Here is a 60948-nt window from a genome sequence, read left to right as displayed (position 1 = left end):
CATCATTCTATGTAATTCTATGTAACTCCCCCAACACTGCATAGGAGAGTCACCGCAGACTATAATCTCAAAGACATGGGGATTGAACCCATAACCTCGGGGAGTGTTACAAACTGAGTCAGGCTGACACCTGGCACATTCGTACTATTTGCAAAAAGTTTACAATCGTTTGCATAAACCAACCAATTTTAGACAGAGTCTGTGGGAATTTTATATGTTGAAAAACAGTAAAACAAGTGTCAAAGTGTTGACTTACTCACCACCTGTACATTGGAATAAAGATTCTCACACTTAATCTGACATAAAGACCATTTCATTTGATGCTAGATTACTGTATTTTACCTTGTAGTTCCATCTTTACCAGCAATGATAATAATCCTTACATTTGATATAGCGCTTTTCATGTCAGGAGGACATTTCTAAAGCACTTCACAGAAAATGATTGTTTATTTTGGAGATGAACACGGCAGCCAATTTGCGCACAGCAAAATCACATAACCAGCTATGAAGTCAATGACCAATTTTATTTGGGGAAAAACAAAAGGCAAAATTTTATTTGGGGGGTCTTTGCCTTGGACACTGGGAGAAATGTCCTTCTCTTTTCCAATAGTGCCATGGGATCTTTAACTCTCCCGTGAACAGGCAGATGGGACCTCAGTTTAATGTCTCATCCACAAGACGGCATCTCCGACAACGCAGAACACCTCCGGACTGCACTGGAGCATCATCTTAGGCTACGTGAGTTCCAGGTCCTGACATGGGGCTTAAATCCACCACTTTCTGATTTCCAAGGTAAGAGTACTTCTAACTGAGCAATGCTGGCACAGTGTACATTCGTGTATCTCAGCTACATACCCTATCAGCATGGTCCAACCTGAGACCATTTCCAGCATTCCAACTTCCGCTGCCTCCCTGGTGAATATCCTCCTGTGGCATCCGCAGAAGTCGGCGATTGGGAGGACGCAGTGTAGTGAATGGAAATAACACAGGCCATTGCTGCAGCCTGTCAGGAAGGCAAGCGAGTCTCTTACCAACCACGTCTTTAGTGACGGCTGGCCCCCTGCCGCTGCAGATAAGTGACCTGCGTGGCTGACTGGGAGAGAGGATTGAGAGCGGAAGGAGGGAGGGGAAGGGGATTTGGGGAAAGAGGCGGAGAGTGTGTGGGTGGCAGGAGTGAATCTGAGGGAGAGGGGGAAGAGAAAGATACAAGAGATTGAGAGAAAATTTGAGAGGGGATAGAGGGAGTTTGTGTGGGAGAGAGGGGGAGTGAGAGAGAGTAATTGAGAGAGGAAAAGAGTATGTGAGAGGAGAGGGAGAGAGAGCATGAGGGAGAGGGAGAGAAAAACAAAAAGAGAGCAGAGAGAGAGGAGAATTGAGGGCAGTGTTTTATGGTTCACTGTCAAGACAGACGATCGGAAGTTCCCTCGGCCACCATGAGGAGAACCGAGGACAAACACCAAATGACGTGCCGTAGAGTTTCCTCACAGGAAGCTCCCTCTTTCCCCAGTGAAAAACTTCTCTATGTCCTTCATTCCAACCCTCCCTCACTACTTCTGCAACCTCCCGCCCCAGCAGAGCAAACACCAGCTTGCTTCATGTACGCCCAACCTATCTGCCCCACCATTGCCATTTTGCGCCCGCTCTCTGGAAGTCCTTTCCTGGAGTCCCTCTCACTCCCTCCCTCCCTCATCTCTTTCAAGGCAGGTCAAGACCTGACTCGTCGACCAGGCTTTCGGTCATCTTTTACCCTCCTCATCCCACCCTCCCTCGGTTCCCAACCCCAGCTCAGGTGCCCAGACGACAGTATCAAGAGGTCCTTTCAACATGAAAAAGGTGCAGTGTAAATGTGATGTTTCTGAAGGGAAACACAAAATATTGCTTAAACAACCCCCTAGACATTTCTCAAATAGGGAATCCAGCCAAACTGCTGGACCACCCTACTCGAAACAATTAGTGAAAAACACAGTGAATGTCTGTCACATCAGTTTTATAATTCAAACAGCATCATCCTTTCCATGGAAATTCAAAATTCATTTAATTGCCATTAACAAGCGAGAATGGTTAAAATCTACAAAATATATACAAAAATATGCACAACTGGTAAATTATTTTAAAGAATTCAGTGAAACATTTATATACAATGACAACTATCAGTACAAAATATTTATCTACAGCTGCACAAATCAAGAAAAATATTTATATGCAACAGAAAAATAAATCAGTAATTACCTATATACAATAACAGAAAAAGCCATAAAATATTTATGTACAATAACACAGGCACTTTAAGTTAAATATAAAATACACACAAAAAAACAGCATTTATAAAAATAGCTATTTACAATTCACTTTTTCCTTTGGTTAATGTCAATGACTTCATAATAATAAAATGACTAGTTTACGGATTTAAACTTGATAATTTGCTGTAGTAATGATATGAAGCCGCTTAGAAAAGATGTGACATTTTTTTCTTGGAATTCTTCACAAGGTTTGCAATCGTTAAGCTGTAAAAGAAAAAGCATCTTTAGACACAGGGATGAATAATAAATTTGAATTGTATATTTCTTCTATTAAGTTAAAATTCCTCAAATTGAGTCATTCCAGACATGGGAATTTCCATGGGTAGGTGGAATGCATGGAACTCTCAGTCTGGTTTGCATACTCTTAAAGATGGTGATGAGTTTGACCCAAAAAAAATTCATGCATGACTTTTAATCATGTGTGACATTCTGAATGTTTCGACTGGAAAATGATACTTTATCTGGAAAATCTCTTGTTGCGCAAAGCCATTTGAAATGCTTTGATGTGATAAGATATTGGCTCGTAAACAAGTGTAGTTTAGTATTCTTTAATGGGGGTAGTCATCTCAGGAGCAGATCTATGCTATTATATAAGCCCTGCATAAGTGAATAGGACCCCTTTGTTCAACAGAAATGCTCACAGTTTACACCAGGTCAAATATGAGAGCAAATCACATGATGCACACACTACCATTTGCATTTGTCATGTGTCACTCTCCCTAAAACAGCTGATTATACAAAATGGAAGCAGAGGGACAATATGAAATAATACATAAATGGTAATAATAGCTCATAGCAGTACTGTGACCATTTAAATTTCCTTCTGAAAATAATAGTGCCTAAGTCCACAGCTAACCAGAGCTCTGAAATGAAATTGCATACTAATAGTCAATATACTTGACAGAAATGAATCATGAAGTCCTTTGAAATGTTTCAACATGACAAAGTGCTGTAACATGTCAGCTTCATTACTTCTCTCTCAATTGCTGCTCTATCTTGCGTTTAGCCAGTCAAAAGGAAATTTCATACCGGCTCCATTATTGGCTGCTGTTTGTTAGAAAAGGTGGATTTTAATATAGTTTGTAAGAAGAGCAATAGAAGAATTAATAATGAATATATATATTCACTATTAATGTATATATGTATATCAATACCCATATATGCATGACGGTAGGAAACAGGGAGAGAAAGAAACTGTTTTACTAACATTTAAGGAATTGGCAGAATAAGCCATCCTGGTTCTGAAAGGCCAACGGTCAGTCAGTTGTGATGGTGAGAGAAGGCATAGAACAGGCTTCAAGAAGGGCACAAGAAATCTGCATTCCATGAGCACACCTAAGTAAAGCTGCTCAGTATTCTGTGAACATATGCCGATCATGTTAAATGTTTCAAAGACAGGCTCCGGCCTTGGAAGGGAGAAGCAAGATGTCATGTGTTGAAGAATAATGAGCAAGCTGCTTTGTCTCAAAAGGGTCTGCTTATCCAGTAGATATGGGTACAAGGATGCGCAAGGGTCAAGTACGTTGGGTATGCGCTAAGATGCTTGATTGGAGAAGAAGGGGGGAAGATCCTTAGGTGGAAAAAGTATAACTACCCTGATGTTAGGCAAGTAAGACAGTAGATCCAGCCAGACAAAGAGGGCAGCCGAACCATCGGAGTAAAGGTGTGCTGAAACCATTGCAACTGACTGACTACTCCAAAACTGGTAGTATAAGTTCTGTTACTTGTAGTGGCAGTATTATTTTACTGGTTTTGTATATGTTACTTTGATTAATAAATCTCTATTTACACCTTAATTGGATTGTCGGGTCATTATTTGAACCTCGGGATCGGAAATTCCAACATGTTGACTTTGGATATTTGTATTACCGAAGGATAGAAAGCTACAGGAAGGTACTAGCAGGGAAAAAAACAAGACCAGAACCTTTCTGTATTTCAACAGTTGCTGAGATGTTGCCAGACTTAGAGCATTAATCCCTTCAACTATAAAAATAATAATTTGGTCACTCAATCCACTACTGTTTGTGGGACACTGCTGTGCGCAATTGGCTGCCGCGTTTCGTCCACAAAATATACAGTCAATCCAGTTTACAATATATTCCGTTTTATGCCTACAAACCACAGTCACTTCACTTTACAGTGTATCCTGTGAAGTGCTTTGGGATGCCCTCCCAACATGAAAGGCGCTATACCAAACGTAAGGATTATTATTACTATTTTTTTGAACGAGCAGCATTTCATAATGCTGCTTTTATATCTTACCTCATGAAGTAATCTCTTATAAGTCGTCAACATTTGGTTACATATTGACAATTTCTGGTGATTCTTGCTCTGGACAAGTTTCATCTCAAATTCTAAAGTTTTCATTTCTTTCATGAAGCACAGAAGGGCAGCGTCAAAGCAATTCTCCTGAAAAAGAAAAAGCAGATTCTGTTTTACTTGATCAATTCTGATTGAACAGGTAAAATATCCCCATTGCCTGCAAGTCTTAAAGGTTGGATTTTCTTCTCCTTCTTTCTACGTAGGCTGACATTTCAACTTGAGTCTGATTTCATTGATCAGGAAACAAAACAACAACAAATTACATTTGTATAACTATCTGTCCTCCATCACTCCACTTTGTGATTCCACATCTTCCACAGTGACAAGATACACCAGTGAGCCCGCCACACGTTTGCCTGGTAATGGAACTACACAAAATGTTTGTGCGTTGCATTGACTAGGAAATTGTCTGAGGCTGCAGGGCACAACATCACAAGAGAGAGATTTGTATGAAGAAGGACCTTTTGCGCATTGCATCTCATCCTTCCAGAATATAATACAATGAAATTGAAATTTACATTTACATAGCATCTTTCACATCGGGAGGACATCCCAAGGTCCTGAACAGCATTTGCAGCTGAGCTGGGATTGGCAAACTGGAAGGTGGGAAAGTGCGGTCAATGAGGAAAGTCTTGAATGAGATAAGGGAAGGAATATGTAGTAGGGACTCTGGGATGGTGCTCCAGAGAGTGGGGGTAGATACCCTGCAAGCCTGAACACTGGATGGGGGACATTAAGCAGTCCGGTGCTCACTGAGCAGAGGGTGCACGTGAGTTGGAGGAAGTTGCAGTAATAGTGTGGAGAAGACCATAGAGCAATTTAAAGGTTGGAATGAGGATCAGCCCTACCATCCTCACAATACAATACAAGCCCTACCATTGTTCCAATACAATATAATACCAGTCCTACCATCCTCTCAATATCATGCAATATCAGCCCTACCATTCCCACAATGCTTTACAATACCAGCCCTATCATCCTCGCAGTACAGCACAAACTGTTTCCAAAATGTGTTTGGCATACGTGGCCCCTACCATCCTTCCTGATAACATGCTTCAGCTGTTGGTTGTCCTTGAAATAATTATTGGTGTGTGTCCTATGTCCTGAACTTACCCTACACAGGAACAATGTGCAAATACAATCTTCTTAAAACTGTTCAACATCCAGGATCACTCCTCCTCCTTTTATCACTCGAGATTGGACTTGTTTCAAAATCAGGCTGCTTAATCAGCATTTCAACAGCACCTGGAGTCCTGTCTGTGCAGCACTGCCTGGGAGCATTCAGTAAACTTTCCTACCCGCCACTAATGGAGTCGGGCTTTCAGCCATTCTGCTCCCGCTCTCTAGAACTCCTTCCTGGATTCCCTTTTCCCCACCCCTTCTCTCACCTCTTTCAAGGTCCTTCTCAAGACCTTCCTCTTTGATCGAGAGGAAGAATCCAGAACAAGCTGAAACAGTCTTAAATGAAGAAGTGTTAGCTTGGAGTCTTGTAGCTCAGCGGTTAGGGCACTCACTTTGCTAGCGAGAGACCCGGGTTCGATTCCCGACCAGGCAAAATCTTAGGCAAGTTTCCTTACTCCACACGCCTCTGTTTACCTAACAGTAAGTAGGAACCTGGTTGTTCATCGATTGGCGAATCACTATTCTGGGGGAAATTCCTTCAAAAAAAATAATAATAATAAATTGGTCCCACAACTGTTCGTGGAACACTGTGGTGTGCAATTGGCTGCTGGGTTTCGCCCACAAAATATGCAGTCAATTCACTCTACAGTATATTCTGTGAAGCGTTTTGAGACATCTCGAAGATAATAAGGCACTATATCAAATGCAAAGATTATTATTATCATTAAGTATCTGCACAAAAGACTTGAGAGAAGTGCTGCTGTTTTCATGTAGCTGAACAAAACAGCAGCTGAAAGCAGTGCTATCCAGGTGGATAAGATTATCAGATAACTGGACACATGATACACATCAGCTTCGGAAAGCTGCTGACACCAGTTTTAGTTCTGGAATGCACAATAAGTTTTGAATATAATGAGGCTTGTTACAGCCAACAATGCAACAATTGCTTTATTTTCATAACAGAGTATGGCTCTGTTTTCATGCAGTCTTGCACTGATCTGCTACCTTCCCGTGCTAAAAAATTGGCCATTTCTGAGTTGTCAGTTCGTCGCTGACTGTCACTTCATGTATGGGCACTACTCACAGGGAGTGTTGCTGATATCACTTCCTGCATAGTGTGCGCTGTTGTTATGCACAGGAAGTGCCTGTGTTATGCACAGGGAGTAAAGTAACTTCCTGTGCACTACACATGCGCAGGAAGCAATACTAGCATTACTGACAACCCGCGCCAATATAATAGAATAAGAGAACATAGGTTTACCGTTGCAAAGGGCAATTTCAGGACAGATACACATTCAGGAAGTTTTTTTATGCTGATTAATGACTGGAACAGGTTGTCAAGATAGGTGGTTGAGGCCAGGACACTGGAATTGTTTAAAAAAAAAGATTGATGCTGTGATACAAGGACAATTAGATGGGTGTTCTGGAAGGATGAGATCAGATGGACCAAAGCACCTTATTCATCCGAACTAATCTTGTGATCTTGTGTAAACCTTCCCGCAATCCCTCTGCCTTACCTACTCCCTTGCCTCCTTCAAGACCCATCTCAAGATCTTCCTCTTCAACCATGCCTTCCATCACCCTCCTTCACCCCCTGCCCTCCACCCTCCCTGATCCTAATCCCCAGCTCGGGTCCGAAATACTGATTGTCCAGCACCTTGGGACGTCTTCCCAATGTGAAAGACGCTATACAAATGTAGCTTTGTTGCTGATGTAAGCCTTGACAGTTATCTGACCATGAATTATATGCTGATGTAAGCCTTGACAGTTATCTGAGCTTGATGCTGTCTTCTAGCAATGTCCACACATGCCCACCTTCGAGCAGTGGTCCCTACAGAGCAATCTGTAGAAGTGGCAACCCCTGTCTGAATTTCCCCCTCTCTAATCCAGTGCTGTGGAGTTTAGAAAATTGGAGATGTAATGATACTTATCACTTACAGGTACGTTTTCAGGGCTGTACAAAGTTAAATCCTGAAAGAAAAGAAAAGCAGTTTTAGAGACTCAGTAACATTTCATATAGAAAGATGCAAAATCAGTCTAGAAATAGCGCTACTAAACCTGCTGTAACCCATTAATGAACACTGATCACACAAAAATGTTGTCAGTCTCGCTTTCAAGAATCGCAGTTGCAAATTATTCGACTTCTGTGCCAGTGAGATTTTTAAAACATTTATTGGATTCTGAAGGTAGAGGAACAGATTGAGAGGAATTGCAGTGACAGTAAGAAAGGAATGGAAAAACAGCTCAAACTGGTACTCTTTTACGAACAATAATAATAATAATCCTTAAATTTACGAATGTGGCTAAACTGATCTGTATTGATTTGATTTGGTTTCTGCACTAAACTGACCCAGAAAACTGTCATGAGCTTCAGTTTAAGTGATTTTGAGTCCTGCTCCCGAAAGTAGGTAGCTTTAGATTTTAATCACAGTGCACGGCTGTGGGTATCTCTGATGCAGAGACAACTTAACAAAAATGGGACTCCATCTAGCCTTCAGTTCCCTTCTAAGTTTTAAAATTCATGGGCAGTCTGTTGGAGCACTAAAACTTAGGAAAGGTCTCAAGACAGACAGATCCATGTGCTCCTGAAGGAGTGTTGTGTAATGCATCGGCTTACTAGCTTGGATGCACACTCATCTGTAGAACCAAGCCCAATGATTTGGAATAGATTGCAAACTCTTGCTACCACTCTGAGCTGCTCAACGACAGGCAGGGCATGAAATTGATCATAATAATAATCCTGGCATTTCATATAGATTGGTTATAATACCCCCTGCCTTTTATAATACACCTTTCACATCAAGAGGATGAAACAAAGCACTTCACAGTATTTAAAGTGTAGTTACTGTGTATTTGTACAATATAAATTTACATTTTTATTATACCTTTCGTGTCAGAAGGGCATCCCAAAACATATACATGGCAGCACCCATTTGCACCCAGCATTGTCCCACAAACAGCCATAGTTGGGGATTGTTGCCCAGCACTCTGGTACGTCCTCTTGACGTAAAACGTGCTATGCAAATGTTGTTGTTACTGAGAAACTCCCTTCTCTTTTTGAGCAGTGGTACGGGATCTTTAACATGCACCTGAACAGGCAGATAGGATCTTAGTTTAACTCTTCATCTGAAGGTCGGCACCTCTGATGGCAGCACACCCTCACCCCTGGGGTTCTCTTCAACCGTGCCTTCAGCTCCCGTCTCGACTCTCTATCCCCTCCTCGCTCCCTCCCTTCCCTCCCCTCACCCTGACCATTTCCCCCCTGCTCGGGTCCCGACCCAACTGTCCAGCGCCTTGGGACGTCCTCCCGACGTGAAAGGCGCTCTATAAATGAAATCTTGTTGTTGTTGTTGCATTGCCTAGACCTTGAGTTCAAAGTCCCAACGCGAGTCAATGAACCTTTTGACTCAGAGGCGAATGTGCTTCCAATTGAGCTGAGAATGCTTCCAATTGAGCCAAGCTGAAGCCTCATTGTAGTATAACTGGAGAATGAATGGTTGAGAACACTCATGTATTCTGTATTAACAGTTGAGAACACTGATGCACTCTGTATCGAATACTTACACTTATGCTGGCAGGAATGCTCAAAGATTTCTAAAATAAAATAAGAAATGTTTTTATAAAATAAATATGGATGATACAAAATGTTTTTTACCACCATATCTAATGCATGTTTTGGATTATATAGCACTTGATTATACAACACTTGAACATACGTTCAACATACATAAATGTGTTAACATTTTCATTATCGATATCGCTTGTCAAAAATAATAGACCCAAAAGTCCACCTGTGACTCATTATTTCAGATGTGACTTTTATTATCTCAATGCGCTTCACAGAATATACTGTAAAGGTGGATTGTTTGTGTAATTTGTGGACGAAACAAGGAATTGTCTTACAGGCAAGTTGAAATTCCAGGGGTTACCCGCCTAACAAATGTGTTCTGTAGATTTTTATAAAATGTTTTGCTTGCTCTGTATTGATCATGGAGGAGTGGTTATAGCAACACCTAGATTGACTAACCCAAAGTTAAATAAGTTTGCTCTACTCAACAGAGGTTAATGGTGGGCTGTAATGATATTCATTCAGCTTTCTCACACTGACAGCTCTGCAGCTTCTTACAGAGTTTTATTCAAACCAAGGGACATAATACCCAAGTGTTTTTCACCTACATAAAGTTAGTGCATTCAACTCTAAGTAGAGATTAAACATAAGATAAGTTTATATGTTTACATTTTCCAACATGGAAACTTCCACTGCCTGTACTCTCAAATACCTACTAGAGTGGAGGGAATCTTGCATGCGTACTTTGAACAAAATATGCTCCCTTTAGACTTTGTCTCTTTTTAAACAATCCTATTTCACCTGTCACTAGAAAAACACTTATTAATTTGCTCTCGGAACAGTCAATTATCAGATCAACAGTATCAAAGTACATAAAGCAAAATCAAGCAAAAAACATAAAATTTTAAGAATTACTGATCACTTATGTGCCACAATCATTTTGTCTTTCACACATTCAACTAGATTGATATTTCACTGACAAAACAACTCCGACACACCACTTTACATTAAATCCTGTGAAGCGGTTTGAGATAGCTTGATAACATGATAAGGCGTAATATCAAATCCAAGGACTATTTAAAAAATGCAAAATTATTGCATGACTTTATACAACTCCCCTCCCCCACCACAAAAAGCTTCCACTGCCTATACTCTCAAATAATACCTAATAGAGTGGAGGGAAGGTTGGCTCATTAATACAGTGGGTAATTGAGGTTCCAATGTACTTCTTGATACCATGTTAAGTGCTCTGAGACGCTACCCTGCATGGAGGGCACTGTATAAGGGCATGTTGTTGTATTGCACTGATAAGCTGGAAGGTTATTATTGGCTTCATGGCAATGCTAATTAGAATGAGTAGGCTATGAATGGGATAAATTGTCTGATGCTGAAGTTAGTGATCACCTATTTTAAACAAAGAAAGCTGCATAAATTGAACCTCCGTGAAATGTGTTCTTCCTCATTCGTCCCATTCCGCCACTAGATATGATTTCAACATCAGCAATTCTCCTGCTCAGAACAATGTTCTGTATCTTATAATAATCGTTGCTTTTGATATAGTGCCTTTCACATCAGGAGGACACCTCAAAGCGCTTCACAGGATTCACTGTAAAGTGTAGTGACTGCGTATTTTTGTAGGCAAACCCTGGACATTAGACTGTACTTACACTTGTTCACTGCCTTCAACAAAAAAAGTGAGTTATTTAGTAAAAGAAATATCAATACTAACGTTTAAATTCATCAATGTTGACATCATTTCTCTCATCGCACCATGCTTTTTGTCGAGCTTGGTAGTGGAATCCCCTTCCACTTTGGGCAGACACACACTAAGACTGCTGTAAAATGCAAAAAGAAAACAAATAACCAAAATATACATTTGAATGCATGTATACAACAGAATTCCATTGTAATGCAGCAGTTGGGGAAGGATAGGGGTTGTTGACCATAAAATTCTACCCATGTTATAAAGGGTTGTATGGGAAGCAATCGAGCTGTCCATGCTGCAGAAAGCTAGTGAGCTTCCCACACTAAAGAAAGCATCTATGTCATCAGATCACCCCCGACAACATAAGTTATATGTATAAGTTATAAGTTTATAAGTTAAGAATTGATGAAGTTTCCTCAAGTTGTATCTTGAGTGCGTTAAGTAAGGTCTGAACATGCAGGACTCATTTCCTGGTTTTGCTTTATGGCTTGAGAAGACAACAATCCTTGCATTTTTATATAGTACTTTCCATGCCAGGAGAACATCTCAAAGCACATCACACGGTTTAATGTGACTGTATTTTAAAGGCGAAAGTGGTAGCCAATTTGCACATAGTAATGATCCACAAAGAGTCGTGAAATAAATGACCAATTTTATTTGAGGGATTTGTTGGCCAGGACACCGAGAGAAACTCCCTTCTCTTTTCAAATTATGACATGGGATCTTTAATATCCACCTGTACAGGCAGATTGACAGGAGTGTCTTTTAACACCTCATCCAAAGGAAGGCACCTCCATCAATGCAGCATTCCCACAGCACTGTATTTGAGTGTCAACCTAGAGTTCCAATGTGGGGCTTGAATTCAGAGGTGAAAATGATACCAACTGTTCCAGGCTGGTACCCAGTGGGTCATAAATGATAATAAGAGATCCAATCTTTAAATATGGGACCTTGAGCATTATCAGTTGCACCGCAAGCCAGTTCATACCATCCACCATGAGACAGTCATCAAGATCACAGTGAAAGAATCATTGATTTTTCAATTGCTTCAATTGCAAGGTTCAAAGATTTTAAGGGTAATCCTCGGATGGGCGGGAAATTTATAGATCTTGATATCAGTTTATATTGAAACCAACTGTTGGAACATACATGAACTTGATAACTGCCTCCTGGAAATCAGGTCACTGCTGGTCACGTGCCTTTAGTTTGAGATAAAGAATCCCCCTTTACCAGTTCTTACAACAATAAAGAGCAATTCTAACTTTGCATTGTAGCTCCTTTTACAACATGACGATATCTTAAAATACGCTTTAAATATCTGACTGGAAATAACCCAACAACAACAATGATAACGATAATGATAACAAATCGCATTAATATAGCGCCTTTCACATCAGGAGGAAGTCCCAAGGGGTTGGACAATGTGGGGCTTGCACCCAAGTTGCGAGTTGGGATCAGACAGGGGTGGAGGGTAAGGGGGGTGGAGGAGAGAAGATGCACAGTCAAAAAGGAAGGTCTTGAGACGGGCCTTGAAGGAGGTAAGAGGACAAGACAGAGGGGCTCCGGGATGGAGTTCCAGAGGGAACCCAAGCTAAACGACGGTGTAGAAAAGGTAACCAAAAGCACAGTCAAAAATATAGGCCGAAGAAAGACTTCAAAGGTTTGGGTGGCGGGATTCTGGGTTGGAGTTTTAGAGAGCGGGGACACAATAGCTGAAAGTGTGCCCACAACTGTGGGGCGCATCAGGAAAGGGACATGAAGCAGGCTTAGTGTTCCTATCGTCAATAAAACATTGGTGTCATCTTTTGGCATAAACAAATGAAAATTGTGATATTTCCACGCAATTCTAATCACAGAAATAGTCAATCTGTTTTCCTGGGATCTCAGTTTACAATATGTTACAGATTTCACAGCACCCAGTGAGTAAAATTTATCGCTCCAATTTATATTATTGTTAACTTCACCTTAATAATTTTTGGCTGGTGTCATATAATAATAATGCTTGCATTTGATATAGCGCTTTTCACGTCTTCTAGACGCACAGATCGAGCTTACTGAAACATTATGTTTCAAACACATGTGACTCAATTTAACAATCACAATAGGAGGCTGTTAAGCCTATTGTACCTGCGCTGGCACCAGCTTCTACCCTGGAGCTCATCACATTGCACTGTAATAAATGAGACTGCAAAGCTTCAATGTGGAGTTCTGTAGTTTAGTTGTTAGAGCGTTCGCCCCACAAGCGAGAGGTTCTGGGTTTGATTCCCAAACAGGGCAGGGCGAAATGTTGGGCAAGTTTCCTTACTCCACACGCCTGTTTACCTAGCAGTAAGTAGGAACCCAGTTGTTAGTCGATTGACGGATCGCTTTTCCGAGGATAATAATCCCATCAAAAAAAATAATAATAATTTGGTCACTCAATCCACGACTGTTTGTGGGATACTGCTGTGCACAATTGGCTGCGGCGATTCTCCCTCAAAATATACAGTCAATTCACTTTACAGTATATTCTGTGAGACGTCTAGAAGACGTGATAATTCACAATATCAAATGCAAGGATTATTATGTTATTATAAAGCAAAATTCCTGAGTTGAACTTTGTGCCTCTAAGCTTCTGATTTCAGACAGTGGATTCTACAGCAGCATATTCTTTTATAGGATCACAGAATTTATAGCACAGAAGGGGGCTATTCGGCCCATCGTGCCTATGCCGGCTCTTTGAAAAAGCTATTCAATAAGTCACAATCCCCCACTTTTACCCCATAGCCCTGTAAATGCTCATTGAAAGAGCTATCCAACTAGCCCCACTCTCCCATCAAGGATGTAGGTGTGTTTTTAGATCTTTGTATTGATGCTTTCCACGAGTTGCGCAGCACCATTCAAACCATGATAAAAGCCACACTGATAATCATGTGTACAACACTGAAAAAATAAACACGGATCAATATTTTGGGATGTATCTTAACCACAGGACAAGAGGACATAGGTTTAGAGTTGTAAAGGGCAACTTCAAGTCAGACACCAGGAAACCTTTTTGTTTACGACTAGAACAGGTTGCCTAGGAGGGGTGTAGAGGTCAGGACATTGGACTCATTTAAAAAGCAGCTTGATGCAGTGATGTGGAGACATTAGGGTGGAGGGATGAGATCAGGTAAACAAAGAACTTTCTTCATTCAGACCAATTTTGTTATCTTGTGAAGTAAGTGTCAATTACTACACACCCTCCCACTAATTAAAAAAAGCACAGAACACAGATAGCTTTCATGGCTTTGACAATGTCAGCTATTGCATCATCCTCGATCTCCTCTCCTCTCCCATCCACTTTTGAATCCAAGCTGGAGGTTGGGATCAGAAGGGGTGTGGGGCAGGGAGGATAACTGAAGGCATGGTAAAAGAGGAGAGTCTTGAGCTGGGCCTTGAAGGAGGAAATGGAAGAAGCGAGGTGAAGGGTCTGTGGGATGGGGCTGTAAAGGATGTGGGCAAAGAGGCTGAAGGCACGTCCGCCGATGGTCAAATCGAGGAGTCAAAGTTCAAATTGCTCAGCTAATGTAACTAACAGAGCTGGATGTAATATGCCAAGAACAGTTAGATCTGAGAATGCTTTAGATCCTCTCTCTGGCAGTGACTAAAAGAAAACTGCTTCTCTTTACAGCTAATAATGTCATGAGGTGTTTCCCCTCCTTGACACCTATCTTGCTCAGATTACAAATAAAAATAAACTTTACGGACACAGCTATTCCCATCTTGTTCCGCAGTTCATTATAACCTTCATCTAAATACCGCAAATGGTTTGTCCAGTTTATGTTGCTAAAACTCCTTGACAGCTATCAAGGAGTCCCTATCCCTCTCTTTACCTCCCATCTCCACCTCCTTGCCCCCCCACTACTCACAGACATCATTAACCTCTCTCTGTCCACTGGCACCATTCCCACCCTCTCTAAAAATGGCTATCATCACTCCTATCCTTCAAAAACAAACCCTGGACCCATCCATGCTCTCAAACTACTGCCCCCGTCTCCAACCTCCATTTTCTCCCCAAGGTCCTGGAACGAGTCGTTGCTTACCAGCTTTGCTCCTTCCTCTCCTGCACTCCCTTCACAAACCCCTTCATTTGGGTTTCTGTGCTGCCCATAGCGCAGAAATAGCTTTGGTCAAAGTGACAAATGACATTTTGCCCATCTGCAAACATGGCTCCCTCTGCCTCCTCGTCTTCCTGGACCTCCCTGCTGCCTTCGATGCCGTTGACCACTCTATACTCCTCAACCGCCTCTCCTCTCACCTCAACCTTCATGGTTCTTTTCTTGAATGGTTCAGATCCCACCTCTCACATCGTCTCCACTTCATCTCCACAAATGGCTTCTCCTCTAGCCCCCGCACCATCTCATAGAGAGGTCCTCAGGGCTCTGTCCTTGGTCCCCTCCTTTTCAATATCTATATGCTCCCTCTTGGTAACATCATCTGCAGACATGGGGTCAATTTTCACATGTATGCGGATGACACCCAATAGAGATCTCTCTGCCTCCACCCTCGACTCCAGGACCACTGCTGTTCTGACAGAATGTCTGTCAGACATCAAGTCCTGGATGAGAGCTAACTTTCTACAGTTGAATGTCAACAAGACCGAGGCTCTCCTGATTGGCTCCCGTCAGCACCTCCATAACTCAGGCATTAACATCATCACCATCCAAAGATGCATACTCCACCTTACTAAGCCAGTCCAGAACCTTGTTTGACCCTCAACTATCATTTCTATTCCACATATGTGGCCATGTCCCCCACCTCCGCAACATCGCCGGGCTCTGCCACTGTCTCCCACCACAGGCCGCTGAGACCCTCATACACGCATTCATAACATCCAGGCTCGACTATGCAAACTCACTGCTTGTCAGCCTCCCCAACTCCTCCCTCCATAGGCTGCAGATCATCCAGAACTCTGCAGCCTGTGTCCTCTCCCACACCAGGATCCGCGACCCTATCACCCCCATCCTCGCCTGACTCCACTGGCTTCCCATCACACAGAGGATACAGTTCAAGATTCTGGCCCTCACCTTCAAAGGCCTCCATGGTCTTGCTCCCCCCTACCTCTGTGACCTTCTAACCACCTACCAACCTGCCCACTCCCACCACTCAGTGGGCTATAGACTGCTTCACGTCCCCGTCTCGTCCGTCCTACCATTGACGGGCAGACCTTCTGCCACTCTGTCCCTACCCTCTGGAACTCCATCCCACAGCCCCTTCGCCCTGCCGCCTCCCTTGCCTCCTTCAAGACCCGTCTCAAGACCCTCCTCTTCGATCGTGCCTTCAGTCACCCTCCTTGTTCCCCTGCTCTCAACCCTCCCCAATCCCAACCCCCAGCTCAAGTCCGAAACGCTGATTGTCTAGCGCCTTGGGACATCCTCCCGACATGAAAGGCACTATACAAATGTAATTTTATTGTTGTTGTAAAACTGACCAGTGCCAAACACTCACGAGCCAGTGCTAAATTCCCATTAACCAGATCAAACTCTCTCTAGCCAATGCCAAACTCCAGCTGGCCAGAGTCAAACAACTGCTGATTAGTACCACACAGTGTAGCTTTTGTTAAATATCTGCCAGCTGGTTAGTTTTACTTAATGTTACTCTAAACCAGATTGGTCCAACTGGTTTTATCCATGGGCCAGATTGATCCGGGTCCCCCCTCTTCCTCCATATCATCTGGCCCACCTGCTCCTTCTATAGCCCTTAAATGGGAAATACAAAAATATTGCTTGTGTGTCCTACGGTCACTTCTTAAATAGAGCATCCAACCCTAGGCAGCAAAAGATTGGACTTCCATACTCTAAACAGCCACTGTGACAAATGACTTTCCAGAGATCAGCTGCAACGTTTTAAAGGAACATTTTGATTAAACTAATTCTGAATTGATTTCCATTCATACCACAACACATCCGCAGCAGGTTTTTACATATAGTTCTGACAGAGGATCATAATTGTAGTTTCGATGATTTTGGTTATTCATTGATTAGCCACTGAATAAAGAAATACTTCCTCGCCTCTAACCCGAAATTGCCCCTTGCAACTCCAAACCTTTGTCCTCTTGTTCTGTCTTGGTGCATGTAAAAGTATTTTTCTGGGCAAAAGTAGGGTGATTGAAAGCATGGTTGATGAGGTCTTGAAATGGGTCTTGAAGGAGGCAAGGGAGGCAGCGAGACAGAGGGACTGAGGGACAGAGTTCCAGAGGGTGGGGGTAGAGTGGCTAAAGGCCCCCCCGCCAATGCTGGGACGGGCGAGGCGGGGGATGTGAAGCAAGCCGGAGACCGCTGAGCAGAGGGAGCCGGCAAGATGGTAGGGGGTTAGGAGGTCGCAGAGGTAGGGGGGAGCCAGGCGATAGAGGGTTTTGAAGGTGAGGAACAGGATCTTGAACTGTATCCTCTGTGTGATTGGAAGCCAGTGTAGTCGGGCGAGGATGGTGTGATAGGGTCATGGAGCCTGGTATGGGAGAAGACACGGGTTGCAGAGTTCTGGATGATTTGCCTATGGAGGGAGGAGTTGGGGAGGCCAACAAGCAGGGAGTTTTCATAGTCAAGCCTTGATGGTATGAATGTGTGTATCTGGGTTTTGGCGGCCTGCAGTTTAAGACAATGGCGGAGCCGGGCGATGTTGCAGAGGTGGGGGAAGGCAGAGCAGGTCATAGCAGACATGTGGGGTAGAAAGGATAGTTGAGGGTCAAACAAGATGCCAAAGTTCCGGACTGGCTCAGTAAGGTGGAGTGTGCATCGTTGGATGGTGATGCTGTCAGCCCCTGAGGTGAGGAGGCGCTGACCGGAACCAATCAGGAGAGCCTCGGTCTTGTTGACGTTCAACTGTAGAAAGTTAGTTCTCATCCAGGACTTGATGTCTGATAGACATTCTGTCAGGACAGCAGTGGTCCTGGAGTCAAGGATGGTACAATTTGGTCTCATCCGCATACATGTGGAAGCTGATACCCCATGTGTGCGGATGATGTCACCAAGAGGGAGTATATAGATATTGAAGAGGAGGGAACCAAGGACAGAGCCCTGAGGAATGCCGCACAAGACGGTGCAGAAGTTAGAGGAGAAACCGTTTGTGGAGATGAAGTGGAGGTGGTGTGAGAGGTACGATCTGAACCATTCATGGCCAGAACCATGAAGGGTTCAACCATTACGCATTTCAGATGCGAAATATATAAACGGTTGCAAGATTCCATCAATCTATTTCTTACAGAAATAATATGACAGTAAAAATGTTAACTTGCATTCTTGAAACAAGGGGTCATCAAACGGTCTCTTCTCCATGTATAACAGTGTACAGCTTTGAACTAGAGTTACATATAGTACATCTAAAAGAGACTGATAAATTGGGGGGGAGAGGTTTAAATATTTAAAAATTAATATTATCTACAAGGATGACAGAAAGCCAATACTGCATTTGATAATAATAATAATAATGATAATCAATATTATTAAATAATAGCCGGGTTTTAAAATTTTAACAGCAATGTTTCCTGATTTTACAGATGAAAGCATTATGTTACCTTTTCAGCAAATGAAAGATTTTATATAGTTTGGGTGAACATTTATATTGCCTTTTACGATATAATAAATAAACATTTAAAATATTACCATAGCAAAAGTAGACAAAGCCCAGCCTCAGTGTTTATAAAGGTGAAAACGTCCAATGTAAGGTTGAGATAACAGCAGAAACAAACCCGCTTCACGTGTCTCTGCAGAAAAAAAAGATACATAGTAATCAGTAAAAGAAAAAATTCCTTTTTTAATAATATAATAATAATCCTTGCATTAGATATAGCACTTTTCACGTCTTCTAGACGTCTCAAAGCGCTTCATAGAAAAACTGTAAAGTGAATTGACTGTCGAGGAGGTCAGAGCTGCAGGAACGAAGACGTTGACGGGAGGCGAGAAGCATGGTTTCCGTCTTGTCGACATTCAACTGCAGGACATTTACAATCATCCAGGTCTTAATGTCTGACAAACAAGCTGACAGAACATCAGTGGAAATGGATAGCAGCTGTATGAGTAGCAGATTTGGGAGTCAACACATATTTGTGGAAGTTGACCTCACATCTGCGGATGATATCGCAGAGACGGAGCATGTCAATAAGGAAAAGAAGGGGGTCAGGAATGGACCCTTGGGATAGGCTGCACCTGACCAGGCGGGAGCGGGATGGAAAAATACTTGGGGAGAACAGTTTTCCATTTAAAGATACATTCCACATTTAATATTTTGTACTCATAGATTCAACCCATATTTAATATTTTCTATCTGCAGATTAAACTAGATTTCGTTGAATCCTGTTGCCACTGCACGACACAGGACCGCAGTTCAGATGAGAGTTGCTCATCCTCAGTCTCACTGCTGATATATAATAATAATATAATAATTCTTGCATTTTATATAGCTTCTTATCACATATTTGAGACATCTGAAAGCTCTTCACAAAATATACTGTAAAGTCAATTGAATGTATATTAATAATCCTTGCATTTGATATAGCGCTTTTCACGTCAGGAGGACGTCCCAAAGCGCTTCACAGAACACACTGTAAAGTGAATTGACTGTATATTTGTGGGCGAACGCGGCAGCCAATTGCGCACAGCAATGTCCCACAAACAGTCGTAGATTGAAAATGACCAATTTATTATTGTTTTTGTTTTTTTGGAGGGATTATTATTAGGCGTGTGGAGTAAGGAAACTTGCCCAAGGTTTCGCCCTGCCTGGAAATGAACTCAGGTCTCTCACTTGCAAAGCGAGTGCTCTAACCACTGAGCTACAGGACTCCACATATTATGGGGGCGAAACATGGCAGGCAAACACCTCATCCCCTCTTTATCCACCTTTAATACTCTCCTTAAAATGTACTTCTTGGATCACGACCATATCGCCTCCTTCTTCTCCCCTTCCCTTACTCGATGTCCAACCCTGCCAGTGTATAGCACTCTGATACACTATCCTGTGTGAATGGTGCTGTATTAATACAAGTTGTTGCTGTAGAAATTGGGTTAAAAAAAGGCATTTTGCAAGCTGAATGATTAATAATGATTCCCTGGCAGTAACTCAGAGGCTAGTAGTATCTCCTAATACAGAATCACTGCATTTCAACAACACTTCTGTTCCTCCATTTAAAGAAACAATTTCTGTGTCCATCCTGAAATTGCTATTCAACTAAACTGAATCGGCTTTTTGCAGATGAATTTCAATGAAGTAAAGCTACTAGCGAGGAAACCAGGAAGTTGCTCTGTCCTTCAAAAATAGTACCATGGGATCTTGAGTATCTGAACAGGCAAATATAAACACCAATTAATAGCTTTTGCTGAAAGGCAACACCTCAAAAATAGCTGTAATAATAATAATCCTTGCATTTAATAATAATCCTTGCATTTGATAATAATAATCCTTGCATTTGATAATGTGCCGCATCACGACTTTGAGAGGTCTCGAAGAGCTTCGCAGAATATACTGTCAAGTGAATTGCGTACAGCAGTATCCCAAACACAGTCATGGATTCAGTGACCAAATTATTATTATGTATTTATTTATTTATTTTTGAAGGGATTATTACCCCCGGAAAAGCAATCCACCATTCGACAAACAACCGGGTTCCTATTTACTGCTAGGTGTTCTGGAGTAAGGAAATTTGGCTAACATTTCACCCTGCACAGGAATGGAATCCAGGTCTTCTCGCTTGCGAGGCGAATGCTCCAAACAATAAGCTACAGGACTCCACAGTTATAGCAACTTCCAAATTAAATGGCTTCCTTCCTGCATTCTGAGAAAACAGGTTATCTGAACTTTCCATTGTTTCCACTTATTCCACGTGATCAACACACATGCATATGTTTTCAGTCTTTTTGCATGAACTCTGCAGCCCTTATACTCTTCCGCTCAAAGCTCATTCCCACCAATGTCGATGGGATCCCAGCACCTCAGAAGAACGTGCTTAAGATCCTTGACCTGGTCTACAAATGGTCTTGTCCCACCCTGCTTCTGCGATCTTTTCCAGCCCTATTCCAGGCCATACCCTGGGCCAGTTCAACCCTGGTCTATAGCTTATTTCACCATTGGTGACCAAGGTCTCAACCTTTGCTGAACACCTTTAAATCTCTGCATTTCCCTGCTAGTCATTCGCATTTTCAAATGCTTCAATCTGATGAGAGCTGCTATAACTGTCAGAGGCTTGTTTCCCTTCACATTCACGCTACAAAACTGTTACTTAACCCAAGAGAAATACTATAAGCGCTAGATCGGGGAGCGGCGGCAGGACAGCGCGGGGAGGAGCCTGGGCCTACTGAGCCTGAGCCTGGGCCTACTGACCCAGGTACTTAAACTCGACGCCGGAGCGAGTTCAGCCAGTCGGGGAGCGGCGGCAGGACAGCGCGGGGAGGAGCCTGGGCCTACTGACCCAGGTACTTAAACTCGACGCCGGAGTGAGTTCAGACCCGGGGGGGGGGGGGGGGGGGCGGTGTGGGGGCGGAGCGGGGGAACTGCGACGTCACAGATTAGTTTTCAGGTGAGTGCGCGCGCAAAAAATAAATAAATAAATAAATAAATAGACCCTCTGCGCCCCCCACCTCCCCCAGGGCTCACATCAGAGCCCACTATGGTCCTGTTGCGTTCGCTGCCCCAATCTATAATAATAATAATAATAATCCTTGCATTTGATATAGCGCTTTTCATGTCAGGAGGACATCCCAAAGCGCTTCACAGAACACACAGTAAAGTGAATTGACTGTATATTTGTGGGCGAACGCGGCAGCCAATTGCGCACAGCAATGTCCCACAAGCAGTCGTAGATTGAAAATGACCAATTTATTATTGTTTTTGGTTTTGGAGGGATTATTATTAGGCTCTGTGTGGAGTAAGGAAACTTGCCCAAGGTTTCGCCCTCTGCCTGGAATTGAACTCAGGTCTCTCACTTGCAAAGCGAGTGCTCTAACCACTGAGCTACAGGACTCTGCGGGATAATGCCATCCACCTGACCGCTCGCTCCCGGTCCCCGCGTGCGCACTATGGCTGCCGCTTTGACCCGAGCCCCCTCACCCCCTCCCTCCCGCCCCCTTCCTCTCTCCCCCCAAACCCTCCCCCCTCTGCATCTCTCCCGCTCTCTCCTCCTCTCTCTCCGTCCCTCTCGTCTTCTATCCCCACTTGACCCTCCCACAACCTCCCTCTGCTCCAGTCTGGGAATCCTCCGCCGGGCTCACCGCGGCACTCGGCGTTGGCTGTCCAGCAGCAGCCACACCGACTGCCCCATTCCCCACCACACTCGCCACCACCCCGGACACAGACCCGGGGAGTCAACCTCTCCTCCCTCATCCCCATTCCCCCCACCCCTGCCTCACAACCTGGACCCCCCTCCCCTCCCACACACCCTTCTGTCAACCGCTCCCTCCACATCGGACTGCAAAATGTCCGCTCCCTCTGCAACAAGGCCCTGGTCATCAACGATCTCATCCTTGATGAGAACGTTGATATCATGGCCTTAACAGAAACCTGGCTCACCCCAGGCGACACCTTCCCCCTCACGGAGGCCACGCCACCCGGCTACACCTCCCACCACATCCCCCGCCCCAACCGCCGTGGCGGTGGTGTTGCCCTTATCTCAAGGACACCACTTGCCCTATCCCCCTACTCCACTGGCTCTTTCCCCTCCTTTGAGCACCTCACCCTCTCCCACCCCTCATTCCTCTCCCTTAAAATCCTCCTCCTCTACCGGCCCCCTAAAACCTCTCCCACCTTCATCTCTGACATTTCAACACTCCTCACATCTCTTTGCCTCTGCTCCGATCGCCTCATCATCCTGGGCGACTTTAACCTACACTTCACCCCCTCCTGCTCCATCTCCACAGACTTCTCTTCCCTGCTCTCCTCACTCAACCTCTCCTTACACATAAACTCCCCCACTCACAGTCACGGCCACCCACTCGATTTGGTGATCACCCGGGGCCTCAGTGTCTCGGATGTCACTATTACCGACAAGGCCATCTCTGACCACTACTTCATCTCCTTCACCACCTCCACCCCCCTCCCCACCTCCACCAGACCCACCACCATCTTCTACCGCCCTTGGAAGAAGTTACCCCCACAATCCCTAACCGATGCCTTGGAGTCCTCTGAACTCCTCTCCCTCTGGCCTTCAACCCTCACCGACCCCTCTTCTCCTCTCTCCCTCCTCCACAATACCCTCTCCTCCACACTCGATACTCTTGCCCCCATCACTTCCCGCACTGTCTCCTACTCCCGCTCCTCCCCCTGGTACACCACCCACCTCCGCTCACTGAAAAGCCAGGTGCGGGCTGCTGAACGCACCTGTGTCAAATCTGGCCTAACGGTCCACCGACAAATCTGGCTGGACCTCCTCAAAATTTACCGCTCCACTCTAGCCTCGGCCAAGTCGTCCTTCTACTCCAGGATAATCCTGGAGGCGAAGAACAACCCCAGGCTACTGTTTTCCACCACAACCCGACTCCTCCGTCCCCCCCGCCACCCCGCGCAGGTCATCTCCTCCAACCTTCACTGCGAGGAGATGCTGGATTTCCTTGAATCCAAGATCAAGGGAATCCGCTCCGCGGTCACTTCCCCTCCAACTTCCACCCACCACCCACCCCTTCCCTCCCACACTCCGACTCCTACCCATCCTCCCCTACACACCTTCGTACCCGTTTCCCCACCCTCTGTCACTGAACTCATCCTATCCCTAAAACCAACCACCTGCTCCCTTGACCCCATCCCCACTCCACTCCTTATCTCCCAGCTCCACTTTCTTGCCCCACATATCACTGACATCATCAACCTGTCCCTCTCCTCTGGCTCTGTCCCCATTCCATTAAAAACTGCCATCATCACGCCCACCCTGAAAAAACCCTCCCTTGATGCGTCGCAGCTATCAAGCTACCGGCCCATCTCCAACCTCCCCTTTCTCTCCAAGGTCTTGGAAAGAGTTGTCGCCTCCCAACTGCGCTCTTTCCTTTCCACCCATTCTCTTTTCGAACCCCTTCAGTCAGGTTTCCGTGCTGCCCATAGCACAGAAACTGCCCTGGTCAAGGTCACCAATGATATCCTGACCATCTGTGACCAGGGCTCCCTCTGTCTCCTCGTCCTCCTCGACCTATCGGCAGCATTCGATACGGTCGACCACGCTATCCTACTCCACCGCTTGTCCTCCCACCTCAACCTTCAAGGCACTGTCCTTGAATGGTTTAGGTCGTACCTTTCTCACCGTCTTCACTTCGTCTCGACGAATGGCTTCTCCTCCACCCCCCGCACTGTCTCATGTGGTGTCCCTCAGGGCTCTGTCCTCGGTCCCCTCCTCTTCACCCTCTATATGCTCCCCCTCGGTGACATCATCCGCAGACATGGAGTTAACTTCCACATGTATGCGGATGACACCCAACTCTACCTTTCCTCCTCTACTCTCAACTCCACGACCACCGATGTCCTGACAGCTGCCTGTCCGACATCGAGTCCTGGACGAGAGACAACTTTCTTCAGCTCAACGTGCGAAAAACCGAGGCCCTCCTGATTGGCTCACGTCAGCGCCTCCGCACCTCAGGCGCTGACACCATCAGCATCCAAGGCTGCACTCTCCACCTCTCAAAGCCAGTCAGGAACCTCGGCGTTTTGTTCGACCCTGAGCTGTCCTTTCTCCCTCACATCCGCACCACAACTGGCACCGCCTTCCATCACCTCCGGAACATCGCCAGACTACGGCATTACCTCACCCCTCACGCTGCTGAAACCCTGGTCCACGCCTTTGTCACCTCAAGGCTGGACTATGGGAACTCTCTCCTCGCCGGCCTTCCCGCCACCTCCCTCCACAAGCTGCAGGTCATTCAGAACTCTGCAGCTCGTGTACTGTCCCGCACCAGGCTTCGGGACCACATCACTCCCACCCTCGCTCGCCTCCACTGGCTCCCCATCCCCCAGAGGATTGATTTCAAGATCCTCATCCTCACCTACAAGGCCATTCACGGCCTTGCTCCCTCCTACCTCTCCAACCTACTATCCCCCTACCTACCTGCCCGTACCCTCCGTTCCTCTGGCTCCGGTCTGCTCCACGTCCCCCGCCCCAACCGCCCTACCATCGGTGGTCGGGCCTTCAGCCTCTCAGCCCCGAGGCTCTGGAACTCCATCCCCCAGTGCCTTCGCCGCTTCCTCCCTTTCCTCCTTCAAGGCCGGTCTCAAAACCTTTCTCTTTGACCGTGCCTTCAGCTCCCCTCTCGACTCTCTTCCCCTCCTCGCTCCCTCCCTTCCCTCCCCTCACCCTGACCATTTCCCCCCTCCTCGCTCCCTCCCTTCCCTCACCCTGACCATTTCCCCCCTGCTCGGGTCATGACCCAACTGTGCAGCGCCTTGGGACGTCCTCCTGACGTGAAAGGCGCTTTATAAATGGAATATTGTTGTTGTTGTTGTTGTAGATACTTTACCCCTATAAGACTCTTAATCATACTCACAGGCTGAGCCCAGAACACAGCACTGCTCATTGGCAAAAGCAACAACAACAAATTACATTTGTATAACGCCTTTCACGTTGGAAGGATGTCCCAAGGGATTTGGACCCAAGCACGGAGTTAGGGTCAGGAGAGGTGGGTGGGCAAGGAGGGTAAGGGTAGGAGGGTGACCGAAGGCGCAGTCAAAGAGGAAGATCTTGAGACATGCCTTGAAGGAGGTAATTGAGGGAGCGAGGCAAAGGGAATGTGGGATGGAGTTCCAAAGGGTGGAGGCAGAAGGCCTGACTGCTGATGGTAGGTGGACCAGGCGGGGGATGTGGAGCAGGCCAGAGCCTACTGAGCAAAGGGAGCAGACAGGTCGATGTGGAGGTAGCAGGTTACAAAGGTAGGGAGAAGCAAAGCCAAGGATGGCTTCTAAGGCGAGCACGAGGATTTTGAACTCTATCCTCTGGATGTTGGGAGCCAGGGGAGGAAGGGGGTGATAGGGTCACGGAGCCTCAGCAGCTAAAATATCTCTCATACGAATACACAGAATTCTCCAGTGCAGGAAAGAAATCATTTGCATTTCAATAAAGCTTTACCACACTGAAAGATTACAAAGCCCTTCAATTTTATACAGATCTCAACAGCCTGTCTCTCCCACAGCAGACTCCGGTGTGAGCCTATCACCCCCATTCTCACTCAGCTCCATTTGGTCCCCATTTACCAGCAGATCAAATTCAAGATCCTCATCCTCACCTTTAAATCCCTCCATTGATTTTGCCCCACCCCACATTTGTGACCTCCTATATTCCTACCAACTCAGCCGCTCCCTTCACTCACAAACATCGACTTGCCCTATCATGTCCCCTGCCCTATTTGCCCCACCATCGGCAGGTAAGCTTTCCGCCATTCTGCTCCCATTCTCTGGAATTCCATCCCGGAATCCCTTTTGACTCCCCCCCACCCCCCATGTGCAAAGCCCGCCTTAAAACATACCTCTTTGACCGCACATTGGGTCATCTTTCGCTTCACCACATTCTTCAACTTTCCACCCCCAGCACAGGTACTCAGGTAGCACTGTGATGTGCTTTGAGACGTAAAATCCTGATGTAATCCACATGTGCAGACACCCAGCTGAACAAAATAAATCCCTGAAACAATGCAGGGAAGCAACTCAACAGTACTTATGCACAGCGGTGACAGAATGTTTACACCAACTGAGATTGTAAGGTCTCCATTGTGTCTTTCATATTGCTAACTCCCCACTAGGGCTACTTACTCAAATTCCATTCCCCTCCTCTTGCCCCATTCTCTCGAATTATTACTGGGCAACTCAGTATAGCAGGGATGTAAAATTTATGACTTGAAGAACTAAGTTCATACACACGTATTCATGTGTTCTTGCAGCAAAATAACATCTCCACCCTGCCCTTTATCCTCCAGGAAAGATTATTTCAGTACATTACCCTTACAGCATGATACATAAATATGGTCATAAACAGTAAAACAGATTGCAATATTGGTGTTTTTATCACTTTCAATATATAATTTATAAATCAGTGACATGATGGGACATTGCTGTTCAGAAACTGGCTGCCTCATCCACCTACAGAATACAGTAACTACAGTTTACAGTAAATCCTGAGCAGTGCTTTGAGACATCTTCCTGACATGAAAGGCGCTATATCAAATGCAAGGATAATTAAGGATTATTAAATCCTGAAGACTCCTCCTACCAAAGAGTATTTATTATTATGATGAATAATAATAATTCTATTCCATTCTATCCAATTGTATCTGGAGAAATAAAGGCCAGGAAACTGGGAGAAATTCCCTTCTCTCTTTCGATAGTCCCATGGGAGCTTTAACGTCCAACTGAACAGGCAGACATGACCTCAGTTTCACGTCTCATCCAAAAGACAGCACCACCAACAATGCAGTTCTCTTCCAGCTGCAGAGTCAGTCTACACTGTGAGTTTAAAGTCCCAACGTTGGGCCTAAATCCGCAACCCTCTGACCTAGAAGCATGCTACTGAGCAAGGCTGACACTTTAATATGTAAACCACCAGCCATTGTTTAACCAAATAGTCACTCATTCACAAATATAATATATAATAGGTTTTTAAACAGGAATTAAAATTTAAATGTATCAAATACAAATACAGTTTTCCTTGAATAAGTATTGTGAGTTGCACAAACTGAACAAACTCCTGCCAATAGAGTTGATAGGATAGGCCAGGGAATGAATTCCCCACTGGATGTGGTTGAGGCACGACCCATTTCAGCTTTCAAGAGGGAATTAGTTGGAAATCCCATTCCCCAGCAAATTGCTGGTAACATTCCATATTATAATAATAATCTTTGCATTTTGATATAGTGCCTTATCACGTCTTTTGAGACGTCACCAAAGGGATCACAGAATATACTATAAAGTGAATTGACTCTATATTTTGCGGGCAAAACTATTACTGAGACTGTACTGGGAAACTCAGTGCGAAGCAGGGATATAAAACTTTTCACATGAAGACTTAGTAAGTAAATAATGCGCTTTATTTTAAACACTAAATTAAAAAAAACTGCTCTACCATATTATCCTACAGCTTACTTAGGAAGGAATCCTGTGGATAAACACCCACAAATTCAGGATGTGAATTCTCTAAAGGACTTTTTGCACAGAATATACCGGAACAAAAACACACCGTGACCTTGAAGCACAAAGTGTGTGATGGATCAGATCAGTCACGCCAGCCAGTGTTGAACAAGGCGCTGCTTTACAGTGTGAAGTTCAGAGTTTGCAGCTCGAAGTTCATTGTTAATATCAGATCACTGCAGTGCAGAGTGAAACTGTACCATTCCATTATTATGTTTTCTGAAGCCGTATATAAATATACTATATATAAATAAATGCACACATACACATACGCACACACATGTGTATATATATATATATATATGGTATCTTACGTTCTTATAGATAGATTTCTGTTAGGAGATAATGTCTCTGGGAAACAACATATAGTTTGGGACATGACATGACATGACATGCCACCGCCTGGATGGCGGAAAGTGAACTGGATGGACCTTGGACAACCTTTGCCCATCAAACCTTTACGTTCTTACATTTCTTAATCACACATGTGCGTAAGAAGACACCTACATTTATATATAAAATGACACCCACCCCCACCCCACACACCCCCCCCACCCCACACACACACATATATATAAAAATGCATAAAAAGAAACCCACCCCTGCAACACTAAGCCACAGTTTAGATTTGCGATGCAGATAGAGATGTGTCTGCATATATATATATATATATATATAAAAATAAATGTGTATAAAAATACCTGTTTGAAGACAGCAAACTGCATAAGCGACAGCCCAGTGAGGGTGAGAGCCGCGAGAGCGCTCATCCGACTTTCTCACCCGAGGGACGGCCACTGGCCGCTGCTCATGGTCACCGAGAGCCCTCACCCACTCACTCACCCACCCACTCACCCACTCACTCACCCACTGCTGCCAACACGCCTCTGGGCACAGGGGGAGAGGGTGCAGGGGGAGGGGGTGCAGGGGGAGGGGTGCAGGGGGAGGGGGTGCAGGGGGAGGGGGTGCAGGGGGAGGGTGCAGGAGGGGGTGCAGGAGGAGGGGGTGCAGGGGGAGGGGGTGCAGGGGGAGGGGGTGCAGGAGGAGGGGGTGCAGGGGGAGGGGGTGCAGGGGGAGGGGGTGCAGGAGGAGGGGGTGCAGGAGGAGGGGGTGCAGGAGGGGGTGCAGGGGGAGGGGGTGCAGGGGAGGGGGTGCAGGGGGAGGGATGCAGGGGGAGGGGTGCAGGAGGGGGTGCAGGGGGAGGGGTGCAGGAGGGGGTGCAGGGGAGGGGGTGCAGGGGAGGGGGTGCAGGAGGGGGTGCAGGAGGGGGGGAGGGGGTGCAGGGGGAGGGGGTGCAGGAGGGGGTGCAGGGGGAGGGGGTGCAGGAGGGGGTGCAGGAGGGGGTGCAGGGGGGGGGTGCAGGGGGGGGTAAAGGAGGAGTCTCTTCTCTCTGATGGAGCAGCAGCAGAACGGCGCACTCCCTCCTCTCTCTCTCTCTCTCTCCTTCGCTCTTGTTTTAAAAAAAATTTCCGGGTGGAAAAAAAGTAAAGCAAAATGAATGCAAAATGCGAGTGTGGTATTGCGGATGAGAGCTGCACAGAGTCTGTGTGTGTGTGTGTCTGTGTCTGTGTGTGTGTGTGGGTCTGTGTGTGTGTGTGGGTGTGTGTGTGTGTGGGTCTGTGTATGTGTGTGTGTGTGGGTGTGTGTGTGTGGGTCTGTGTGTGTGTGTGTGTGTGGGTGGGTGTGTGTGTGGGTCTGTGTATGTGTGTGTGTGTGTGTGGGTCTGTGTGTGTGTGTGGGTGTGTATGTGTGTGGGTGTGTATGTGTGTGTGGGTCTGTGTGTGTGTGGGTGTGTATGTGTGTGGGTGTGGGTGGGTGTGTGTGGGTGTGTGTGTGTGTGTATTACTGGGGTGACTGAGATGCTGATGCTAAAGGGAACAGCCACGATGCCTCACAGAAAACACCCCCCCACCCCCTCTGTCTGCTGTTTTTAAACGTCCCTGAACTCCCCCCCCCCCCCCCCCCCCCTTCTCTCTCTCTCTCTCTCTCGTCGTCATCGCAAAAAGTGAAACTGAAAGTCAAAACAAACTGCAAATAACCCAATTAAGATAAACGGTTACTACGCCCTGAAACGTTTGAAGGTAACGCGCACAGGTGTACAAACTGCTCAGGTGACTAACTGGGGTCTGTCCACCTGCACAATCCTTGCGGTGTGCTCGCCCATTTGTTTCGGCAGGCAAGATGTACGGTCACTTCCCTTTGCGGAATATTCTTTGAGGGGCTTCGAGACGTCTCCACGACAAGGCACCCAGGTTCCTGACCGGCTTGGTGAGGTGCAGCTGTGCGTCCGCGGAGGCTGAAGCCGCCAGCACCTGAGGTGCGGAGGCGCTGGCGCGAGACACGCATGAGAGCCTCGATCTTGCTGACGTTCAACTGTAGAAAGATGGCTCTCATCCAGGACTTGATGTCTGATAGGGATCGAGGGTGGAGGCAGCAGCTCGAAGGATCGTGCTTAAGATTCTTCACCTGGTCTACAAATTGTCTTGTCCCACCCGGCTTCTGCGGTCTTCTTCAGTCCTGCATTCCAGCCCAGACCCTCTGCTAGTTGAACCCTGGTCTATAGCTTATGTCACCAATGGTGACCAAGGTCTCAACCTTTGTTAAACACCTTTAAGTCTCTGAATTTCCCTGCTAGTAATTCACCACGGCATTGTCGAATGTTTTAATCTGAAGACAGCTGCATAATTAGAAGTTGTTATAACTGTCTAGAACTCCATCCCACAGTCCCTTTGCCTCACTGCCTCCCTTGGCTCCTTCAAAGCCGGTTTCAAGAGCCTCCTCTTCGATCGTGCCTTCAGTCGCCCTCCCGCCTCTCTGCCTTCCCTCACCCCTACCCCAGCCTTCCCCGATGCTCGGGGGTCCTGACCCCGGACTGTCCAGCGCCTTGGGAAGTCCTCCCGACGTTAAAGGCGCTCTATAAATGTAATTTTGTTGTTGTTGTCGGAGGCTTGTTTCCCTTCACATTTATTCTACGAAACTGTTAAAACACAAGGGAAATTCTATGAGCACCACATACTTTACCCTTATAAGGCTCTTAATCATACTCAAAGGCTGAGCCCAGTACTCAGCACTGCTCATTAACTAAAGCAACACTTACATTTGTTTAGCGCCTTTCACGTAGGGACCGTCAGGGATTTGGCCGGGCAGGGGACGTGGAGCAGGTCAGAACCTGCTGAGTAAAGGGAGCCAACAGCTCGATGAGGAGTTAGCAAGTCACCGAGATAGGGAGGAGCAACGCCATGGAGGGCTCTGAAGGCAAGGCCGAGGATTCTGGACTCTATCCTCTGGGGGATGGGGAGCCAATGGAGTCAGTGGGGAAGAAGGTGATAGGGTCACGGAGCCTCTGCAGCTAAAACTTCCGTTGTATAAATACACGGATGTGGGGGAGGAAGGACAGCTGGGGTCAAACAGGATGCCTAGATTGTGCACTGGTTCGGTAATTGTGAAGGAGAGCCAGGGAGGTTGAAGAGTTCAGATACGCAGGCATAAAGACATTGGCAGGAGCCAAGGAGTATGGCTTCCGTCTTGTCCAAATTCAGCTGAAAGAAGTTTGCACTCATCCAGGCCCTTATGTCTGCCAGACAAGCTGATAGAATACCGATGGACCTAGAGCTGGTACTGGAGGAGGCAAAGTAGATTTGTGTGCCATCCGCATACATGTGGAAGTTTACCCCATTTCTACGGGATGACATCGCAGGTGACCAGATGAGAGTGGGAGGAGAAACCATTTGCTGAAATAAAGTGGAAGCAGTTAGTTAAGTAGGACTCAAATCATGCGAGTGCAGTCCCACGAAGGTGGATGAGGGAGGAGAGGCAGTGGAGGAGGATGGCATGGTCGACTGTGGCGAACATGGCAGAGAGAGCCCTGGTCACAGATAGAGAGGACGTCATTTGTGACTTTGACAAGCGCTGTCTCTGTGCTGTGGACAGTGTGAAAAACAGACTGCAGAAGCTCGAGGAGGGAGTGGAGGGAGAGGTGTTATCGAAGTTGACCTGCAACAATGCATTCTAGGACTTTGGCAAGGAAGGGTAGATTGGAGATGGGCCGGTAGTGTGAGAGAAGGGAGTGTGGATGGTCTGGGTGGGGTGGTAGGGGACCTGGGGGGGTGGCCGGGGCACGATGCAGCCAAGCGAATGTTTTCAATCTTTGAGGCGAAGAAGTCTAGGACCTCTTCGCACTTGGCGTTTGATTTGAAAATAGAGGGAGCTAGAGGGGATGCATGGAGGAGGTGATGGACAGTGCAAAACAGCATCTTTGGATTATTGTTTGCCTCCAGGATGATTTTGGAGTAAAAGTCAGATTTGGCCTGTGAAAGGGACATTTTGGAGGGAGATGCTGGTGGGGTGGGGGGATGGAGGAGAGATTGGTATAGAAAGGATCTGGGGTTGAGGGGGAGAAATGACCGTGGAGTTTGATGAGCAGGGATAGTTGGGGAGGGTATGGTTAAGGGAGGGGGAATGGGTGTTTGCCTTTCGGAGGCAGTTGGCGCGGAGAGAGTGAGCGATGGGACAGCTGGGGTGGCTGCTCTGGGACAACCAACGCCAGGAGCCACGATGGGCCTGGCAGAGGTTGCCCAGGCTGGAGCAGAGTGAGGTAATGATGGGGTCCAGGAGAGAGAAGGCAAGGAGGCCGGCGGGAGAGAAGGACAGAGTGGGAGTAGTGGAATGTGGGGCATAGGAGCAAGAACATTTTCAGGGGGAGCAGCTCTGGTCGGGGCAGCAGCCAAAACGCGCACGCAGGGACCGGGAGTGAGCGATCAGCAGGACAGCATCAGCCCGCAGGCTACGGGAGACGGTGCGGGTGGGGTGGGGGTGGAGAGGGGATAGCAGTCATGGCACTGGACTAGAGTGTTAGGGTGGTCCAATTGGCTGCCCACTGGCTGATTCCACTCGTGCCCCCACTCTCTTCTGTTTCATCTAGCCCACCCACTCCCTCCATAACACATAAATATTATGTTATGTTTCTGTAAGGGAAACACAAAATACACAAAAGCCTAGTCTGTTTTGACTTTGAGGCATGAGTGCTAACAGCTGAGCAAGGCAAAGATTCCTTATCGAACGCTGCAATTTAGACACCATCTACTTTTTTGGTGTTAAAGAAACATTTTTCTGTAGGCCAATTGGTATATCATGTTTATGACACAGTATCTACTAGTGTAACTTCAGTTTTAAGGTTGGTTAAAGGGGCTAGATTTTTTATATACTGTTTTAAGACATGTATCAGAACTGGTAGCCTTTTAGTATTAAAAGAAGGGGAGTTACGTAGGTGAGAATGGGCAGGTCATCAGACATCTTCCAACACCAGTCAATTAGCTGTTGAGCCAGCAGGAGAGCAGATTAAACCCTTTTTTGATCTGACACATGTTAGCAATTCATCACATGATTATCCAAATCGGACTGAGAGTTCCATGCATTCATCTAGACATGGAAATTCCCATGTATTACTGGATGAGCTCTTGGAACAGCTTTGTTTGAAAATAGATTAAAAGATTAGAGATCCCATGACACTGTTCCAAAAGAGAAAGAGGTTTCTCCAGGTGTCCTGGCCAATAAATTTTAAAAGATAAAATTGGCCATTAATTCCGTGACTGATTGCAGGATATTGCAGTTTTGAATTTTTTTTGTTGGCCAGATGTCTGACATGTACAGAAATCCATCATTAAGGGTATCCAGACCAAACGGAGAATTCCATGCATCCCACTTACACTTCAAGAGATAGATTGTTGGAATGGAACACACACTCTCTCACTGGAGGGAGGCATTTTGCTTACCTAATTCTGGAAAGTATTAGGTGCAGGTTGGGAAGGCTTGGGGACCCCAGAGTGTGCGTTGGTGTACTGCTGGAGTCTAACCACTTAAAACGGCAGGATCCTGCAGGGTTAACAGGTGTTGAGAGGGATGACTCCCTGCCCCGATAACTGGTTTTCCAAATCTGCCAGGGTAGGGTAACTATAGTGTAAATTTTACTGTCCTCCTGTTACCTTGTCCTCCCTTCCCTCCTGGACTCTGGGTGTGTGCTACATTTTTGGAATGAGGCATTAAATCTCATCTGCATATTCTGGTGGACATTATACCTCCATGGTGTTAACTTTACTCTTTGACAATGCCGGCTTTCGATTGGGTTTCCCAATATAGTCCTGCATCACGTGTAACTCCAAACAGCATTTTTCCCACCAGATTCTTCGATAAGGAATTCTATTATGAAAATTGCAAAATAGACGTCCTTATTCCATTTCATTGATACTAAAAAGTAACAATGGAGGTTGTTGCTTGAACAGATTTTACTGTACTTTCCTTTTGAGGAAGTGGGGGATATGCAAGTGACCAAATAGATGGACATGATGAGCATACAAAAATAGGCAAACTTTTGGTTCCTGAAATATTGTCCTGAGCTAGCATAAGACGTGTGCTGGCATTATGCCATGCTCTCCAGTTCAAAATGTGTCAATCTCCGGCAAAAGTCTTTTGAATATATCTGATGTCTGGGTGGAACTATCCTCACACGAATCACAACAATATTTGTGCAGGTATTGCAGGTATTATACCCCCAAAATAAGAGAAGACAAGAGACAAAGAGATAAGAGAAAAACATTCTGAAAGAGATTTTTGGGGGGTTGGTTCCAGTGTAGAGTAATTGCAGTAACAAGATTAGAGTATAACTCAGGGGAAGATACAAACATTATGCTATAAGCAGTGACTCACAAGAAGATTGCTCATGGCTGAAATAATTTGGCTTCCAGAAACCTCTTGCTGTACAATGTTCAACATCAGGGTGATACTGAGAGAATGATCCCTCCAAAAAACCAAAAAAACAATAATAAATTGGTCATTTTCAATCTACGACTGTTTGTGGGACATTGCTGTGCGCAATTGGCTGCCGCATTCGCCCACAAATATACAGTCAATTCACTTTACAGTGTGTTCTGTGAAGCGCTTTGGGACGTCCTCCCGACGTGAAAAGTGCTATATCAAATGCAAGGATTATTATTATTAATGCTGCATTATAGGAGGTACCATCTTTCAGATGTTAACCTGACTGCTTCTTCACATAGGCATTATGCACTCTAAGACACTACCCCATGTGAAGGGTGCTATATAAATGCAAGTTGTTGTTGTTTAACTATCCATGACACTACAGTATTCGAAGAAGTGAGAAGCTTCCTCCTAGTGTCTCGGCCAGCAATCTTCCAGATTAATAGGCTATTTGTGGGACCTTGCTGTGCTGTGCTCATATCATTGCCGAGTTTACCAAGAAAACACCCGGTTGCTGCACTTCCACTTGAAGTACTTTGAGACATTTCTGCAGGATGAAGTTCTATAAAAATGGAAAAAAACAAAGGCAAGAAGCCAATGAAAATGTTTCAGTCTCCAATATAATATTTATCCCAGCATCAAGCTGTTTTTTTTAAATTCAATAAAATGTCTGGTAAACTGTCATGCCAAGAAAAAGAGCTCAGCAACTATCTGACGTGGCAAATTAAGCATTGGTCCTTCAAGGGGAAACTGTGGCCAGAAATACCTACACCACCACACACTGTGCCTCAGAATAAGAAGGGTCACCTCCAGCTCAATTGATGCAATATAAACCACAAATCAATGTCTGATGCATAATAATAATAATAATCCTTGCATTTGATATAGCGCTTTTCACGTCAGGAGGACGTCCCAAACTACCAGTATTGCTTTTTTCCCCTCAAATACTAGAAGCTGTTTTAAAAAACAAATTATCAGGTCAGGATGGTTTACTTTTCAAACCAACGAACCCCTGTCCTCTTTTGATTACTTGTTTTTAAAAAAAATTCATATTTTTATTCACCAGTTAACATAGCATCAGCACAAGGGTTTACATTGAAGTTCCACTTTGGTCCTGGGTAAAGGATTTTTGTCTCAGTAAAGAGCTAATGCTTTGCGGCTGTGCGCACAGTACAGGTAAAGCCCCTGAAAGCCATTTAGCTAAACAACAATAAATTACCTTCCTATTGCACCTTTTATGTTGGGAGGACGTCCCAAGGTGCTGAAAACTCATTTTTGGCTTCCTTTCCCATTTCTGAGGGATCTTCACAGGCTGGATACCTATTTTACTAGAAATACCATTCCTCCATGCCTGCAGCCTCCATGCCTGCATTGATTAATTACCCATTAATCCATCTTCCTCATCTTCTACTAGTACTTTGCAAGAATATCCTGGTCAATAATCCCCCAGGTAAAGTTGGTCATTCACTTAATTTGTGTGACATTTGTGTGACATTTGTGTGACTATCATTTATCATTTACTATCACTATCACTATCATTTACACGTGACAGTAAAATCTCAAGAATTGCTCTGAGGTGTGTTGAAGACATGATACATGATTTGGATCGAGTTATAGCAGGTGTGGTGTCAACATTGTCAGATGACACTGAACTGGGAGGCATGGTAAGTAGTGAAGAGGAATGCAGAAGAATGGAATCCTCTTTGGTTGGCCAACAGAATAAATGTTTCTTGATTTGAATATTTCTCGATTAATGGCAAAAATCTACACTATTTTGTTACTTGTATGATTACTTTTTTGGTCAACCAAAACTGTTATATATGCACAATATATATTCAGTAATTTGTGATTTGTTTTGAAAAGTAGATTGAATATTTAGAGTGAATGTGGGTGTGGCATTAAGTACAATAATTGGCTGTGTTGATTGGCACAATCAGTCTCATAATAACTGGAATAGTGAGTATGGAATAAATGTGATGACGTATTTCCTGTGTTCTTGCCTCTTCCTTTAAGGTGCTAACTCATATTCTATAGGCTTGGAGTACTCCTCCAGTATGTCACTTAAGGGATCATTGCTCATGTTTAACAATAATAATAATCCTTGCATTTGTTATAGCGCTTTTCACGTCTTCTAGACGTCTCAAAGTGCTTCACAGAATATACCGTAAAGCGAATTGACTGTATATTTGTGGGCGAAATGCGGCAGTCAAATTGCGCACACCAGTGTCCCACAAACAGTCGTGGATTGAAGTGACCAATTTATTATTGTTTTTTTCTTGAGGGATTATTATATAATGCTATATTATATAAGTTATATTATTATATAACTTTGTATTTTAGATGCTACCGTAACAGAACTTAAGTTGATTTCCTGACAAAGCATTAACCTATGTACAAAATAACTAGTACACACTTGGGGAAGTACAGTAATATATCTCACATTTGCTGTGTGAGTGAAACCCCCCAAATTAACAATGCAAAATAAATTTCTGGCTTCAGATATATGTACATATATCTCATATATCTCAAGCAAATGGGAAAAAGCTTTAAGATGTCATCGATACATTATGGTTGTCAGTTTACAATGGTGAAAAATGTCAAAGAACATTTGGTTATCACTCACTGGAAGCAAGGAAACAAAAGCTGATTCCCTCCACTCCCTGCTTGAGCCCCTTCCTTTAAACTTCCATCCTGCCCACAACAAAATAAATTGGCAGCCCTTATCACAGTCACCAATGATATACCCTCTTTCTCTCCTCGCTGGACCACCATTCAAAACTCTGTTACCAGAATCCTCAATTGCACCAAACGCCACATGCCACATATTCATCACCCCAGTCACTACTGGACCCTGGTCTCAGCGGATCGAGATGTCTCAAAATACATGATAAGGCGCTATGTCAAATAATCAAGTATTATCAATTTCCAAGTCCTCTTCTGTGACTTCTCCGAGCATCTTCTATGTTTCAAGATTTGCAAAATAGTCCTGAGTAAAACAGAAACTGCAAGACAGCAGTTTGTGGTTTTCCTCCAATTCTTAGCAATTTGTCAGAATACTTAAACAGCTAACTTCCAGAAAACATCTTGTGAAAGTAGAAATTGCAAACGTTAAGCGGAACTTCAACAATAATTCCATGGGATAAGAACATAAGAACATATGAATTTGCTAGGCAAAAGAAGAACCAAGATCCACCCAGTTCACTTTCACCACCCTGCAACAATAAAATTACATTTATATACCACTTTTCACGTTGGGAGGACATCCCAAGGCGCTGGACAGACAGAGTTTCGGACCCGAGCTGAGGGGGAGGGGGAAGCAAGGAGATCAAAAGCACGGTCGAAGAGGAAGGTCTTGAGGTGGTTTTTGAAGGAGCGAGGGAGGGGGTGAGATGGAGGATCTGTGGGATGGAGTTCCAGAGGGTGGGTGCAGAGTGGCAGAAGGCCCGCCCGCCGATAGTGGGGCAAGCAAGGCAGGGAACGTGAAGCAGGCCAGAGCCTGCTGAGCGCAGGGAGTGAACAGGATGGTAGGGGGTTAGGAGGTCGGAGAGGTAGGGAGGAGCAAGACCATAGAGGGTGAGGACTAGGATCTTGAACTGTATCCTCTGTGTGATGGGAAGCCAGTGGAGTTGGGCAAGGATGGAGGTGATAGGGTCACGGAGCCTGGTGCGGGAGAGGACACGGGCTGCAGAGTCCTGGATGATCTGCAGCCTGTGGAAGGAGGAGTTGGGGAAGCCGACAAGCAGTGAGTTTGCATCGTCGTTCCTTGATGTAATGAAGGCGTGTATGGGGGTTTCGGCGGCCTGCGGTGTGAGACAGTGTCAGAGCCGGGGGAAGGCAGAGTGGGTCACGGCGCGAATGTGGGGTAGAAAAGGTAGTTGAGTGTCGAACAAGACGCCAAGGTTCTGGACTGACTTAGCAAGGTTGAGTGTGCAACCATGGATGGTGATACTGTCAGAGCCTGAGGTGTGGAGGAGCTGACGGGTTTCAATCAGGAGAGCCTTGTTGACGTTCAACTGAAGAAAGTTAGCTCTCATCCAAGACATGATGTCTAACTCTAGCAGTCATATGACATATAAATGCACATTGTTGTTGTAGGATGTATGCATTTTGATCCTGAAACATGATTGAAGGGTCACTGATCAATATATTTATGGTAGAAGAACACCTGATGCAGGCTGCCTATGCAGATTTATATCTTAAAGTAAGTAGTTCATGTACATGTATATGGATAGATCTGTATTCATCTGTGAATATAACATGAACAGATTTTAGGTTAACAAGGAGTGCGAATCCTACCTATGAATGCCAATACACTGGAACATGTCCTTGCAACTCTTAAATCACTACTTCACAAATGATCAATAGACAGATATGGAAGAAGGTCCTTTGTCTTGTTTTATTTTATCTCATCTTTTCAGATTACCCACCCTACCATTTTCCTATTTCAGGATGAAGCCGTTTCTTAACTGAATCCAGACTTCCAGACTCATGGCTTCTACTACCATTCCTGGTAACAGTTAGAGTCATTAACTCCTGTCTGTGTAAAGAAATACTTCTTGGTGTCTGTCCTAAATTTGCCTTTCACAACCCTGAACACGTGCCCTTGTGCACTGTTGCCTGTTGCCTCAATGTCTCTGAACAGATTGTTGCGGGTTTACTTTTTCTATTCCATTCAATATTTTATCTTATGTAAAGCCTTATCTAAGAACTTTAATTTGAAGGCTAAAAAGCCCTATCTTAGCTGATCAATCCACATTACTCAATCCTCTAACACTGGGAATTAACCTTTGTGTTCTCCTCTGCACTGCCTTTATAGCCTGGGCAGCCTCCTTATGCCACGTTGACTAGAACTATGTGGAGTATTCCAGGTACAGCTGGTACAGAGCAGAACAGATACAGCTGAGAGATGGGCATCTCCTCTCCTCTCATTTACATTTGTTTTTAGAAAATATATTTCCAATCATGAATTAAGTTTATTGGGCGAATTTTTTGCAAATTAAACTTTTTTTGCTATAATTTACATTATAATAAACACAATCACTACACTTTACAGTATATCCTGTGAAGTCCTTTGAGATATCTCAATGGCATGATAAGTGATTATTACTATTATTTTGTTTTTTGTGCATTCTGTGTACATTATAACAAAATATGTTAATTCTGAGGAAATTAATAATTCGCAATCACCAGGGTCGTGGGGTTAAGCAAGCAATTGCCCCGAAGCAGCTGGGTTTGTGATGTTTGAGAAGGTTGCAGAAGTAATGTGGCACAAGACTATGGAGGGATTTAAAGGTGAGGACAAGGATCTTGAACTCAAACCACCGCGGAATGTGGAGCCAGTGTAGCTAGGCGAGGAAAGGTATGATACGCTCTAGCGCAGATAATCAATCCAACAGGATTTGTTTAGTCAGTTAAGTTCCTGAATGGCGTTCACCTTTTTTTAAATGTGTGCCCTTTTACTCTGCTGCAGCTTTTTCTTGTGACTCATTCACCAATGATATTGTGTAGGACATTAATATTTGACAAACAGTCTTTGACTCAAACTCAGAGTCAGAAAGAGAAAATAAAGCCATTGCTGACTTTATGTCACAAGAATTAAGTATTTTTCAGTTTTGCAAATCTCTGATCTTGGGCTGGATTACATTCTTTCACAGATGCTAAAGATTAAACCTATCCTGTATTTCTTGGTTTATGCCATAAATCAAGAAATATTCAATCAAGAAAAACCTTGAAATGCATTACTGATGGAACATAGACTTATCTATACTACTGCGAATGTTGAGGTGGGTAGGTGTGTTACTTGACAAGTAACCGGAACGATCCGTGGGCTGCAGTTTTTCTGGAACTGCTCTAACCTACCCAATTTTTCTTGATAGCTGTATCCACTCGTCACTAGTAATATACTTGTAATTTTACACTGCACTCTCTCCAATGCTGCAATATCCCTTCCTGTAGGATGGTGACCACAACCCCACACAGTACTCCAAATGTGGTCTAACCAAGGTTTATATAAAATAAATACCACTTCCCTACTTTTATACTCTATTTCAGATTTCAGCCAGGACCAACCCCTGATTAGTGTTAGCAGGCCCCTGCAGACATGATACGATTTGAACATGGAATGATGTGAAATTAATAATGTCGCAACTTTCCTCTGCGGGATCTTTGAGTTCTCTTCCCAGATCAGATAGGTTACCCATCTTGTTCTTAGTAAAAACTGATGCACAAACGTATTTAGCCCTCATGCAGCTTGTGCAGCATTATTTGTCAAGTCCTCTCCTGAACCCACCTTCAGTGGCCCTATTCCATCACTTGTTTTCCTTTTTCTCTTAATGTAACTGAACAACATTTTGTTATTATCCTTTACACCTCTTGCCACGCTCAATTCAAAGTGTTTCTTTGCCATTCTGATGGCTTTTTTTTTACAATCCTGGTATGCCTTCTGGTATCGAATCGGAATTAATTCTGTGCCATTTTCCTTCATGGCCTTGAATGCCTTTTTTTCCCCCCTTTATGCGTTGTTTTGTAGCCCCGTCCATCCAGGCAGGAGCACCTTTAAGCTGGGTACCTTTGCTTTGCATGAGTACACATTACTCCTAATCACCTCCTTGAAGGAACTCCATAGTTCCTCCACTCCCTAATATCTAAGCCTGCCCACTCCAACAAGACTTCTCAAGCGCACAATGTCAGTCCTCTTGAAATTTGTCAGTTTTGTTTTTTATAAAGCTCACCATAGCTCCTGTTGTTAGCTCTTTTATAAACCGAGTCATAAAACAGTTTTCCTTTAACTCTAGAACCCCCTTTCCTATTTTACATGTAGACACATCATTATCCCAGTCAATTTCTGTCAAGTTAAAATCTCATCCCACAATTCTAGATCGAGGCTTTCACCCTGGCTTGAGAGTCTATAGCATACCCCCAGTAATAATTTACCTCTGTTACCATCTTTTAATACTACCCAGAATGATTCTGTGTGGCCTTTTCTTTTTTATATTCTCTTCACTTGTGTCTCAATAATGGCGCTTATGTATAGTGCCACATCATCTTCTCTTCTATCGATATGGTCCCTCCTAAACAGTTTATAACCTTCCAGGTGTGTATCCCATTGATTGGATTTCTTTCTTCAGATCACGCATCTTATTTGTCAGACTCCTGGCATTAATATAAGTACAACTCCATTGTTTTTTGCCTTTCCCATTTACTTTATAAGCATTTTTTGCCTCTTTTTCTCCAACCTTTGGAGTTAGACCTCTTATACTTGGGTTCATGTAAAGTATATGTACGTATACTTGGGTTCAGATATCTATCTGAATCGGTGGTTGTTCTTCTATTGGAAACAAGAGCCCATACCTGAGAGACAATAAGCTGAAAACAGAAATAGCATGCAGAGAGAGCTTGTTATTCATCATGCCTGAGCCAAAACTGATCATTATTCTTTCAAAGCCAAAATATTCCAAGCCGCATGTGGTGTTCAGATTAACAAACAGTTGCATAGCAGAGCAGACAAAATGAGCAGCTCCAGCTGAGCACTGAACGAGTCCTCCTCAGTATCTGAATGAGGAGTGTCAAACAGCAACATCAACAACTTGGATTTATATAGCGCCCTCCACGCCAGACAGCGTCTCAATCACTATCAGAGCATCATGTCGGCTCCTCAGTTTGGCATGCCTCATCAATCTGTTGAATACAGAACACCACAATATCAGGTGTTAGATTATAGAAGTTATAGTCTAATAATAATGAAACATTAAACAAATGTAGAATGGAGAAAATACTGACGGTCATGAGATAGGACACATCTGGTTTTCTCTGTTTCTAAAGGAATAACAAGACAGCTTTGGAAATGGGCAGGGGGTCACCTCTTATCAGTAAATAACAACAAACCACAGAGGTAACAGTCCAAGGTACCGGTCGACACAGGATCTCAGCTTAACAATAAGTCTCTAGATTCTGACAGGGCCTTGACTCACTGTTGACCGGCAATTTACACCCGATACTGTGCCATCTCACACCCACAGCCTCAGGGTGGCTCAAATGTGCCAGAGTCAGGACATTCCAAGTGACAACACGGGTGAGCTTCTTAAATCCAAATTATCAGTGGTCAGTGATGAATACTTGCGTGAGTTTTGGCCGAGGGATGAGACAACCTGTCAGATTCGGTCTGACCAAGTCTGACCTCAGAAATGAGGCAAGCAATGTTTAGGCCATCTTTTCTAGGCCCCCTCCCTGCATTGGGGCAAGAAGTGCCATCCCTGTAAGAGTTACTTGGTCACTCAGAACATTGCTGATTGTGATGGCTTCTCACTTCACCAACAAGGCGACCAAAGTGTTGAAAAGCTTCAAATGCCACCGCTGCCCAATTCTCGGACTTAAATTCCAGGTCAGACCTGAAGCTCCAACTAGCTTGGTGTACTTCTTGGTGAGAGGTTTACGGACCTCATCTACGCTGATGTCACTGATGACCCAGCGAGTGGCCAGTGATGCTGAAGCACTTTGAAAAGGCAGCTGTCTCCATGGGGCTGTGCTATCGTGGACCAAGACGAGGGATCTAAAACTTCGCTGTTGGATACACATCTGCTTCTATAACGTTCACTGTTGAGACAGTCGAATCGGTGTAGAGGTTCACAAACTTAGAATGCCACATCGACCCCTCGGCTTATTGTGGACAAGGCATCTGCAGATGAGTTGGCACGGCAAGCTCGGGGATGAACCAGCTTGATTGGTCTGGAGGCAATGCCTGTTCCTGGCTATGAAGCTGTTGTGAAATTGGGTTCAAGCATTTGTCAGAAACCACACCAAGGATATTATTAAAACGTGTTATTCGCAATTGTAAAACCACACAAGCATAAGTATCACATTACACCCGACGCATTATCATTACTTGCCGCACTTAAATGACTACTAAAGCACTATCTTAACAAGATACATTACTAAAGCACTATCTTAACAAGATTCAATACTAAAATTCTAAACATATCAAAAAAAATTATGTGATACATGATATGTCGCTGAACAATCTCTAACTGTTTTGTATGTATGTTGGGTGCGTATTTTAGTAAGTAGGAGAGATACTACCAAGCAGGCAGGAAATTGTGACAAAGTTCTAAGGCTGGCACAAAAGTTAAACACTGTCTCTGGTGTGCTGCTGGCTGCAAATGTCTCTGGTCTGCTGCTGGCTGCAAACGTCTATAGATTGCTTCAAGCTGCAAACGTATCCTGGTGGTCCACTCCAGCAAGGGCTGAACTTGTCCTCTTTGCAGTCCACTCTGGCGAGAGCTGGACTTGTCCTCTTTCCCTCTTCTTCCTCTCCGTAGAGATTTGTCCCCTTCCTCTCCTCAGAGGCTCCAAAAAAAATAGTTTTGGCTATCGATTTTTATCCCCTTTTTCGCCAGCCATCTGCATTCTAACTTTTTTTTACATGACTTCTTTCCCACTATCTGCACTTTTCCCAGGCATTCTTTCCCTATCTTCAAGTTGTTTCTCCTTGTGCCAGCTAGGGTATCTTCTGCAAAAGAACAATACTCCTCCTATTCCATCTTACCTAGCCTGACCAAACCACCTGCTGATTCCATGTCCCTGAAGTTTCAGTCCTTCTTTCTAACTCTGTCCACGTGACCTGCTCACTTTAAGCTTTTTCTCAGTTTTAATTGCTAGTTTGTATCCCATCCATTCTCCTGGTCCAATTATCTCAGGTTCCTATCTCTCCTGCCCATAGGTCACATGCCCTTGTAAGCGCAAATGTCCGACCATCCTTTCTTCCCTGGCCATGGGTCGCATTCCAGTGTACACCTCCTAGCTCGGTGCTGCTTTACTAGGACTGTGTGTGTGTGTATGTGTGTGTGACATGGCAGTTTTTATTTCTTTAATTCATTCTCCTTAATTCATCTATTCACTACATGATCAATACTAATGATTCTTATACACTGTGTATTTACAGGGCCTGCGTGATGTTGGTGCTTCTACATGGCTCGGAAATGTGGAGATCGCTGATTGCTGGAGATTGCTGAAAAGCATTCCATGTGGGTTGCCAACAGCACATTGGTTCAACCGTGTAACAAATAACATAACGTTGTTTCAGACTGGGCTTAACCAATGTAGCGCGGAGGTGTCGGAGACTTCTGCCGGATGGAAGAAGTTTCGGATGCATAGAACTCAATGACAAAGGTTGCGCACATGAAGCACTTTGTGAATGTGGGGCACCTCGTCCCTCACATTCTGTCACTCTCTGCATCAGCCTACAAAGTTTCCGTTCCCTCGCCAATAAAACACTCACCATCCAAGACCTCATTGTCAACGAAAGCATCGACATTCTCACCCTCACCAAAACCTCTGCTCCAAATGCCTCCTCATCCTAGGCAACTTCGACCTTTGCTTCACCCACTCCCGCTCCAGAACTCTGCAGCCGATGTCATTTCCCACACCAGACTCCGTGACCCTATCACCTCCATCCTCGCCCAACTCCACTGGCTTCCCATCACACAGAGGATACAGTTCAAGATCCTGGTCCTCACCTTCAAAGCCCTTCATGGCCTTGTTCCCCCCTAACTCTGTGACCTCCTAACCCCCGACCAATCTGCCCGCTCACTCCACTCAGCGGTCTCCGGCTTGCTTCATATCCCCTGTTTTGCCAACCCCACCATTGGTGGGCGGACAGGCCTTTTGCCACTTTGCCCCCAACCTCTGGAACTCCATCCCACAGTTCCTCCACCTCACCTCCTCCATTGCCTTCTTCAAGACCCATCTCAAGACCCTGCTGTTCGACTGTGCTTTCGATCACACTCCATATCCCCACTGCCCTCCACCCTCCCCAATCCCAACCCCCAGGGTCCAAAACACTGATTGTCCAGAACCTTGGGGCATCCTCCCGATTTGAAAGGTGCTATATAAATATAATTTTATTGCTTTCGTTGTTTATGGTCGCTGTTTGTGAGTCAGAGTCACTGTTGAGTTGGTACCTCTTATTACAATTTAAACTCCCTCCCATCCCCCAATGTGCCAATTTTAACTTTCCCAAATGTTTTGTCTGATAAGACCTTTATTCGTGTTTATTGCGTAACTATTGATAAAAGTTTCAATTACAAAAAGGCAATTACTATTAATGATGTTATTGTTTTAGTTGACTGTAAGTTACATCATGTATCTGTATTAGGCAGACACTGGAAAGATATATCATGTCATCAAAAAAAAGATGTTTCAAAGCGTTTCACAGGATTTTACTATAAAGTGTAGGGGCCTTATATTTGTAAGAAACATGACAGCCAATTTACACAAAGCAATGTCCCAGAAAACAAGCCATAAAGTGAATGGCCAATTTTACTTGGGGGATTGTTGGCCAGGACACCAGGAGAAGCTCCCTTCTCTTTTTGAATAGTGCACTAGTATCTTTATCAATCCACCTGACAGGCAGGTGGGACCTCAGTTTAATGTCTCAGTTGTATATGAAACCGGCAGTGAAAACTTTGCCACTTTAATAATGAAAAAAATCTAGTTTGATCTGCGGTTATTCAGTTAACAACAACAACAGCTTAATATGAAGATGTTAGCGTCAGGCTTTTGCTACAATTGAATGCATTCCAAACGTATTTGACTATGAACTGAAACAGATTAGTTTAACCTTAAATTGTATTATTTTATAAGCTCAACATTCAAATGGTCAATAGAGGCTAACATGCATTCAATGGAGAATACAGAAGTATATATAGCTGGACTCATGCCAAAAAAAACAAGACTTCTATTCCTGAATCTGCCTTCTGAACTTTTCTCATAAAACTGTATTGTCTACAAACATTCTCTATTTGCCATCTTCAGAGATTATCAGATAAAATAATTTCCTCCAGCCTTAAGGACATACTCTGCAGGCATCTCTCCTCCAGTATCAAGCATTAGACTCTGTCTCTATCTGTCTCTCTCTCTCTCCCTCTGAGAATCTCCCAAACAGAGAGAGAAACTCACTCCCTGCTAGTTTCAGGAAATGTTCCCTCTTTCGATAAATGCATCATGTTAATACTTTCATATCTTCAAACTGTCAATTTAAGAGTAATAGGTCTATTATTCCCAGAAAGTTACTTTCTGACCTTTTATCACAAGAATGTAAAATTTGGTAATTTCCAATCTTCTGGTATTACCCTTGTAAACATTTTCAACATCAGCCCCTCACTTTCGTTACATATTATTAGATACTTTCCATCTGAGTCTGTTGACTTATGAATATTTGAACAGTCCAATTCTTCTTCTGAATAATAATAATAATTGTAATTCCTGCATTTGATACAGCACCTCCAACATCGAGAACATTCGAAACCATTTCTGTGAAGTTTAGTGACTGGGTATTATTAGGTGAAAGCAGTAGCCAGTTTTGCCCAGAGCAATGTCCCACAACCAACAATGAAAATAAGCAACCAATTTATCCTGAGGAAATTTGGCCAGACCACCAGGAGATACTCTTTCAAATGGAATCTTGTACACCTAAACATAGTTTAAAGTTTCATCCAAAGGTCGGCACCTCCGGCAGTGCAGCACTCCACCAGCACCACACTGAAGGGTCCACCTAGAAATCCATGACAATTCTTCAATGACTGTTGCATTACTATTTATTTTCTCTGTGCGCACAGATACATGCTCCATTCCTTCAATTCCTGCAAGTCCAAAGCACTGTTTTCTGTGCAGTAGAACCCACTTGTGCTTTAATACCCTGTCTATGCCAAACACATTAACTCTTTATTAACCTTCTGTCCCCAGCAAATCATTCTCCCATCTTGTTGCTTTTCATTTTAGACACTTTAAATTTGTTTTGACAATTCCCTTTTTAAACCATTTTTATTTTTTATTCATGCTATTAAAAGAAAGCACAGTAACACTGAACATCAGAGTACAGTGATACAATTCTACTACTCACTGTCACAGCATGCACTTGAAAAGGCAACAACAACAACAAAATTACATTTGTATAGAGTCTTTCACATCAGGAGGATGACCCAATGCGCTGGTCAATCAGCGTTTCAGACCAAGCTGGGAGTTGGGATCGGGGAGGGTGGAGGGCAGGGGGGTAAGGAGGGTGGCCGAAGGCACCATCAAAGGGGAGGGTCTTGAGACAGGTCTTGAAGGAGGCAAGGGACTGTTAATCTTAGTGACTAATTGGGAAAAGTTGTGTGCGGCAGAAAATGAGTTATATAAAAACAACAACTTTCATTTATATAGCACCCTTCGCACAGGGTAGCATCCCAGAGCACTTTAAGATACCTGATATAGATAAATGGGGAACTTTTTCAAGCAGACAAAACGTCTAAGGAAGGATGTTTTATATTTACTTAATGGGAAATTAAACTGTAGGGTAGGCCCAAAACATAAAATCAGAAATTATAATAATAATAGCATTTGAAAGAGTGCCTTCACGGGATTTACTATAAAGCGGGGTGACTGTGTACCACCTGTAGGCCAACCTGGCAGCCAATTTGCATATAGCAATGTCCCACAAACAGCTATGAAATGAATGACTCGTTTGTTTTTTTAATCTGGGGGATTATTGGCCAGGACAGCAGGAGAAACTCCCTTCTCTTTTTGAACATTACCATGGGATGTTTAATGTTAACCTAAATAGGCAGACACAGGACATCAGCTTAACTTTTCATCCGAAGGTGGTGGGAGGATGTTCTCAAGGTCCAAGTCTAATGCCCCGTACCAGTATATGTTTATTGAAACATATATGTACAGGATATAAATCAACAAAATCAGGGAGGCAGTTTTTCACCCAAAGTATAGTGGAAATCTGGAACTCTCTCCCCCAAAGGGCTGTGAATAATAGATCAATTCACATTTTCAAGACTGAAGGTGATAGATATTTATTAAGTCAGGGATATGAGGCGGGTAATTGGAGTTTGAGGTACTAGTTGGGAAAAATTGTGTGTGGCAAAAAATGAGTTATATAACAACAAAACAACAGCAAGTTTCATTTACATAGCACCCTTCACACAGATATCACTGTCAGTACTGGATTGAGTGACCAATTTATTTATTTGGGGGATTGTTGGCCAGGACACCAGGAGAAACCCCCATCTCTTTTCGAATAGTGCCATGGGATCTTTAACATCCACCCGAACAAACTGTTCCTTCATTTAGTTTCTCATCCATAGGATGAAGCAAAGATATTCTCTAACAAACAACACAGTCACTACACTTTACAGTATATCCTCCTGAAATGAAAAACACTGTGCCAATGTAAGGATTTTCATTATCAAGTTTTCTCACACATACCTGACTGCTGTAACTGAGGTAACCTGGTGCACCGACATACAATAACAAATTACATTTATAGTGCGCCTTTCACTTCGGGAGGACGTCCCAAGGCACTGGACAGTCGGGGGTCAATAGAGTTCAGATGTCAAATGTGACTGATGCAGTTTGAGTGTGAATTGGCAAAGATCCCTGCACATATCGCTTTCCCAAACCAGTTATGTCCCTTCAATCACATTGTGTTTCCCTCCAAAAGAGGAGGGAATATTAGACTAGCTGTAAAATATGCCTTGGGTTTGGATCCTTCAACCTTTACCTCAAATTCTGATGGTTGAATTATCAGTTGTGGGAACTTTAGTCCATCTCTGAACAGAGTACTGTACCAGACAAGAAAATGTAGTTTATAAAAGATTATAATAATAATCCTTGTGTTTGAGATAATAAATCTCAAAGCGTTTCACAGGATTTACTTTAACGTGTAGTGACTGTGTCTTATTATAAGCAAATATACTATGTATAAGAAAATATTGACCTTCAATCAATGTTTTTGAACAGGAACCTTTTTCTGTAAAAAATATTTTGTAGAGTGAAAGAGAATGAGGTATTAAAGCCTAAGCTTTAGTTCATCAAAAGTTTACAGCCCCTCTCTCTCTCCCTCTCTCTCTCTCTCTCAATGTTTAACATGTTGCTGCATTGAATTTCTGAAAGGACTTTTTCATCTGAACCACTTTTGTGATCTTGTGATAAATTCCTTTTGCATTCTCAAATCTTTATAATGTATCTGTTTCTTTGTGGTACTGTACTAAAATTCAGGAATCCATAAATCTGAATTTAATATATCATTCTTAGAATTTCTATCAAAACATATTGTTTTGAAATACCTTCAGGGCATTATGAGAAATCGGTTTACCCTGGAGTGTAATAATAATCATAATAGAAATCCTTACATTTGGTAAAGTATTACACAAAATATATTATAAAGTGCAGTGACAGATGACATTTGTAGGTCAAAGTGGCAGCACCAATTCACACACAGCAATGTCCCACAAACAGCCAGGGAGTGAATAACCAATTTTATATAGGGGATTTATTGACCAGGACGCCAGCAAAAACTCCCTTCTGTTATCATGGAGCACGTGAGAAAAGAAAACAACTTTTGGGAAAAATGTTATTAAGGGACTTTTCTCGTCCACCAGCTTTACAGCAATTTCCTTCTGTGGGAAGTGGAACAAACAATGCTTTTCATTTCAAGAGTTAGATACCACAACCACAGAAATCAGTACACATCCAGCCTGACCTTTCACTTTGGTGCGAAGGTTGGGAAAATGTAATTCAACTATTTTCTTCAATAAAACATTCCAGCAAAGCCATAGATGTTAGTGAAATGTCCAGATAAGTAGAAGTCAGCTTAGTGTGTCTCTTACCTCACTCCTAAGTCAGAAGGTTGTGGGTTCAAGCCCCACTTCAGATTATTTTGAGCTCATAGTTTAGGCTGTAAGTGACCAAAGTGTACAAGACAGTTTCAGTTGCGTTAGGAGTGAGATAATGCCAGAGGTGGACGATGTTGCAGAAATGGAGAAAAGGCGACTTGGTCAGAGCCGGCTTGAAAGATTTAGGAACTAGGAACACAAGCAGGCCAAAGAGAGTTAAAAGTTAAACAAATTGCTGATATAGGTCGATGGAGTCAGCCTTGATCCCACCACTTTCTGATCCAAAGGTTAGTGCTACTAACCAAGCCAAGCTGCCACGCAAATATTAGAAGTTAGGTAAGAACAGAATTATTCAAGACTAAGATTGATAGATTTCTAAAGGATAGAGAGATTAAGGGATATAGGGATAAGGCGGGCAGATGGAGTTAGGTTGAAGATCAGCCATGATATTATTGAATGGCGGGGCAGGCTCGAGGGGCCGAACGGCCTATTCCTGCTCCTAATTCCTATGTTCCTAGAATAGGCTTGGTTGAAATATCCTGATAGGTGAATAGCCTGCTGATGTTCATGGTCTAAACTCATGATAAATTATTAAGTTTATCCTTCAAGTTCTCTTTGGTGAGGTATTTTTTACCTAGTCTTTCTGGTGCTAGCTTTTATTATTTCTCAGAACAGGATGGTATAGTCAGTACCCGAGTACCCAAGGTAAAGAGACGTAAGCCTTCAATCCATAACTGTAAAACCAAGGCCTGTTAGACCTGCCAGTAATAATTTATAACCCTTGAATTTGACATAATACCTCAACGTGCTGTACAGCATATACTGTGAAATGGAGGTAACTGTGTAATTTGTACAACAGACAATTTGTATGCAGCAATGCCCAGCAAACAGGAGTAAGGTGAATGACCAACTAAATCAAGAGTAATCCTGGCTAGGACACTGTGGAAGGGAAACTGCTTTATCTTTTTGATCTTTAACATGTCAGTTTGGCTCAGTGGTAACTGTCTGAGTCATGTCTGAGTCAGAAAATTGTGGGTTCAAATTCCATGTCAGGACTTGAACTCACATAGTCTAAGTGACACTCTAAATGTAGTGCTGGAAGCTGTTGCATTATTGGAGGTGTTGTCTTTCAGATGACATTAAACTGAGATCCTATCTACCTGTTCAGTTGGATGTTAAAGATCCCATGGCACTAATTGAAAAGAAAAGGGAGTTTCTCCCAGTGTCCTGGCCAACAATCCCCCATATAAAATTGGTCATTTTGTTTTGTTAGACATTGCTGTGCACAATTCAGCTGCCACGTTTACCTACAAATACACATTTGTCCCTCCATTTCACAGTAATTACTGTGAATCGCTTTGAGATACAATGCAAATTACATTTGTATAGCTAGCGCCTTTCACGTCAGGTGTATCCTTCTGATGTGATAAAGCGCTACACCAAATTCAAGGATTATAACGCTCACCAGAACAGTAAGAAGGGACCTCAGTATAACATCTTATCCAAAGTACGTCACCTTTGTCAATGCAGTGCACCCCAGCACTATAACAGAGTGTTAGCCTAGACTCTGAGCTCACAATCCTGACTGTTATTATTATAACACTGTTACAAAACAACAATGTTCCAATTGTCCCAAGTTTTTCTTTTTCTAAAAATCTCTGCAAAATCACGAGCTTCGCGTATTTAATATTTTTGAAATATGTATTCAGCAACACTGTGTGCGTAATATAACTGCAATTTTTACTTTCCATCACAGGTTACCGCATGCAATCAGCTATAAAATGATAGTGTATCCCTGCTTTGTATCTAGCACTGTTTTCTGCAAAGTTTTATTGTTTCAGTAAAAATAAGGATATATCTTATTCCTTGCTGGTCTCCCCAGCTCCATTATTAACAAGGTTCAAATGATTCATACTGGTGGTAGTGATGGTTACAGGCCACAGTCCCTGACCTCTTCCTCCCAGCTCCCTCCCTCCCATTGCTAGTATCATTGGATGGCAAGTGGACTCCACCCATTCAAAAGTTGCTCCAGCTGTCAAATAATCATGTTTTGACTTCCCCCATTCCCTATAATAATAATCCTTGCATTGATATATCAAATATATATATACATATCCCTTGTTCTTCCTAGTTCCTCCACTCCCTCACTGTTGACAGCCCAATTCCAGCTGCTTGTGAATGGCTGGAGTCACTGTCAATCAATCTTAGACTCTTCCCATCTCCATCCTGGAGCCCCTCGTGGCTAAATGGAGCCTCTCGACACGCAGATGGCCCGACCGTGTGAGTACATTTATCAGCGACTAGGGCGGCATTGTCCGAATCAACCGTCATATTTAAAACAGGTAAGGATGCAAATTATTCAGGGCCAGGCGTTTTGATCGATTTACTCGGCATCCAAGATTAACCGGCATCCGCCTAAAGTGGATTCCGCTGCATATAAGTGCTATATAAGTGCAGGTTGTTGTTGTTTGTAAAAAAACTTGTCCAATATTGTCCAATTTGGTTTTGGTCAGCCAGGTATTCGACACATGCGGAAACCCATTATCATGTTTAAGAGTATTCATCCAACCCAGACTCCAGGTAGTATCTTCCACTAGCTGTCATTTGGATTGTCGATTAGCAGGATAGTCACTTCTTCCAAACCAACATAATTCAGCGTGAAGCAAGCTGTAATTAATAATAATAATAATAATCCTTGCATTTGATATAGGGCATTATCACATCTTCTAAATGTCTCAAAGAGCTTCACAGGATATACTGCAAAGTGAATTGACTGCATATTTTGAGGCCGATTGTGGGGGGATTTACTACACATCCAGCATGTATTGCATACAAAACAATACAATTGAGAATGGTGTCCCTTTCCTGTACGTCCATGTATCCGGGTACATCCATACATTTATATTGAATACTTAAGAAATATTTGAACTTTAGACTATAAGTTGCACAGTAGTTACTACATACAATAAATACTTGGTCTGCTGGAGGGTATAATGCTGTACAGGAGCACTGTTTCACAGCACCAAGACTATTATACATTTTATCAGCCAAATTCCAGCTTCCTTCACTTTTGAACATTCCATACAACCAAACACAATGACTGAGGAGAATTGGGCAGACGGCTGTTGCCTAATCCATATCTACTACTGAATCTGATCCTGATATTCATCGATGGCATGAAGAGCAGCTCTGACTGATTGCCCATCAATTATTTAGATTCCATGTCACAACTTCCACTTGGAGACAAATATTCTTCCTATGTATTTTGTTTTTGGTCAGCCAGTTGCCTGACACATGCGGAAACCCATCACCACGCTTAAGAGACTCCAAACCAAAATTTCCATACATCTTACATACACATGGAAATTCCAGAGATAGATTATTGGAATGGAATACGCACTCTCTCTCTTATGCTTCACACTTGAGCAGCAAATCAACATGGTCACACAAGTGAAACCGTCAGGTGAAGTTTGGAGCCAAGATAAGATCATATCTGCTGAGCTGTGCGTGTAGATTGAAAAAATATCAGCTTACAAAACGACATTCATTGTAATTTGCTACAACCAGCATAGCTAAAAATAAACTACAGTGGCAGGGCATTGTAGTTATTTATGCCAAGCATGCCCTTATGTCCACATGTGTGAAGATTGCACGATTTATTTCATGGCACTGCAGCATGATCTTTGATCGTTGCTTGTATCGCACAGTTGGTCTACTTTCTAGGTATTCCACACTGCTCTGCTGACTGAGCAATCCTGAGACGGCAGCAGTGACAAAGAGATACTTGTGTACAAGCTATAAAGTTCCTTCATTAAGCACTGTGTGTTCAGTTAGCTGATAACATTAAATGTGAAATCCATAACCCATCACCTATTTCACTGCTAAATTGCTCCGCAGGCTTATTTTTTCTTACAAAAACTAAGCACAGATAAGCTCCCAAAATAAGTTTTTTTAGCCCGAGTTACTAATTTGCAGTTGTACAATAATACCACTAATGAGCGCAGATAAAACACGATAAATGTTGGCCACAAATGAATTGAAATTCTGGGGATTTGGATGGCCTGGAATTAAAGGATTTGAGCAGTGCTAATGTAAATATAGTTGCTTGTAAAGGAGCAATATTTCTCAAGGAGAAAGGCCAGATTCAGCCATGTGGTGTGATATTGGCAACTCTCTCTCTGGGGAGGTGGGGGCGGGCTGGGGGAAGGGGAGGTGGTCCTGATCTCATTACGGGTCCCAAAACTGGATTAATTGTCCTTGTGTGTTCAGTTAGCTGATAATATTAAATGTAAAATCCATAACCCATCACCTATTTCACTGCTGGCAATATATCAGCGGCGGGTGGGGTTATTGGAACTTCCTCATGACGTGAAAGGCACTATACAAATGTAATTTTTGTTATTGTTGCTATTAATAATAATAATACGTGCATTAGCACCTTATCACATTGTTGAGACTTCTCGAAGCGCTTCATAGAATATAGTGTGAAGTGGATTGGCTGTGTATTTTGCGGGAAAACACTGCAGCCAGTTGCGCACAGCAGTGCCCCACGAACAATTGAGTGAACAATTTGTATGAAATTTGTATGAAAATACATTGCTGGAAAAAAGGGCCTTTTGCTAAATTTCCTTTTATTTTTAAATTGTTGTTGACGATTCCTTTAGTCCTATATGAAACAGTATAAACACTCAAACGAAGGATCATTATTTTTATTGTTATTATTAGTATTATTATAATAATCCTTGCATTTGATATAGCGCTTTTCACATCTTCTAGCCAGAGGAGTAGGGGTTGAGACCAAGGGAGGCTTTGGAAATGAAGACCACTCCGCCGCCAGGTTGGTTTGGACGGCGGTGTGGTGGAAAATGTAGCCTGGAGGGGAGGCTTCCACTAGGGGGATGGGGTCATTGGGGGAGAGCCAGGTTTCGGTGAGCCCAAGAATGTCAAAGTGCTCATCCAGGATGAGGTCGTGGATGACAAGGGCTTTATTTGTGAGGAAACGGACATTTTGGAGGGAAATGTGGGTGGGTTTGAAGGAGGGATGGGAGGGGAGGAGAGAGCAATGCGGAGAGGATTTTTGGGTGTACGGGAGAGATGGTTGTGGAGATTGGTGTGAGTGGAGAGTTGGGGAGGGTACATATGAGGGAAGTGGGAGTTGGATTTGTCTTAAGGAGGCAGTTTGAGTGGAGGGAGTGAATGATTGGACATGTGGGGTTGCTGCTCTGGGACAGCCAGTGCCGGGAGCCATGATGGGCCCGGCGGAGGATGCCCAGGCTGGAGCAGAGGGAAGTGGTGATGGGTCGAGGAGAGAGAGAAGGCGGGGAGGGTGGTGGGAGAGAAGGACAGCGGGGGAGTAGCGGATAGAGGGGGGGGTGGGAGGAGAAACATTGAGGGGGGTGAGAGGAGAGACATAGAGGGGGGGGTGAGAGGAGAGACATAGAGGGGGGTGAGAGGAGAGACATAGAGGGGGGGGTGAGAGGAGAGACATAGAGGGGGGGGGGTGAGAGGAGAGACATAGAGGGGGGGATGAGAGGAGAGACATAGAGGGGGGTGAGAGGAGAGACATAGAGGGGGGGGTGAGAGGAGAGACATAGAGGGGGGGATGAGAGGAGAGACACAGAGAGGGGTGGGAGGAGAGACATAGAGGGGGGTGGGAGGAGAGACATTTGGGGGAGACTCGGGTCGGGGCGGTAGCCAAAATGCGCACGCAGAGACCGGGAGCGAACGATCAGCAGGACGGCATCAGCCCTCAGGCTCAGCCTCCCAGGTCATGGCCGAGTGGCAGCAGCTGCCAGGCTATTGTTGTTGTTGTTGTTGCTTTTTTTATGTAATTTTTTTTAACTGTGACGTCACTTTGTGACTCGCGCCGCCCCCTCACTTACCTCACCCCGCGCTCTCCTACCTCCGCTCCCGATTGAGTGGCCCCTCACCTGGCTGTGCTTTTATACACAGCCAGGCCTCGGCTCCGCCCCGCGCTCTCCTACCTCCTCTCCCAATAATCATAATATACTTTACATAATAATATACAAATGTAATTTTGTTATTGTATCTCTGGACTACTCTTATTAACCCAGGATGTTATTAGTGTAGTGTGCAGCCACTTACCTCAATCAGCAGTAATACAGTTTGCATCTTAAACCTTTTTTTTAAATGCATTGATGGTGAGAGCAATTATGCAGCTAATTTTCTGCCTCTAGAAAAATAATAATCCCCGGAAAGCGAACCACCAATTGACTAATAACTGGGTTCCTACTTACTGCTAGGTAAACAGAGGTGTGTGGAGACTTGGCTAAGATTTCGCCCCGGCCGGGAATCGAATCCCTGACCTGAGGTAAGCGCATTAACCACTACTATGAATCATAACAGCACAGTGTCTGTTTTCCATTATTCATACCCTTATAGTGTTTAAGTATTTCTAACTACAAGTAAAGCATAAAATACTTGCACTAAAGAAAAAAACCAACTGGTTGCTGTAGGGATTAAATAATAATCCTCCATTTGCATTTTGATATAAATAAAAATGTTTAATTCATAAATCTGGTTTAGAAATTACTGTACTTATCAATAAAGCTAGCAAGTTTATGTTGTTACTGACTGATAAAATATTTAGTGCATCAAATTGAATATCATTTGCCTAGAGAAATCTCCACAGGATTAACCTGAAAAGGAAATGACACCTCAGTCACAGGGAGCTTGACTCATTGGTGCTACACCATCAACGTTTAAGTGAGGCCAAGTATCTGTGACTAACCACAAGACATCACAACAATTTGCATTTATATAACTTTGAGTATCTGTGACTAAGTTCTTTGAGGGAGAAATCCCACTCTAATGTTAAGAGCAAATCTCAATCAATTAAAAATATGCAGCCATTTGTTGGCATCTAAAAATGGGGGCACACATTGATCAATAATGGTAAGGTCTCTTCCCTCATTAACAAGGATATTTTTGCCCTGAGGTTGTACATCTAATGACTGTTGTGGTGACCGTACTTGGCATTCAGTTTTTCTACTCAAATGCGTGGCCGTGACTTAGGTGGTAGAGCTGTGAATTACCAATTCCAGCAGAAATTAGAAAACCTATAGCCACATCTAGGAATGATTTGGCTGAGCAGATGTCAAACCACCAGCTGCTATTATAAATGTGCAAGATGTTGTTAGAGATATATGAAATAAAATTGTACCATCCCCAAGCTGTACTATGAGCTAAGTGTCAGCTTTAAATGAGTTAAGAAAGCCTCTTTGCCAATTAGCTTCCATATTACTAAGTGTATTGGCTTGTGAATGGGGCAGGACAAAACTGGCAGTAACATAGGAATGTAAGACATTTACTGTCAATCTGCTCTGACTTGCTCTGAACACAGAACTGCAATGCACATCGCATATGCTTTTAATCCCAATTTCAATGGAACACAACAAGATGATTCATACCCAAATTGTTCATTGTTCGGAACAAGACATACCTATGTGTCAGCTTGGCTGAGTTGATAGCACTCTCATCTCTAGTCACAAGGTGTGGTCAAAGAGTTAGGTCTTTGTTAACAAAACCTCATAGAATCATAGAATTATACAGCACAGAAGGAGGCCATTTGGCCCATTGTGTCTGTGCCAGCTTTTAAAAAGAGCTACTCAAATCAATCTCACTCCCTCGAACTCTCCCCATAGCCCTGCAAATATGTCCTCTCCAAATAATTATCTACTTCTCTCTTAAAAGTTGTTATCAAATCAGCTAGCATCACCCCTTCAGACAATACATTCCAGATCCAAATAACTTGCTGTTTGAAAAAAATTCTCCTCACCTCCCCTCTGTCTCTTTTAACAACTATTTTAAATTGGTGCCCTCAGGTTACCAACCAGTTGAAACAGTTTCTCCTTGTTCACCCTATCGAATCCCCTCATAACTCTGAAAACTTCTAATAAGTCTCCTCTTATCCTTCTCTGCTCCAAGGAGAATAATCCTAGCTTCTCTAGCCTCTCCCTATAACTGAAGTCCCTTATTCCTGGTACCATCCTGGTAAATCTCCTTTGCACCCTCTCCAATGCCTTGACATCCTTCCTAAAGTGTGGTACCCAGAACTGAACATAGTACTCTAGCTGTGGCCTAACCAGTGTTTTTATAAAGATTTATCATAACTTCCTGACTGTTGTACTCTATGCCCCTATTTATAAAGCCTAGTATCCCATATGTTTTTATAACAGCTTTATCTACCTGTCCTGCCACCTTCAAAGATTTACTTATATGAACCCCCAGGTCTCTCTGTTTCTTCATTCCCTTTAAGATTGTACCATCAGCTTATATTGCTTCTCCCCAATCTTCCTCCTAAAATGCATCACTTCGCATTTCTCCATTAAACTTCATCTGCCACCTGTCTGCCCATTTTACCAGTCTGTCTATATCCTCTTGCATTCTGCTACTATCCTCCTCACTTTTTACTACTTTTCCTAGCTTAGTATCATCTGCAAACTTGGAAATTGTACTCCCAATACTCAAGTCCAGATCATTTAGGTAGATCAAAAACAGCAGGAGCCCCGATACCGACCCCGGGGGACACCACTGCACATTTCCCTCCAGTCAGAAAAACAACCGTTCACCATGACTCTCTGCTTTCTGTCTCCCAGCCAGTTCTGTATCCATGTTGCCACTATCCCTTTAATACTGTGGGCTTCCATTTTGTTTACAAGTCTCTTATATGGCACTTTATCAAACGTCTTTTGAAAATCTATACAAACTACATCAACTGCACTACCTTCATCCACCTTCTCTGTTACTTCATCAAAAAACGCCATCAGGTTTGTTAGACATGATTTGCCTTTAACAAATCCGTGTTGGCTGTCCTTTATTACCTCATATTTATCTAAGTGAAAATTTATTTTGTCCCAGATTATAGTGTCTAGACGTTTCCCCACTACTGACGTTAGGCTGACTGGCCTGTAGTTCCCGGGTTTATCTTTCTGCCCTTTTTTGAACAGGGGAGTAACATTTGCAACCCTCCAGTCCTCTGGCACCACCCCGATGTCCAAAGAGGATTGAAAGATTGTGGCCAGAGCCTCCGTTATTTCCACCCTTATTTCCCTCAGTAACCTAGGATGCATCCCGTCCGGACTGGGTATCTTATCTACCTTGAATACCGACAACCTTTTCAGTACCTCCTCTGGGTTTGTTTGTTCTTATTCAATTTGGAGTCCTGTAGCTCAGTGGTTAGAGCACTCGCTTTGCAAGTGAGAGACCTGAGTTCAATTCCAGGCAGAGGGCGAAACCTTGGGCAAGTTTCCTTACTCCACACGCCTAATAATAATCCCTCCAAAACCGAAAACAATAATAAATTGGTCATTTTCAATCTACGACTGTTTGTGGGACATTGCTGTGCGCAATCGGCTGCCGCGTTCGCCCACAAATATACAGTCAATTCACTTTACAGTATGTTCTGTGAAGCGCTTTGGGACATCCTCCTGATGTGAAAAGCGCTATATCAAATGCAAGGATTATTATTATTATTATTATATTTGTCTACCCTCTCCTCCGATACTGTGGCATTAGCTGCATTCTCTTTTGTGAAGACAGATGCAATGTACTCATTCAGTACGTCAGCCATGCCCTCTACCTCCACAAAATTTCCTCTTTGGTCCCTAATTGGTCCCACCCTACCTTTGACTAATCTTTTATTCTTTATATGCTTATAAAATACTTCCCTTTTATGTTACTCGCTAATCTTTTCTTATGCAATCTCTTTGCCCCTCTTATTTCCTTTTTCAGTTCTCCTCTGTACTTTCTATATTCTATTTGATTACCTTCTGTATTTTGGGCCTGACATTTATCATAAGCCTCCTTTTTCTGTTTTATTTTAAACTCAATTTCCTTATTCATTCAGGGAGGTTTGGATGTCCTACCTTTCCCATTTGTGAGAATGTATTTGTTCTGTCCCCAAACTATCTCCTCCTGAAGGCTTCTTATTGCCCATTAGCTGTTTTACTTGTCAATCTTTCTTTCCACTCCACCTTGGTTGGGTCCCTTTTTAACTCATTGAAATTAACCCTCTTCCAGTTGAATATCTTCACCATTGATTGCTCCTTGTCCCTTTCCATAAGTACTCTAAACCTAATGATGTTGTGATCACTATTGTCCAGATGTTCTCCTACTGAAACCTGCTTCACTTGCCCCACTTCATTCCCCAGAACTAGATCCAGCACTGCTTCCTTCTTCGTTGGACTGGAAATATACTGATCCAGAAAGTTATCCTGCACACATTTCAGGAATCCTTCCCCCTCCTTACCTTTTACACTGTTATTTCGCCAGTCTATGTTAGGATAATTGAAGTCCCCCATTATCACTAATCTACCGGTTTCGCATCTTTCTAAAATCTGCTTACAGATTTGCTCGTCTATCTCCTTCCTACTATTTGATGGTCTATAGTATAGAGCTAACAGA

General features: G+C 43.8%; 1 protein-coding gene across 1 annotated transcript; it reads right to left on the bottom strand.

Annotated features, from left to right (window-relative positions):
• Window positions 1–1970: 1970 nt before the first annotated feature.
• LOC103181286 (interleukin-15) lies at window positions 1971–28865 on the bottom strand. Its single transcript, XM_007897649.2, has 8 exons — window positions 28816–28865; window positions 26461–26615; window positions 18640–18740; window positions 11042–11147; window positions 9309–9338; window positions 7683–7715; window positions 4563–4709; window positions 1971–2504 (listed from the first exon to the last, which is right to left on the bottom strand). The coding sequence occupies exons 2-8, from the start codon at window positions 26482–26484 to the stop codon at window positions 2394–2396; spliced, it is 552 nt and encodes a 183-aa protein (XP_007895840.1). The 5' UTR covers window positions 26485–26615; window positions 28816–28865; the 3' UTR covers window positions 1971–2393.
• Window positions 28866–60948: the final 32083 nt, after the last annotated feature.

The sequence above is a fragment of the Callorhinchus milii genome, unplaced genomic scaffold, assembly GCF_018977255.1.
Source record: "Callorhinchus milii isolate IMCB2004 unplaced genomic scaffold, IMCB_Cmil_1.0 Scaffold1, whole genome shotgun sequence".
In the NCBI taxonomy this organism is placed as follows: domain Eukaryota; kingdom Metazoa; phylum Chordata; class Chondrichthyes; order Chimaeriformes; family Callorhinchidae; genus Callorhinchus; species Callorhinchus milii.
This window is presented reverse-complemented; position numbering and strand designations above follow the sequence as displayed.

What these genes read in the sequence shown, in the direction of transcription:
- LOC103181286 (XM_007897649.2), bottom strand. Translation starts at nt 26,484, where the DNA reads ATGACCCAATGTGCGGTCAAAGAG. An exon ending in ACAGCCCTGAAAACGTACCT is followed by an intron (nt 4,710 to 7,682) that starts GTAAGTGATAAG and finishes TTTCTTTTTCAG; the next exon opens with GAGAATTGCTTTGACGCTGC. An exon ending in ATAAGAGATTACTTCATGAG is followed by an intron (nt 2,505 to 4,562) that starts GTAAGATATAAA and finishes TTTCTTTTACAG; the next exon opens with CTTAACGATTGCAAACCTTG.